Source organism: Lygodium microphyllum, chromosome 7 (genome assembly GCF_053477565.2).
Source record: "Lygodium microphyllum isolate KBCC chromosome 7, Lygodium_microphyllum_v1.1.10, whole genome shotgun sequence".
NCBI lineage: Eukaryota > Viridiplantae > Streptophyta > Polypodiopsida > Schizaeales > Lygodiaceae > Lygodium > Lygodium microphyllum.
This window is the reverse complement of record NC_141141.1, coordinates 81172430-81244518: the sequence shown is the minus strand read 5'-3', so window position 1 is coordinate 81244518 and position 72089 is coordinate 81172430. Positions and strand designations below refer to the sequence as shown.

General features: G+C 38.2%; 1 pseudogene; it reads left to right on the top strand.

Annotated features, from left to right (window-relative positions):
• The window catches only part of LOC148033623 (acetyl-coenzyme A synthetase, chloroplastic/glyoxysomal pseudogene), a 1336-nt pseudogene extending 1110 nt beyond the window's left edge, over positions 1-226 (top strand).
• Positions 227-72089: the final 71863 nt, after the last annotated feature.

Below are 72089 nucleotides of genomic sequence, written 5' to 3'. Positions count from 1 at the left end.
GCAACTCCGTTCAAGTCTCAAGCATGCAGTGCGCACACAGATAGGAGGATTTGTAGCACCTGACAAGATTCACTGGGCACCATCTCTTCCAAAGACAAGAAGTGGAAAAATTATGCGAAGAATACTCCGCAAGATTGCCTCAAAACAACTTGACGAGCTCGGTGATATCAGCACTTTGGCTGAACCTGGAGTCGTTCAAGAACTTATTGATCTCACTGATGTGTGAAAAACTGAAACCTGGATGCAGTATTTTGGGGGTTTATAGATCAAATTTAAATTCCTCAAGGGCAGTTGGGGCACATTCCAATCATCCAATTTGTATTCTCTTTGAAGTATTGATGCGATGAAATGTTGTACCTATTCTTTCTTGTAAAAAAAAAAAATTCAGCTGAAGATGAACTACAAATAGATGAAGGTTTGAGGGAACAGGTTTGAATTCAAACGAGAACACTTGGAACTACAGAAACTGCAACTCACAAACTCTACTTGAGAACAATGGGAAGTTTATTAAGTTCACAGTAATTGGAATATTCATTGATGAGGAGATTATCCCCTAACTTTCTCCGAAGCTCAAAGATGACAGCTTTCCTGGACTGAAGAGAAATTCTGAATTTCTTCATCAACACATAGCCGAAGGATTTAGATAAATACAATCAGGGAATTGCTGCTGATTTTGGTCACTTATTGTTTTTTTTTTTGAAGAACCGATTGTGCTATGTTCTACTGAATCATGTGGAATCTATCTCTAATTCTGCGCAAATGTATTGCGGTTAAAGGCAACAGTTGTTGATGAAGATGAATCAGAGCTTGTAGAAGGAGAACCATTCTGTCCAGCTTTGTTACAGATCACTCTAAACTGTTTTAAAACCTAAGGAAGAGTGGAAATTGAAATAAAATAAAAGGATCTTTGGATACCAAAGAGAGGATCACTTGTTGAAATACCAAAACTGATTATGACAGCATATCAAGAACATGGGTTTGCTCAGTTTCTTTGTTGTAACTCTATGATTATGACAAGGAATATAGTGAATTTTGACATCCAATATTTGAGTTCTTCTTGTTAGCCTCATTTCTTGCTGTACCTTGAACCCCGTGTTCTGCAGCTCTTGCACGAACTCTTCGACAACGCTGAGAGTGTACTCTTTTCTTGGATTTCACTCTTAATCAACATTCTTTCTTTTTCAAATCTTCCTTCTATGCTCATCTTGCCCATCTTTCTTGTGCTAAGACTATGTTTAGAGATGTACCTCTACTTTGACATGCTTGCACTTTGTATCTTCAATGATCATTAGAAGTGTAGGTTCAAATTTGAGAGTAAGGAGTTTGGGCCTCATCTTATAATATTACATTGTTGCTAACTCACTTAACTATTGCCAATTTAGTTTGGAAGGTCGTAGTGAGTAGGTGTTCCTTCATGTGAGTTAGGAAGTAGGTTAATGAATTGATTGGAGGGGGGCCAAATGTCATTGATGTGCACCTACTCTTAGTTAAAGTGGAAGAGTGCAATTACCTCTTATAATTTTGAGGGAAGTGACAATCATATGGGTTCTTGATGGTATGGCCAATTGCATTGTGACCTTGATTGTCATGCGACCCCTTGGTGCATGTGGAAGGGCAATTAGGTTTCAGATAGCCTAAGTGTCCTCCTCAAGCATAGGCTTACAAGTGGGTGCCATGCTAGCGCACTGGCTCTTATGCTTTAGGCTTCATAGTCAACAAATATTTATAAGCTCCATGCAAATGGAGCTTGGAATGTCTAAACCAGGTATAAAAGAGCAAATAGAGAATACATGTATCCTTTGTATGGCAAGAACAAATGATCTCCATCTTTAGACATGCATTCTACCAATAGATCCTCCTAGGTGTGTTCTGTTCAAGTCCCAATTTTACAAGGAGAAGGAGGATTTTAGGTACTGTATCTTAATCTTTAGTAAGGGGTATTGAACCTCTTTTGAAACCATCCCATTTTAACTGATCAAGGGATTATATCAATTTGACTCAATTTGATTTAACGTTTTGTTCTTCTTGAAGATTGCACATCATGTCCAAAATATATATTGATGGATTATTTGAGGTTTGAAAATTCAAAATCTTGAGATGAATTTGCAAAATTTCCAATTTAAATGTATCCATCTACACGTGTGCATCCTAATCACAAGACTCTCTTTCTCCCATGGCCTTATAGGTGTGATGAAAGTAAGAAGAAGAGATGGTGCACTCTTGATGATTGCAAGATAGGCTATATGTGCAACCCAAGTATCTATTAGTTCTCACCAAGCAAACCTACATTTTATGATGTGCAATATAGGAATGTTAGAAAATGCTATTGATGTGTAGTATAGAAGCATGAACTAAAAGGTGAATGGGCATTGGTAGTGGTGATTAGTACCTTAAGTAGTCAAGTCTAAAATCATCTAATTGAGGTTCATCTTTGGGAAAATTGTATTGGGGGCGTACTATGCAGAGGTAGCAATAGATTCTATTGGTAGATATGCTATAATGTTTCTTATTCCATGATATTTATAGGCCTAAAAGAAATGCAACGAGAATAGAGGAATAATGAAAAATTCTCCCTATATTACTAATTTGGATTTAGTGAATTCGCATATGCTACACGGCATACAACTGGTCTCATATTTAATGAATAGAAGATTTGCAAAAACATAAAGGTGAAGTTGCGAAAATTTAGTCTAAGGGAAATGGTATCTTATGGGGCTAGTGCTTCGACCAATTAATTTTATAAATTGATGAGCAAGCTTATTTTCCTAGGATTGAATGAGACAACAAAGTTGATAAGGGAGCCAGACTTCCAAGTAGTAGAATTGGAGCAAGGGATTAGGTACTTAGGATGCCCATTGGGCATAGGTAATAAGACACATGTAAAAGGTCATTAAGCCTTGGGCAATGTAAGAGAAAAAAAAGAAAGATGCAAATAAAATTACCCATTTTCTTAAATGGGAGCTCAACGTCCCTCCAAGATTCAAGAAAATACAAGAAAATAGAAAAATTTATTAGATTCAAGAAAGGTCCATTCTCTCACCCACAACCAGGTCCCAGGTTCTCATATTCACACAATCTCATCGTCCATTCTCATTGTCCATTCTCCCTCGCACGACCAGATCCATATTCTTGCATGCACACAATCTTATCCTTGTTTGCCAATTTCCTAGGATGCATGACTGTGTTGTAGTCATCAACTACTCAGTATAAGTATTTTTATCAAGCATTGAAGGACACTTTTCAAGGCAATATTTCGATTATCAAAAAGTAATCAATCATTCGAATCATTTTTTTCTCAGAAAGCTACAACACAAGGGCAATTCTGGAGCATTCATTTCAAGTTTTTGTGGCACTCCTAAAAGATCAAGTGTATTCGATCAGAGATTGTAAGTGATGTTTGGTTCCATGCTTTTGGATTTCTACGTCAAAGTTATCTCTTTTACCTTTTCCTATTATCTAGCTTTGTAGTTGCTTGATTCTAAAGAATTTGTGTGATTTCAAGATTTCTAGCATAAGACCTTATTTATTTCATTATCTTGTACATTCCCTATGCTGTGAGTGAAGTAACATGCAATAGGACCAATTGCATGCACAGGAAAGGCATAATTCTGGCATCATGAATCCAATGAGATTAATGAAGGCTGAAGATCCATAGCCTAGATTATCATATAAGACACTAGAAGTGAAGTAGGACTCTTGTTTCCCGCATTGTAACCAGGGTAATTATGTTCCTGGCAGGATTTTTTGCAGTTGCTTATGCCATAATTGCGGAGTTCACTTTTTTATCAACATTGGATTGAAGACTCAAGATACGCAAGTGAGTGACACAGTTTGGTCTATAAAATCAAATAATTATCTTAATACATCTACCCTAAACAACATATATATCTTTTTCTTCAAGCACATTAAGAAAATGTGTATGTATTTATAAGTGTGCACATAGTCCGGAAGGTTGGCAATTGGTGAACCGTAGTACTTATTTTAGACACATGAAAAATGACATGCTTGGAATTATGCATTCTTCTCTAAGGATATCCCATCCTAGTGAACTAGTTGAGTCAAATGTGCAAGGAGACCATCTTGAGAGCCAAAGGCATGAAGAAACATATCATGTCCAACACGAAGCTAGCATAGTTGATTCAAATAGATGACGTATGTGGTGTGATTGCCATGCATATTGTAATGGTGGGAGGAGTGTTGGTCCACAAACTTTTCTTAGGCATCAAGAATTAAAGGTCAAATATGATGCACTAAGTATGCAAATTGGTCTTACTAGTTTTCTTGAAGCCAATACCATGGAGTCAAATGAAGGGCAAGAAGAACAAATCAATGATCAAACTATCAATACTTGTGTAAGTTCCCCCTTAGGTCATGAAAATAACTCAATTGGTCCTTCTATTGACCATGTCTAGTCTCCTCAAATAGATCCTTATATAGATGAGTCATCACCACATCAAAAAACCATTAAAAAAATAATTCACCTTCAAGCTCTTTGGGATGAGAACCAAATCTCAATTACTGCACAAGAGAAGATGCTCCAACTATTGTTTGGAGACATGGGTAATCCAAGGGTTAGGAATCGAAGAGTTGAAGAGTGCAAGCCAAGTTTAAGTAAGTTATTAGTGCAACTACCTGATACATGGGATGGAGACCTTGATGGAGTCAGAGTCCCTATATCTTGGGAGCAACTAGACTCTATGTATCATGGTCTTGGCATGGTCCAACCAGAACGCTATAGGTATTGCATAGGAAGTAAAAACAATGATCATGAAATTGAGCTTCTTTCACCTAGCAAGGAGGATTCTTATGCCAAGGATGTAGTCTTATGTTCTTGCAAACAAAATATGCCAAAAAAATATTAAAGCGTGACTGTATTCAATGTTGTGACAAGTGTAAAAAATGCAATAGACCAAGGAAAGAAATGTTAGCTATTGATTATTTGTCTCTCAAGAAACAATTGGAGCTTTTAGTGCAATCCAAGTCACTTTGTCATGATTTCCTAAGCATGTGGCATCATAGAGCAAGATGGCTAGGGAAAGATATCCATATGCAAGTAGAATTCATAAATGAGTTTTGGGATGGAACAAAGTGTCACGAGTATCAAGATTTTTGGAATCTGGATGCTGAGTATGAGATGGTTGTTGTATGCAACAACCCTATATGTGGGAAAGCGTATACAACTTTTCCAAGGTCTTGTTTTTCAATAGTTCTAGAACAAGGTTTTAATCATGAGATAGAAGAGTACAATTTTGTTTGTAAAGCAATGTCGACATTTTAACCAATGTAAAAAGAAAATCTGTAGAGGTGATCCTCGAATATGTAATATGTTTTATCTGCACAGGGTAATATGATTTTTCTTGTGTAGATGTGAAATCCTGGATCCTCCAGCACTGATCCTGAGTTGGAACGCATGAACAACACCTTAGCGGAGTTTTCTAGAGGTGTTAGTAGCTTTTTTGTAGGTTTTCCAAACAAGGAGCAATTCATGGGGGAGATGACTAATTATCTTGGTCACCCTCCCACTGCAGAGGAGGTTTTCAGTGTGATGTCTGGGATACCTATCACATCTTTTCCTAGCACTACCGCACAAACACCAAACCTTGGCACACCTCTACTAACAGGTACTCCACGCACTGTGCATACACACAGATCAGCTGATGCATAGGGATCAGCTGAAGTACATGGATCGGCCGAAGCACATGCATCTGCAGAAGCATGTGCATCGAGTGAGGTAGAGGGTAGTGCCCGCCGAGGGAGGAGGGAGAGTCGTGCGGGAGGACGAGGAGGTCGATGGCTTTGTGGGGGTTGCCTAGGAGGTGGCTCTCGATCACCCTCACCGAAAAATGAGAGAGGTAAGCCTCCACAAATGTACTACTCTGTCACTGATGTTGGTGGTATCTTGCATGACTCTGAGGGGAGGGAAGTGATAGCCTACTTGAGGAGTGTCGTGCATGCCACATACAAAGATTGCATGATTCCCTTCAAGCACAAAAAAAATGGTTTGTGGCAAGAGGTGCTGCGGGCAGTACATAGAAGGTACCCTAATCCTGAGAATTCACGATTCTCAGATGATTGGGGACGGTCAAAGGTGAGAGACATGCTTCATAACAAGAGGTCTCACCTTATGACGCGCACCAAGGAGTCACTGCAGAGACAAGAGCAGGGGTGCCCTGGATATGGACAACCACCCAATTGCCACCGTAGGGAGTGGAAAGAGGCCAAGAAGAGAGCAACAGAGAAAATGACAAGTCGCCAGCATGCAGAGGCGCGACGTATCCAGATGGCAACCATGGGATCGTCGCATTATGGATCGGGTGGCAAGGAGTCATGGGAGGCTGGGTTTGTAAGTATTATTTGATTTCTTTTTTTAAATTAAATTTTGTAATTTGTTTCACTTCATTATGTAGTGTATTTCAATATGTTGTATGTTCAAATTGTTTTGTAGTATCATATCGTTGGTAGGATGCCTACTCCTAGAGAGGTAGGCTACCATCGAGGTCATAACCGGGCATCCACTTGGCATCATTTCTACGAGGAGGGACTCATCATGGAGGAGTAATATAATCGTGCCATGAGGAGTCCACCACCAGAAGAGGTATGTTTTATTTTTCACATGAAAAGTATAGGTAACTCTAATTTATTGTTTGTAATGGTATTTATATACCTTAATCCTTTGTGTAGGTGAGCCTTGATGCAGTTGAGGATAGTGAAGGGGAGACTAGCAATAGCGGTGGTGGCAACGACAGCGGCACAAGCAGTAGTGGTGGTAGCGATGATGATGCCTCTTCTGAGGAGATGTAGAGGAGCCCCATGCATGCATGCCTTCCCTTGGCTTGTAATTTTCATTTTTGATATGTATTACTTTCAGCTAGTGCTTGCGACCATGACCATGCTTGAGGTCACAAGCACTAGAACTCATCATGTAAAAATGTTTCATCTATATATATGAAATTTCGTGTTCTGCATACATTGTTTTATTTTCAGTACAAAAATCTTTGAAATAATCTTTCTCTATTTTCCCTAAGCATACAATTTTATGTTAATGGGGGGAAAAAAAACAGAGAGCATGTGGCTTGCAAAGCCACGGGCTCTCTGGTTTTTTTTTCATACCTCTGTTTTGCGCGTCTATCAACGCGTCTAAATTGCAGGATAAATGCACGTCTATTCTCGTCAAAAACTTGCAGAGTAAACGTTTTTTAAGACGCGTAGATACACGCATGTATAGACGCACAATATGAATATACCCACTTTTTTATAAATATAATTATATATTTACGTAGCGCGTCAATACGCACGTCTATATGCGCGTCTATATGGGCGTGTAACTCTGACTATAAGCGTGCTTTTAGACGCGAAATTGTAGACACAGCAGTAAACGTGGTAATAAACATACCCGTCATTTTTTTATCACAGTTCAAATATTGCGTCTACAAGTGCATCTATGGAGCCTTTTTGTTGTAGTGGCAGGGAATTCTTTTGTCATAGGGACAAATCCCAAGCAACTCTAGATACTAGTAATCCCTCATTCCAAGGACGCTATCTATATTATGGTAGTCGATATCAAGCAAGATATCCTCCACACCAATGGTCCATAGGTGAAATGATTGATGCCTTAACAAGTTCAAAGAGGGCTTTCACACAAGCTGAAAAGGAAGGAAAACTAAAGGTCATTGGGTTATCTGGAGAGTCTATTCTATGGAAACTATATGATTTGTATCCTCTGCTCGATCGTGACAAGGACGATTGCCGCACATCGTCGTGATTGGGATGATCAACTTACAGAGGCCCTCTGGGTGTATAGAACCTCCCATAAAGTAGCAACAGGACAGACAGCCTTCCAGCTGGTGTATGGTACAGAAGCTGTTTTCCCTGTTAAACTGGAATTGCCCTCTTTGTGAGTGGCTATCAAAGAGCGTTTGGGGGATGATGATTCACTGCAACGTCGTCTCCTGCACTTGGAATGTTTGGACAAAACTTGCAGGATGGCTCTACAGTGCATGGAAACCATGCAAGCTCGACGTAAGGCCTACCATGACAGCTTCATCAAGCACAAGGAGTTCAAAGAAGGTGATTTGGTCCTAGCCTATGATTCACGATTTGGCAAGTTTCCTGGCAAGCTTCAACAGTGGTGGATGGGCCCATATAAGGTACTTGCTGTCAACCCTAATGGCTCTGTCCAAGTGCAGACCGTTGATGCCTTTGATGATCCCTTCCTGATTAATGGCTATCGCCTGAAGAAGTACTTCCTTCCTTGGGGATCTTGACAATCACAGTCACTTGATCCTTTCTCTCGTTGGTGTGGCACTGTAACTCTTTTGATGCTACTTCTAATAGTCATTCTTCAGCAACTCCTGATGAGGTGGACGTGACCCTCTGTCCCCTCAGCCCCACCTCTCGCCCATGATCTCTTATCCCTCTATTTTCCACCAGCGGCAGTGGCGAGGATGGTTCTGACAAATGGTATTTCTACCATTCCCTTGCTTAATTCGAAAAAGAAAAAAATACATATCGGTCATGGGAGAAAAGGACTTCGGTCCCTGGCATGCCGACCTATTCTTCGAGAAAAGGTGGAGACACCCTCGAGAATAGGAGGAAAAAAAACAAGAAAAAAGAAAAAAAAAAGAAAAAAGGAAAAAAAAAGAGAAAAAAGGAAAAAAATCTGTTATGGAAGAAAATGAAGAAATTCCCTGTCATAGCAAGCCTCGTTCCAAGAAAAGGTGGTCAACACCCTTGGGCGGGAAGCTGGCTATGGAAAAGGTGGCAACACCCAGCAGTCCAGAAAGTAGATTCATCAGTTGACATCCCCAGGATCCAGTTCCGAAGCTGCCTCCCTTGGTACGCTGTGTCCTATGTCTTTCTGCAGAGCGTTTGACAGTCCTCTAGTAAACACCATGTTTCTATCTAACACAACGTTCTATCTGATAGCTACCTCCTTGGGTATGCCTCTTCAACAACTGACGACGTGATCTTCATCGACAAATGATCGAGTAATGCGAGATTTTATCCTAATCGGATGGGGAAGTGAGTATGGGCTACTGGTGTGCAGATCGGTCGCAGTATGCTCACGTAGTGAATCCCGGAAGGTCCCCAAGAACAATGAACTCTACCTTTTTGCACAAAAAACAATGTAAAAGCATGAACGACAAGAAGCAAGAGACCAATTGGGTTCAATCTCCCCCCATGCCTTGTGTGAGCGCTTCACAAAGCATGTATTTTATGTATATTTCCATCTTCATGCTCAATAATAGCCCAATTTACAAAAATATGATAAGCTTTTAGCTTTTGAGTTTGCTTTCTACAAAAATAGGAAATAAAGCTAATGGACGGTGCCCATAGAGTCTGGCACGCCCAATCTCAATGTCCAAATAGAAATAACATATCCGTGTGCATAGGCTCATACAAAATAATAATCAATAATCAATGCCTCAATAGACATGACAAAATATAGGCGTGGTAATATAATCCAAAGGTCGAATACTCGCTAGACTCCAATGCTTCCCTCTGCCACTGTTGCTATCTCTACACATCAACTGAAGCATTCACAATCGTTAGTAAAATAATACAATTAAACCGACAAAAGTGAATACCTAGCAGTCTTCAGCTACAAAAATAAATCAACTGGTTAGAAATAAATCCTAACCTTTATTTATTACGAGTGTGCACTCTAAACTCATAAACGTTCACGCCTGTCCTTTTCGGGCGTTTCATTAATTTAGTGTGTACGTGGGTGATTCCATAGCGGGTGATTCCGCAAAATACATGTTAAATTAATAAACATTTATGAGTTTAGAGTGCGCACTCGTAATAAATTAAGGTTAGGATTTATTTCTAACCAGATGATTTATTTTTGTAGCTAAAGACTGCTAGGTATTCACTTTTGTCGGTTTAATTGTATTATTTTACTAACGATTGTGAATGCTTCAGTTGATGTGTAGAGATAGCAGGAGTGGCGGAGGGAAGCATTGGAGTCTAGCGAGTATTCGACCTTTGGATTATATTACCACGCCTATATTTTGTCATGTCTATTGAGGCATTGATTATTGATTATTATTTTGTATGCGCCTATACGCACGGATATGTTATTTCTATTTGGACATTGAGATTGGGCGTGTTAGACTCTATGGGCACCGTCCATTAGCTTTATTTCCTATTTTTGTAGAAAGTAAACTCAAAAGGTAAAAGCTTGTCATATTTTTGTAAATTGGGCTATTATTGAGCATGAAGATGGAAATATACATAAAATATATGCTTTGTGAAGCGCTCACACAAGGCATGGGGGGAGATTGAACCCAATTGGTCTCTTGCTTCTTGTCGTTCATGCTTTTACATTGTTTTTTGTGCAAAAAGGTAGAGTTCATTGTTCTTGGGGACCTTCCGGGATTCACTACGTGAGCATACTGCGACCAATCTGCGCACCAGCTGCCATCTGAATCTAACAGAGCATGAGACAGAGGGGGGGTGAGTGACCAGTCTTTCCTTTCAAATCAAATGAGGTGAGATGTGTGAATGGAGTGTTGTACACATGGGATGGGCCTCTCAATGCACAAAGCATGATATGTTTCTGTGCACTGCACTATAAGGCTCCTTGGCCTTCCTTCTTGCACCGTATGCTAGCACAGGGCGAGATGCATAGTTGCACCATCAAATGCGCACAAGGCATACAACCTTTGTACAAGTGACCGTGAGGATTACATCAACGGGTTTCAAGACATGGCTGCCCTCCTGTATCTATCAATGGAGCATGAGACAGAGGGTAGGCTGAGTGTGACTACTATGTCCTCAATCATCGAGAGGTGAGATTGAGGGACGTTATGACCTTTGGAGTCAGGTACATTTCCGTTTCCCTATGCACCCACGGGGTGGGTCTCTGGCGTCATCACAGGACACGTCACCCTGTTCTGTACACTACACTACAAGGCTCCCTTGCCTTCCTTCTTGCCTGCACCTATGCCAGCCGGGTTGGACGCACTAATACACTATCAACTGTGCACCCTGGCACTCCCTTTGTACCATCCCCTTGTCAATTCCTAAACCGGGTATGAGATATTAGTTTCAATCATTATTCATCGAGTGATGTCTGTCAAGGGGCGAGTGACTGTTCTCTCATCCCATTTGAGTGCTGTAAGCTGAGTGACTATCCTTTGTCAGCGATACCGACCCGACGAGATTCATCCATTAGCTACCTCCCTGGGTGCTGTTACATGGTCCCTGCCATGCCGGACACGTCTGTTGCAGAGGGAGCTTTGGTACCTCCTGCCGCCGCCTGAGACACAGTGCGCGACATCGACAATCGATTTCATTTATCTGCCACACGGGCCAAGTTCTCCTAACCCTATCTCCTGATTGCACGTGTATGTTAAGGTGTTAAGTATGGGGCTGCGTCCAGTCTATCAGCGTCCAGTCAGTTGTCGAATTATAGGTTGTCGTGATACATTTCCCTTGCCGTTAATGTTTTAAGTGTGAGGACGCATCCTTGCACGTCTATGTGGCATACCGCCCTGCATATGCCTCACTTTGATCATGCATGTATGCCATGACTTTCTTTTATCCTCTTGGGGTCCCTTCCCCACCCACCCATCCACTGTCACCCCTCCCTTGGGGCTGTTCCTCCTCCATTTCTCTTTCTCCCTTATTTTGATGTGTTTCCATGTGAACGCACCCTACGTTTTGCGGAATCCCCATCTGCCCTTACAGCCCTGTTCGTCCCTTTGAACTGTCCAATTTTCCTTTTTACCCACCCCTGTTCCGATGCACGGTTTTTGAGTTATTAATTTTTGAAGGATTTTACGTACATTAGACGGTTTCCCATGTGAAGGCGTCTTGCATGCTTTGGAACTGTGCTCTGACATGGCAGCCCTAACAACAACTTTTCCTTGACATTTTTTGTTTTTACTCTGTGTCATTCCGATGCACGGTTTGTCCAATATTAATTTTTGCGGTTTTTTGGGACCTTTTCGTGCGTCTTTTTGACATTTTTTCATGTGAACTTGCCTTGTTTGCATCGGAATTCTAGTTTGACATGACAGCTGTGTCCGTCGTGCCTTTCCCTACATTTTTCCTTTTTTCTCTCTCCTATTCTGACTTTCGTATTTTTAATTCTTAATTTTTAAAAGTGTTTTTGAGTGTCTTTTTGGTGTTTTTTGCATGTGAACGCCTCCAAACCCTATCGAAACTGCATTTTAATGTGACAGCCCTGTGCAACCCCTTCCCCCGCACATTTTGTCGTTTTTGCTAGCCCCTTTTTTGGTGAACCGATCTTCTGTTATTAATTTCTGACCTTATTTGCGTGTGTCCTTTTTATGTTTTTCTCATGTGAACGTGTCTTATCTTAGTCGAAACGGTGTTTTGACGTGATAGGGTTGTCGGGCGCGTTCTTCTGCCCATTTTTCCTTCTTTCCACACTTTATTCGGATGCACCGATTTCCCAAAATTAATCCCCACTGCTGCCGCCGTCGGGCCGCTCCCTGCTCCTCCCCTACTTCCTCCCCCACCTCCTTCCCCTCCATCCCACTGGCGGCCACCCACCCAACCTCCCTTAACTATTCCCACCCCTCCCTTAACTAACCCACCCCTCCCTTAACCCCCATTCCCACCCCTTCCCCTAAGCCCCCTTTCCCCTACCCCCTTCCGAAGCCCCCCTCTCCCATCCTGGCCCCTGTTCACCCCCTCCTGCAGCGAGCCACACGCATCGACAGAACCCGCATAAAAATTACCTCATCCCGTGGTTCTCGCACGGTAACCCGTGCAGTAATTTTTTATTGCGACTCTACATGAGCGGACGTTCGCGTGCGTGTACGCGTGATCGCATCTCTTTGCGACTGTTCACGTGCGAGACATGCGTTTGGACTTGTCCGTGAGGTGGTGCGTGCTCGTTCATTCACACACAGCTATTCACGCGTGTCTGGGTATTCATTTTTGAAATCTCGAAAATCATTTTTTTAAATCACAAAATCTATTAAACACATTTAAAATTTGAAAAAAATCATAAAAAATTCAAAACAAATTTTGAAAAATTACTGGAAATTGCTGAAACCTTTTCCCACAATTTAATAATTTTTCTTCTTGGAAAATCCTATTAAAAAATTCTTGAAAATTCCAAATTGGCTGAAATTCTTTCTAAACTGATGGAAATTGATAAAAAATCCAAAAAATACATAAAATTTAGCAAATAATTAAAAAAATTCAAAAAATCACATTTACCCTCTTTTCTATTTTGGACATTTTCTTGGAATAAAAAATATTTACATAATATTGGGAACTTATTTCTTTTTGGAAACATCTCATGACAATGTATTTATTATAAACAAAACTTTTCGAAACTCCCCAACATCAAATGAACATTTCCATCACATTGAAACAATATGGGTTTTCGTCCTCGTAGTGGGAAAATTTGGGTTCTTGGTTTTTTTTTAAACACAAAAAAAATCACCACAAACCCCAAATAAAAACAAAAACAAATATACAACCATACACCATAAAAACAAATAATAAATTAATCAAACAAAAAAAACATTCATTTTTTTCCTTTTTTAATTATTGATTTTTTTTAAAAAAAACAATACACAAACAACCAACACCATAAACCGAGAAACAAATAAACAAAAAACAAAACACACACTTCAACTTAACCAAACACCACAAACTAAAAACATAAAAACCCTACAAATCAACATATCCAAATAAATCCAAGACATACATTTGTTTTCTTCTTTTCTTTTGGTCATCCGTTTCATTGTTCTTTGTCGTGGTCACGGTGTTACCTCATTTTTGTTTTTCTATCCAAATGGACGACTCTTGGCAGTCGACTGTTTGACCATTTTGTGGATTTTTGTGGACTGGGCATTCCACTTTTGGAGGTCGTGATTTCAGATTTCGCAGGCAGACCCACACATTACCAGGTTCCTTCCTTTTTTCCTCTCTCATTTGCACAATAACACACATTAATTGTAAATAAAATCAACCGAATGTTGCACACACATAATTAACAGATTGCACCTCAGAAATTGTAAATAAAATGAACCGGACGTTATTTGTAAAAAGAACCCCCGCCGTTGCACATTCACCTTTGCACCCTAACCCACATAAGTTGTAAATTAAAATCAATTCACAAATGCACACGCACACGTGTTTCAGACACATTAACTTGTAATTCAAATCAACCCCCGAAGTCACGCATGCATGCATGCAAGTGCCATACATCATCTAATTATAACAAGGAACTGCATTAGTAGAGACCCAGTCAGTCAGTCAAGTCGTGTCAAAATCTAAGTGGGATTGGGTTACGATGTCGATTCACCATGCATTAACGGGTTAATTTAATAATGAACGATGCTTAATTGTTTATATAATAAAAAATGAGTCGTTAGTTTCACTCACACACTCCGTCGCACTGTAGGACGTGAACGCTATGTGGGAGTGGGAGTAGTAATGTGACATTGGTCAACATGGTATTTATTCTCGTTTTTAGTTAGAATATTTGATTGCGTCATGATTTTTTTGAGTCTCTGTCTGGGCTACGGAATGTAGTTTTATTTTATTTTTTGCTTGATACAGGGTTACAAGGTGCATGTATGTGTGCATAGCATGAAGCTTTTGGTCGCACGTGTGTAGAGGTCATGCCGATTTTTTTTCCTAGGATGTGGTTTGCCTAGGGGTTGCTATGGTCCAGTCACTCGTGTCAATTAATCGGTTTCGTGTCGATGGTCTCAGTCTTAGTTTTGTTTTTGGGTTTTTGGGTTTTCTTTTTGTTTTCCTGGTTGTGTGTGTGGGTTTTTTTTACTATAGTCTGAATGGCACCTCTTTCTATGCCTCCAATTGTGGTCCATCATATTCCTCTTGCGGTCCATCACTACTCTCTTCTGTTAGAGGCAAATTGTATTCGACAAGCTGGCCTTCGCCCATTTGTGGCTCTCACTTTACCACCTGTGGATGAGAAGCCGTGTTATTCTTTCCTTGCTTCTTACAAAAAACAGTCTGGCCTGGCTTACAATCAGACATTCTATTTAGCCAATATCAATGAAGCATTATGTTTGCCCTTATCTGCTTCCTTTGTGCCTAGTGGTAACCAGCTCTACTGACGGCTGAGGAGATAGTCACACTGATGAAGAAGGAAACTTCCACCCCCTTGTTCCTTAACCAACTCATTAATAGCTCAGGGGTGTTTGTTGCCCACATTTCTTCTCCAGTCTGGAAGCAGTTATTCTAGTTCCTACAAGATCGGTTCATGTCAAGAAAGGCTGCATCCAAATACCTGTCAAAAGAATTATTCACAGCTTCTGTGAAGATTTTGGAGGGAGCTAAATTCAACTGGGCAAGTTTCCTATTATCTAAGATGGATCAACATTTCCAGCGTGTGAGGAAGGGTCAAAATAGTACTGTTTCTTATGGTGCCTTCCTACAGAGGATCCTTACTTTTGCACCTTTTGCAGGTGGTGTTCTAATGCCAGATCTCACTCCTTTACCAGTGCAGCTTACAGTATCAGTTTCTTCTCCTAAGCCCATGCAGCTTAATTCAGAAGATGAGGAGTCGCCTATTATTTTTTCTAGAAAGAAACGCCTTCGCACAAAGGGACCTTCCAATCCTTCTGTCCAAGATCCACTGGTGCAAACATCCACTCCTGTTGTGTCTGGCAATGCCCTTCCTTCATTCCTTTCCTGTACCAATCTATTTGCCGCTCAAAAGGAAGGAAAATTAGATTCACAGATTCCTTCATCATTACAAACCATTTTAGGTGGACCCATGCTTCCACAGATGGTTTCCAATGTCCAGTCTACTCTGGAAACTTCCCTTACTTCCTATCTTCAGACACTATACACCAGTGTTTACACTTCCATGCTAGACAAGGTGGATTCCCTCACTAGTCAATTGAGTGAGGCACTGGAGGATTTGTCTTCAGAAAGGGGTACCCTCAGTGATATCCACAATCAGATGACTACTGCCATAGCCTTAATGGATTCATAGAAGGTCACTATTCAGGAGCTAGAAGCTAAGGTTGTTAAACTAGAGGAGGAGAATGCATCTTTGATGCTTGAGAAGAATTCTGCCCTTGCAGAGATGGTCACTTTGGCTAGTAAGCTTGCTACTAGTGAGGGTGAGTTCCAGCAATCTCAGGACATTGTAGAGTCCCAACAAAAACTCATTGAAGAACTTAATCAGAAGGTGGATGTTCTTTCTGTTTTCCCTCCTGCTCCTGTCTCTTCTGTTGTGTCATCCCAAGAGGAGCTTAATCAGTTGCAACATAAGGCTAAGCTATATGATGGGTTCTCAACTAAGATTGATCGCCTTCAGCAGCGGATGGATTGTGTACAGAATGATTTTGTCTGTTATACTGAGTTGATGTCACCTCCTCCATCCTTTTGGGTGAAATATCATCAACAGAGGTTTGCCTTATATATCTCTTTGAGCAATGTGGATTTAGAGCCTCTAGAGGATGGGCATGTGGATCTCTTACGAGTTGTTTTTGACAGATTTGTGGATGACTTGATTCTTGAATACTCGCAAAGGTATCCCCCAGATGCTGATTAATCCAAATGAGGATGTAGTAGTTTCTCAAATGGATCTCTTATATTATTTTGCACAAGCCTTCCTTGCCAGATTCATCATTTTATTGGAAAGGATGTGTTGCCTACAAATCCTCCAAAATGTACCTCAGTACTTTGTGGATGAAAACAAAGCCTTGGACCGTCTTAAAATTAGTTTGCAATTTAAGAAGAAATACCCTCATCCTACTTAGTAGGAGGGTTTTCTTGATTACATCCACTCTCTTCTTTTTAATGGAAATTTCTTCTTTCTCTTCAACACTTTTGAGGAGTTGTGCCATTCAAATTATATTTGTGTATGGGTATTTTTTGTATTGGGTATTGTTGTTTTTCTTTGTGGATGAGAAGCTGATGAAGATGGAGCTGTGAAGATTGATGATGTTGCTTATTAGCTGGATGAAGTTGCAGTTGAAGATTTGGAAGCTGAAACATATTATATAGGTTTTATGAAGCTGATGTTGGGGTCTTGATTGTAGCTTGTACGCTGTGCTGATTGAAGATTTTTTAGCAAAGAGATTAGAGTTTTTATTCATTTTTTCCTGAGGTCGCGAGGACGCTTCCTTTTCTAAGTGTGGGGATATGTTGAGTGTGAAATATGTACTCTATACATATATATATATATATATGCTATGTGTATGCACGCGCATTTGTATTTATGTATGTGTAGCCTATTTGTACACTTATATGTATATATAAATATATACTCATAGACTATGCATATTAAAGGTTATGTGCAAGCACACGTGTGTATGCAAAGCCTATGTGCATGCGTGTGTGTATGCACAGTGGTAGGCATACTTATATACATAAGCATGACCTATATAAGTATGACCTTATCACTATAAAATAATTATCAATCTCAAATCCGACATTATATATTTTCCCAATAAAAACCTGTATCTCCTTGACTATTATTATAACATGAAACGAGTGTAAGAAACGTAAGCCAAATGTCAAATTCAACATAGTTAGGTGAACCTTTGACATTTGAAGATACTAATAGTTATATGATTCTTTTTTTGCCTCTTGGAAGAAGAAAATAAGATACCCATTCCTTAAACCATAAGAAATTAACAACAAGATAAGCAAGGAAGAGAATGACTTGAAATTAGCTAGCAAATTGAGAACCTTTGCATGAATAAGAAAGAATACCCAAGAGTTGTACATCTTACACCTCATGGAGTATGGTTAAAAAAGCATTCTAGAGCATGTTAAGAGACTAGGAAAACATGAAAAAATGAGTGTGGTTTTAGACCCATTAATAGTCACATTTAGGAATTAGGAGAACTCACAAAAGTAGGTGCATTTACATTAATAATCATGTTTAATAGGGCATATTGCATTTATTCTTATATGCAAACTCGCATTTCCTTTGCATAAAACAATATAAACCCTCATGATCACAAAGTCATTTTCATGCATATACAAATAAAAAGGAATATAAATGTAAAAGGAAAAAAATAAAAAACCTCATACATACTTGCAAGCTTGAAACACAAGCCCTCTTCTTCCTACAAGTTCTCATTTTCAAAGGTTTACAAGGATATGTATATATATTTATACATCTCTCTTTATGTGTGCCTCTTTATTATTGAGAGAGAGAGAGTACGAGAGAGATACACAAGACATGCTCCCAAAGAATGATTCATATTGATGTAGAGTTAGTATATATAGGTGAGACCCAAGTTAAGTGAGAGATGATATATATAGTTGTAACATCTCCACTCAAACAAAGGTCTCTGGCTACGAGTACGAGAGAGATACATAAGACATGCTCCCAAAGAATGATTCATATTAATGTAGAGTTAGTATATATAGGTGAGACCCAAGTCAAGTGAGAGATGATATATATAGTTGTAAAATTTATGTCAGTCTAAGTGACTCTTTTTGTTTATATTTCATCTTTTCTTTCACTAAGATAAGAAAGCCAAAAATAGCATGAGTGCTATTTTAAAAATCATAGCATGTGTAAAGGAATATTTATTTTTCATGAATGTGTCAATTTTTTAAATGTAGTTCAACATATATTATATTAGTATTTTTAAACTCCAAATTTTTACATTTGTAGATGTGAATTTAAATAGTTTAAAAAATACACACATAATGCCGTGTCTGGCTTCCACGTCTTTGATTTACTTTTACCATAGTGATATGGTTGATGCATTCTCTTGGAGTATCAATTTCATAAGTTTAGTGACAAGTCTATCATGACAAATCAAGACTCAATAGGATGAGGATTCAATTCAATGGAATATAATACCTCATTTGAGGCTCAATGGCTTAACACTACTAGGAGGAGATGTATCATGGCCAATCTAGGTTTCATAGCATGAATTCTTGCTTCACAGGGATATTCATCCCAATCAAGTTAAGTATTTCTAGGATATATATATTTAATCATGGGCTTTCACAAATATATGTATGAGAACCATTGATGGTCACATATATCTTGATATGTAGTGTTTCATGAATCAAGACATGGACAAGCATTTATGGTCACTATAAGGGATAAGGCCAATAGATAGCCATTTTGACATATTTTTTGAACATTAAAAAAAGTACAAGAATGTCTACTATTATGATTAAAACTAGATAAAAACATACAAAGAAAGATGTATATAATTTTGAAGCCAACTATTATGACTTGTCTTATGAAGCATGCTATATATGTCATTAATCATATGTACTCTAAAGATCTAACATTGTGTTGAGTGTGAAATATGTTGGTTTTTGGGCTGATTTTTTGTTGTTTTTGATGATAAATGGTTGTTTATTTTGAAGTGTTTGGAAAGGTTTGGATAAGTTTGAAGGGTTTTTGATGGTTTTTGATGAGGATGTTTGGTTCTGTAAGGTCTGATTTTCTTTTGTTTTGTTTCTGTTTTGGTAGTAGAGATGGTTGAATGAATATTTTGAGAGATGATTGAAGTTGTGTGAAGAGGTTTATGGAAGATTGAATTGGTTTTGTTTTGGTTTTTATGATTTTTATGGGTTCTGTTGATCTTCTGTGAAGTTCTGTAAGCTTCTGTAGCTCTGTTGTTCTGTACTTCTGTTGCTCTGTGGTTCTGTTCTGTTGTTTCTGTTGAGTGTTATGATGGATGTGTGGATATTTTGGGAAGTGTTTTGTCTTAGGAAAGGATGAATGGAAGCTCTATCCAAGCTAATTGAAGTGAAGAAGTAACTGCTGAAGATTCACAGAAGGTTATAGAAGACAGTGACAAAAGACAAATATCACAGGACACTATGAAGTCTCTGGTGCCCCTTCATGCCACACATACCTTTTGGAAGGTGTATCCACGACAAAGAGAGGAGTATTATGAGTGATTATTGAGCATTTTAGTGAGGATATTATGTACATTTGAGAGAGTATCATTGAGAGAGAGTCAGAGATAGTCAATTATATCAAAACAATGTAATTGTATATGAGAGATTGAGAGAGAGAACTATGAAGACATTGAAGATGAATACTATGTGATTGATTTCCATTCAAAGATGGTGTATTTCTTTGTGTTCTTTGTTCTTTTGATGGAGATTATGAAGATTATGAAGAATGTGGTTGATTCTATCAAATCCGTGGGAGATCTACATGATGCTACATGAAGATTTGTTGTGCCTGGTGTTCTTTTCCTCATTGTGATCATATAAAACCTAATAAAAAAGCTTGTTGATGATGACAATATAGATTTTCTTGCAGTAGAAACCCTATTTCCTTGGTGCCTCTCTTGGGGCTCCACATTGGCATCCACTCCCTCTTTATCATTGTATTTCTCTCTCTTCTTATCCTCATCACTATGCTTTTTGATCTCCTTGTTGCTCCCTGCTCCACTATCTCCCTCTTCAGCCACTCCATTACATTGTTGCACCTATAGATATGAGAAATTCAAACTTATAGTAAGTAAGAACTTCCAGTGTATTTGATAGGAGAAAGGACTCCAAAAATTCCTCGTATCCTAAATTCACACCACAGCCATCTCATGGCTAGAGGGCACTCAACCACCAATACTCAACTACAAAATGAGAACACCACAAGGATTAGTACAATCATTGCCACATAATCACACATAAAAACTTATGAAAGTTTTCAGATACTTATTATAAAATCTGCCTCCCACGTATAAGCCATTGTTAAACCAAAATGCACTAAACCAAATCACCTCATTTTGATTCTTCATGACTTCCTCCATTGTGGACTGAATACCTCATGCTCCCGCTACTTTGAGCTTCTATCCACTCTCTGTCATGTGAATTACTCAACATTGGGTTAGGATCCAAGTATTGCTCTAACCTCCTCTTATTTTATGTTGCTCTTTGTTTGACCATGGCCCTCTTGTTAACAATTCCTTTCTTGGTCCTCTTTTCTACCCAATGGTTTGTGAATCTCATATGTGATGTCCAAAGTAGGGAACTCATGCACTATAATAATGGTTCTCTAGAGTGAATTTGAGTCTCACTTTTTTATGGATTTAAAGTAATCTTTATTCTTTGCACATAATATGGTATACTATTAACTGATGATCTCCTACTGCACACAATTTTTGAGGAATCCACCCTTAAAATGAAGTTGGTAGTACATGTCTTGCTAGGGTTCTAATAGAGATGAGCTCTGACTACCACCAAAAAATCTCCACAAAATCCTCTATCTCAATGCTTCCACCCATGGTTGCTACTATTACCACTCTCTTAGGACAAGTCCCACCATGGCAACTTTGGAGTGTTTGTAGCTTGAACAAATAAATGTAGTACTATTGAGCACTATGGCATTAAAGCAATAAGAGATTGTGTGGATGTTTGTGATTGAGAAGATTGAGGGGTGCCCATGTACTCATACAACTTGAATTGGGCAAGCGGACAAGTCCCACCATGGCAACTTTGGAGTGTTTGTAGGTTGAACAAATAAATGTAGTACTATTGATGCTATGGGATTGAAGTAATAAGAGATTATGTGGATGTTTGTGATTGAGAAGACTGAGGGATGCCCATGTACTCATACAACTTGAATGGGGTAGGGGGATTCCCAAAGGACTTTAACTCTCCCATCATTCTCTTCTCTATCTTCCTCAAGGTTAGGATCGTGAGGTGATGACCTTCACCACATCAATATTTGCAGTAAGATAAATACAAATGTGTACATACACTAGTAAACATAGGCTATTGCATCCATACGTACATGTATATACATAGATATACATACACATATATGTATAGGCTCACACATGAAAATTTTGGTAAGGGGAGGAAAATATGTGGCCCAACAACAACCAATAGAATTAAGAAAATTGTACTAATGTAGTAATAAAAGTATTTCTATTGTGGATGTCTCGATTATGAAAGTATCTTTATTACTAATTAAAAAATTAGATATTTAATATAACTATGGCTATCCCAAACCCAAAAATAATATTAAGAATTTTATTACCAATGCACTTAATAAAATCTTGCTAATCCAAAGAGCTAACTTACATAAAGTGCCCTTTGACAAGTAGAAGCAATATCAATTTTCTCAAGATAAGCTAGTGCACAAAGAGTAGATTAGCAAAACAAGAGTGATAAAAAATGAGATTCAATAAAGGAAATACTCATATCTATGATGACAAGGAAGATTTAAAAATGAAATTCAATTCACACTCTACTTAAACTAAACATTGAGCTCAAATAGACTACTGACTTGAATGGATATTAGAAAGATCTCAAAGAGAGGTTTTCCTATATCTATATATATATATATATAGTCATTAGAAGAGAGAGATAAACCTCTATTAAGTTTTAGCTATCTAATAGCCATAACTAGATAGGTTGGACATCATGATCTATAGGAGGCATAGGATTTGGTACAAAACTCTAACTTGGATGATCAATTATTGTAAATCTATCTACAAATTATATATTTTTGAAATAAATAGAGGGATTTAGAAGTCACTAGAAAAAATTATAATAGCTCACGTAAAACAAAACTATATTATTATAGCATGTAAAGACTAGTTCACATGCTAGTTGCCATTGACTTTTGATACTTCAAAATTCATTGTCAATGTCAACTTTATATAGTGACCATCTTTGATAGAATACCAGAATATTCATTAAAATCTCTAGCTTAAATGTAAAGGTCTTTCATTGACTCCAAGATGGAGTCTATACTACTGCTTGAAAATATCTCGTGCAAGTGGCTTCATGAAGATATCTACAACGTAATTTTTGGAGGAGACATGCTTCTAAATTAATTCATGTTTTTTCTTTGAAGAAGTGATTTGACACTTTACTATTTTTTAATATTGCAAGGAAAATTGGGTTGTATGCCAATGTTTGAGTTGAAAGACTATCATTGAAGATCTCAGGTAAGTTACTCGTGAATATATGTGTGCATCATGTGAGTTCAAAATAATGTATTTTTAAAATAATATTTTTATAAATATTTTACATACGGAAGGATGTAATATAAAGGGGTTATTTATAGATTGAATAGAAAAGGGTTATGTTTTTTTTCGGGAAAACTTATAGATAAGGATATTTATAAATAGGCCTTGAACACACGTGATGTAGAGAATATAAATAAAGTAACTTCCTTGAGTTGAAGATTAATATGGGGGTCTTCTCATCCTCGACTCCAATTAGTTTAACATGTTATCTTTGTAGTCATAAAGCCTCTTTTGATATGAGTATAAGATCCTTATATTTAATTTCAATAGAAGAGAGAGAGATGGTATTTTGCTTCTTTAAAAGATAAGAGATTGTACCATCTACTAGAAAGAAGGAATAACTCACTTCTTGTAAGACCCATTTGTATAAGCTTAGTATACAATCTTGAGATTGATGTCCTTGGAGCTTACTTCAGCCCTGATACACTCCTGTTCAATTTGTAGATTACATTTTCGTTACCTTTCCAAATGAGACATTTATATTGTTGTATGTATACTTCCTCATCTAGGGAGCTATTAAAAATTACATTTTTAGCATCCATTTGATAGATGTTCCAAGTTTCAATAGTAGCCATGGATATGAGAGTTCTAAGAATAGGCATTTCTACTACTAGAGAAAAAGTTTCCTCACAATATATTCTATAAAAATAGCCTTAACTATTAGCCTTTCTTTGAATTTATCATCAGAATTGTACTTAAATTATGAATCCATTTGCATCCAATCCCTTTCTTTCCTTCTAACTCCATAATTTTTAATTAACATTTTTTATGAGAGCTACATATTCTTCATCCATTACATCTGAAAATTTTGTTTTACTAATTGCATTTTCATAGAATAAAGGTTTCTCTTCCTCCATGATAATGGTCATTTGGACAAAGTTATATTGTTGAAACCCAATGTCTTCATTCCTAGTATATGTAAGCCTATTACAAGGATTAGTTTATCTTTGAGATATCCTCAAAGTGGGTGTTTGAAGAGCTTCTTCAATCATATATTCATTGTTGTCCTCATCTTCTATGACAACTCCATGTGAGATGGGAGCTTCATGGGCTTGTTTTTTAGCTATAGAACCACCATCCTTAGGATTTTTTCCTCCATCAAAGAGACATCTTTTCTAACAACAAAGAATCTATTTTTTCTAGCATAGAGCCTATAAGCTTTTCCTATCTCACTAAAGCAAAAAAATATGCATGTTCTTGATTTCACTATTGCTTTATGTCTATCTTCTTAAGGAATATGATCATAGCATATACTTCAAAACATGTTTCAATGATGAAATTTTGGATTCCTCTAAAAAATTACCTCCTATATGGTCATGGAATATAATAATTTAGATGGTGATCTATTACCAAGGTAGGCTTTTGTGTTCACTACTTTAGCCCAATATATATTAAGAAGGGCTTTTTTTGGATGCATACATTTAGCACACTCCATAAGAATCTTATTATTTCTTTATGCAATGCCATTTTTTGGAGGTATCCTTAGGCATGTCAATGGGTTCATGTGTCGAGACCTAAAACGGACCCAACACTAGCTCTAAGGTACTAGATGGGCCTCTAGTAATCACCTTAAACCACCCCACACAGCCTCGCGGCCATTTTTAGTCAAACAAATATTCTTCCCCACACTCCTAAGAGGGATTTCCTAAACATGTTGGTGTTATACACCACGTTGTCGTGCCACTATGCGCACATCGTGTAAAAAAATCTAGAGTGTGGATTCCTTTTAGATTTAGAGAGCCAATGCCACTTCAAGCATTAGTGTTAGTGTCCATGGTTCAAAATATTAGATTTTTTTTTGGACAAGGTTTTTAGTCAATTTTTGATATTTTAGATATTATATCTTGTAAAAAATCCATAAAACTATAGATAACTTCTAGATTAGGATGACATGTAAAAGAAAGCATGTAGCTTTTAGCCAATTTGAGAGGATTTTATGCAAAAAAAGAGATTGAAAAAATTATGCAATGCGTGATTGCTGTTTTTAGATAGTGAACAACACTCCAATGCGGGAGATGAAGGAGTGATCTGGTTGAATTTTGGTCAGGTGTCTTGGTATTTAACCCCCCTTTTGGAGCTAATGGAGGCATCAGATTGGCAATCTGAGCAGCATAGAGGAATGTATTATTTTGTACACGTTTTTTTCTATTAGAGTTATATTTTCTGATAATGCTGAAAGAAACGGACAGGCTTCATCTCTGTTAGTATTCTTCTATCTTTTCTAATTATTTCTGGGAGTATTCTTGTACATATCCAATCTCTTCGAATCCCTTTTCTTTCGTCTACTCCTCTCCCTGAATCTACCTTCACCTTGCTGCCTCTTATCTTCAAGAACTTGGCTTGAGACCTTCAACGCTTCTCTTATCTCTACCATCTGCAGAGGAAAAGCTCTTGAACCCCCATACATTCTTCTCTTGTCAAAACCTTGTGGTGACCTTCAACCCTACGTGGTGCGACATTGGTGAACCCGATGTGAAGATCAGTGTAAGAGAACTCTAAGATGGGGGATTCCTCAGGAGATACTCTACAAAAATTTGTGTGCATACTGCAGCAGACTCAGCAACAACAAATCCAAATGTTGCAAATACAACAAGAACAAAGGCAAGACGAAGAGAAGATTGATTTCACAGCTATCAAGACCCTAGAGAAAGCTAGGCAGGAATTAAAATAATTTAATGGTCAAAATGTCTATGTTTTCATTCGCTTGTATGTTGAAAAAATGCTCTTCTTTGGTGTACCACAACATGCATGGAGTCATTATTTTGCCAAGTTTGCAAAGCATGGTCTTCAAGAGAGAATCCATGGTCTTTTTCAGCAAGATGCGGATTGGGCTGCATTCAAAAATCCCCTACGCGAAGAATTCTTCTTAGAAGACTCTTGCCTTATGACGAAGAAAAGTTTCATCGAATGGGTTGAAAAACCCAATAAAGGTTTAGTTACAATAGCTATATATCATGAGTTTGAAAGTAAATTTGGACAACTTAATGCTGAAGACCAAAAAAGTATGGAAGGTTAGAAGATTGAATTATTCCTTAAGGCTGCAGATCCCATTCTGCAAGTGAAGCTTGCTGATTGCCTAGAAGATGCTACCTCCAAATCAGGAGTCAAGACTGCATGGACAGATGTTACTGATGGAGTTAACATGATTGCTCGAAGAGAGTGGATGCGACTAAGATTGGGCTTTACTTCAACTTCAATAACTCCATTAATGGAGCTTGTTCCACCTTGAAAATCCCCTAATCCTTTGACTAATCAACCAACTCTTTCTTCTTCTGTTCCTTTTAAAAATGATGTAATGGATGAACTCATTAAAAACATGCGTGACCTTCATCTGAATCTTATAGAAATTAGTTCCAGGGTGGAGAAGTTGGATGTCAAAGTTGAAGAATGAGGACGATCATCAACTCAAAGACCCATGAGAGAAGGCTTTAAGAGGCATTGTATTTGGTGCGATAGCCAACAACATGACAAGAGGGAGTGTTCTTCCTTCCTTGAGGCTGAAGCACAAAAGCTCATCTTTTGGAAAGAAGGAAATTTTCATGCAGCTGAAACTGGTCTTCCACTTGAGCCAAATTTTAGCAATGGTGGAATGAAGGAAAGATTAGAAGATTTAGTTGTAATGAATGTGTATGTAGCAATTGATGCAGCTACCTATGGCCTGCAAATTGAGCCAACTAAATCAAGTTTGAAAGCATGTAACACGAATGTGCAATGTAAAGTATGGATACATGCACTAGATCAGATGGAATGTGATAAAGCACCCAAAGAAGATTTGGCTAATGTCGGTCAGTGCATTCGAGGAATAACTGGTTAGAAAGAACTGGTAGATTCTTTTTCTTCCTTTGCACATTTAACTGACGTCAATCATAAAGAAGACTTGATTAAAGAAAAGAGAAGAAGAAAAGATGAACCAGGGCCTTCCTCTTTTGGCCCTCCAAAATGGGTAACTAAAAGAACGTCTGAACAACCAAAGCCTACTGAAAATATAACCCCAGATCAAGAGATGAAAGATACTCCACAAACAAAGAAGACCGAAGGAAAGAAGAAAGGCAAGCAGCTATGCTACAAATTGCAGTCTGACATAGAATCTGCAACCAATCTCAAACGAGTCCTAGAAGAATGAATTCTAGGAAGCAAAATTGAATTCACCTTAGGAGAAATTCTTGGAATTGTCAAATGTGAATTCCATGATGTAATTATTAATGTAATCAAAAGTAAAATACAATATGTTGGTGATGAAGCTGAATAAACAGTGCATGCTTTTTTGCAACTTCTTCGAGTTTTTGTGCAGAATGAAGAGAAGCTGACTTCACAAGGAATTCAACTTGAAGCAGTTAAAGAATTAATTGCAGCAATTGAAGCTGAAGATAAAGAAATCATGAATGCAAAAATTAATTAAGAAGTGAAAGATAAAATGTAATGGTCAACTGATCAAAACCAATTGGGCAGCCCACCTCTCAAAAAGAAGGCCATTTATACAACACATGCATGAGAAGCAAGAGGCACAATTCATTTCAAGGAGTCACTACTCCCGTACACATTGGGCAAGAGAAACAATGGAGACGATCGTCAAAGTTGGAGAAAAAGAAACACCATGTATTGCACTCTTAGACCTTGGCTCAGAGATAAATGTCATGGCAAGGAGTCTCTATGAAAGTGGCGGATGGCCCATAGATATTGATCCACGATGGTGAATGACAGCTGCAAACAACTCTTCTGGAGAGTTATATGATGCATGTCCTAATGTGTAGGTAACTATTGGAGACATAAAAGACAATTTTCACTTTTTTGTTCAAGTCTCTTGTAGTTACCCTATCATTCTTGGGCAACCTTAAATTTTTGAAGCCTGCTTGGAAACAAAAGCTCTTGAACCCCTATACATTCTTCTCTTACCAAACCCCTGTGTTGACCTTTAACCGTATGCGCTGTGACAACGTAGCACACACAAAGGGGGAGCACCCATTGGTTGATCACCGCGGCTCCACTACGACTCTTCTACACCTCAAGGGATTGGCCCCAAGATGTGCCGTGAACACTGAACACATTTGAAATAAACTCCACTCTTTTGATTAAACGATCTAGGAGATGAATAATGCTCATTGAACAAACCCCAAGAACCAAATGTCTAGCCCTATAGCTAGGATACCTCACACTCTCAATGTAGGTCATCACTCATACAAACAGTGCTATGCATCTAGGATATGATACCATATGGTGCATCAATGCAAGTGTATGACCATTGTGCTCAAACAAGCTTATTTATTAAAAATCAGCAGCATGAAAGTGTATGACCATAAAAACTTGTTGCTTAGGGCTAGAGCTAAGCTTTCTCATGCTACTAGACCCTTTTAATTTTAGAGAACCACACCCTTTATAATATGCATTGTGAAACATTAGAATTTAGCGTACTTACTCAACAACCCTCTACTCCCTACCATTTAAAATTTTGTATGCGTTGATAAGTTTAAGGCGTGGTTTTTAATGTATTTTTATTTTTTGTAAGTGGTTAAAACTTACTCTAACAAAGAGATAGGATTGAACTGAGGCTAAACCTCATGCTTTAGCTCTATCATATATTCAAAAATATAAATATTATTTTTTCTTATTTTTTGATGTAAAAAATCTATTTTTCTCTTTCTTTTGAAAAATTTAAAATTTACTAATAATGGTTAAATTTCTGGTTTATACTGATTGATCTTATGGAAAATGATTTTTATAACATGTTTCAATCCATAGGGAACAGTAAATGCACACCAAAAACCCAAAAATTACATATTTTCTCTTAAACCACATAGTCTCAGGTTTTGTGTGTTTAACATACAATTATTATATGATTGATTTTTTGTGATTTGTTCAACATGACTGATAAATCAAAGTATGGGCAATGAAATTTAAGCCTTTCTAACCATTTCAAACAACAATTGATCATAAAATGATGAAATCGATAACTTACTCATAAAATCAACCATTATGATGCTCGTTTTTTGAACTTAGAGGCCCATTGACACTCTTCCATGGCCAGTGATGATCCTTCCAATCTTGATTCACGTAGTTTTTCACTCCCACATCATTGTACGACCGAAAAAGTCCATCTTAGCCCACTCGCTTCTCTTTTACATTGATCCATGAGAATAAACCACAAGAGGAGAGAGAAAAGAGAAGAGACAGTTACTAACCAATTGCTCCATGGCTAAAAGAACCATCAAAGAGGTCATCCTAGTGGTGGCCTGAACTATCAACCTAAGTTAGGACAATTGGACTAGGAACTTCTACTAGGAGAGGACTCCTATAGCTTGGTCATCAGATAGTTCCTTTTAACACACTTTGCTTCAAAATTTCCATGATCAGGAGTGTAAAAAGGAGGGAGTTGAGCATAGAGTGACCCAAGGAGAACATGGCATTAGCCTCAGGTCCTGACTCAGTATCCAAGAACCTACCAAGCTCTCGCGAGAGACCACACTTAATCCTTTTCTATTTCATTCGCTTTTATGTTCACTCCAAGCTTTCTTATTTCTTTTTCTGGCTAGCTGTTATCCGTAGGAAAACAAGGCATCGGCCTCGAGTCTATCTCGTCCCCCCAACAACCTACCAAGCCTCCGCAATTCGAGAACCAAATGCCCATAAGTTATTTCTTCATTTACTTTTCTAGTTTCAGGGATTAGATCTCCTTTTTACACACCTTTGTATTGTTTTATATTTCAAGTTTATTCAGATTTCCCTCTTCTTTATACTTTGGTAGGCTTCTTTAACTGCCTCATACTAGCAAAGGACTCCTAGAACAGCTGCCTAGTAGGCTAGCAGAATAGGGTCACTAGGACTGTCTTCTAAAATAGGTGTTTAATGCATGACAATGATAGGAGGTAGACAACTACTTGAATCTCCCTCACCTATACCTAACCAAACCCTAAGACTTCATGCCTTGTTTGCCGGTCCCCGAAAAGAAAATAAAACCCCACATACACAAAAAACACTATCAACTTAAGGGAAAAACTCCAAAAGGCGATGACACCACGTGGAATGGCCATAAGAAGCTCCCGCGTAAGTAGTAAAGGATCCATGCACTTCGTCAAACCTATGTGATGCAATCAGTAAAACAAAAAGCCATTAAACATATCCACACCAAACATACACATGGTCCTCTTGGCCTAAAGGAATATAATTGTTCACAACCAACAAACTGGCCCTCTTGTCTTATGAAATAAAATATTAGAACACAATAGAAATGACCCTCTTGGCCTTACGAGATTATTCACTTCACTACGAATCAGCATCGTACTATAAAAACAAACCCTTGGTTCTAATATAACTCTACTATAGCAGAAGATTGACCAAGGATAAGGGCTTCTGATACCCTACACTAAGTGTATCAAGTTATTAGCTAACTCTCATGCATAAATAGCAAGGGATGTCTAATGAATATGATGATACACAATCCTATGCATCCATGACAAAGTAGGAAGGTGCTTAATTGTTACATGACTCATAACCCAAACTAACCAATCACGACCAAACTAGGACGTGTCAACAAGAAGACCCGAAGGTAGTCCAAGGCTAATATTAGAAGGTAGTTGTAAATGCTTCCTTGGGCCACAATGGAAAAAGACATCTTCAAGGAAAGCACGGTTGGTAGGGAATCTGCAAAGCAATTTTAGTATCAAGAAACTAGTTGACGAATCATCGTTGTCATACCGCTATTCGCACATCGTGTGAAAAAGTCTAGAGTGCGGCTTTCTTATAGATCTAGAGAGCCAATGCCACTTTATGCATTAGTGTTAGTGTCCATGGTTCAAAAATATTAGATTTTTGAAAAAGTTTTAGTCAATGTTTGATATTTTAGATATTATCTCTTGTAAAAATCCACAAAACTGTAAACAACTTCTAGATTACGATAACATGTAAAAGAAAGCATGTAGCTTTCAGCTATTTTGAGAGGATTTTATGTAAAAAGAAATATTAGTGAAATCGCGTGATACGAGATTGCCGTTTTTCAAGTAGTGAACAGTACTCTGAAGTGGGAGATGAAGGAGGAGTGACCTGGCAGAATTCTGGCCGGGTATGCCAGTATTTTACCCCCCTTTTGGAGCCAATAGAAGCATCAGATTGGTGATCTGAGTAGCATAGAGAAACCATTCTCTTTCATCTACTCCTCTTTTGTATTTCTCTCTGTGAGTATTCTTCTACCTCTTCTATTTCTTTGAAACCGTTCTCTTTCGTCTACTCCTCTCCCTCAATTTCCCTTCACCTTGCTGTCTCTTACCCCCATGTGGTAGACTTTCGATACCAAACACACCGACACCGTGTTAGGGAAATTTTATTCTATCATTAGAGGTGAATTCCAAAAGATATTTGGTCTGATTTGGAGATGATATCTTTAGCCATATAAAGAGAATTAGCTACAACAGTAATCTTTTAATTTATTTCTTACTCTATAGAAGACATCTTATCAAAATATGCAAGTATTATGTGCTCCTATGGCAGGGCAATGTTTGTATATCATTCATAGATGCTTTGAGTTGAATTAAGAGGAGCTTTTTCTCTTATTTCTTGGTTGTGGTAACCTATCCTTATCAGGAACTCAATTTGAAGCTCTCTTGAAGCAAGTCTCTTTGCCCTACAAGCCTTGTAATTGACTCGTAAGTTTTTGTCCCTAACAGTCTACATTGAATGTAATAATGCAAAATTGATTCATGCTATGGCATCATGTATGAATGATGGGATGCAAAGTTGTTTATGATACATGACAACATATTATACTTGACTTTATAATTTTTTATTCCTCTTATAGTCAAGAGAACAAGCTTGATTTGAGTTAAAACTTATAAGATAATACTCTTGTGATCTTTGCTAAGAACATGCAGTTGGAAGTTCTATTAACGTCTTCAAGAACTAGGCTTAAAACCTTCAACCCTTCTCTTATCTCTACCATCTCCGGAGTCTAAGCTCTCAAACCCCCATACATTCTTCTCTCTCAAACCCTTGGGATTGACCGTGAAGTAACTCTTGAACCTTTAAACATTCACTGTAATCTACTTATCTCTTGAAGACACATCTCAATCTATCTTGTCCAGTTTTCTTGCCAAACCCCTGTGGTGACCTTAAACCCTACGCGTTGCGACATTGGTGAGCCCGACGTGAAGGTCAGTATAATAGAACTCCAAGATGGGGGATTCTTCAGGAGATACTCTACAAAATTTGGTGTGCATACTGCAATAGACTCAGCAACAACAAATCCAAACATATAACAATAACAATGAAGGAAAGATGAAGAGAAGATTGATTCCACAACTATCAAGGCCCTAGAGGACGTTGGCTAGGAATTAAAATAATTTAATGGTAAATTTGGACAAAGACCAACAAAGTATGGAAGGTAAGAAGATTGAATTATTCCTTAAGGCTTTAGATCCCATTCTGCAAGAGAAGCTTTCTGATTGCCTAGATGATGCTACCTCCTCTGAATCAGGAGTCAAGGATTCATGGACAGATGTTACTGATGCAATTAACATGATTGCTCGAAGAGAGCGGATGCAACTAAGATTGGGCTCTACTTGAACTTCAACAAATCCATTGATGGAGCTTATTCCACCTTCAAAATCCCCTATTCCTTTGACTAATCAACCAACTCTTTCTTATTTTGTTCCTTCTAAAAATAATGTCATGGTGAATGAACTCATTAAAAGCATGCGTGACCTTTATCTAAATCTTACAAAAATTAGTTCCAAGGTGGAGAAGGTCAATGTCAAAGTTGAAGAACAAGGACGATCATCAACTCAAAGACCCATGAGAGAAGGCTATAAGAGGCGTTGTATTTGGTGTGATAGTCAACAACATGACAAGAGGGAGTGTTCTGCCTTTTGTGAGGCTGAAGCACAAAAGCTTGTCTTTTGGAAAGACTAAAAAATTCATGTAGATGAAACTGGTTTTATATTAGAGCCAAATTTTTGCAATGGTGGAATCAGAAGAATGCCTGAACAACCAAAGCTTGTTGAAAATATAACCCCAGATCAAGAGATGGAAGATGCGCCACAAAGAAAGAAGACTGAAGGAAAGAAGAAAGGCAAGCAGCCAGGCTACAAATTGCAATCTAACATAGAATCTACAACTCATCTCAAACAAGTTCTAGCAGAACAAATTTTGGGAACTAAAATTGAGTTCACCTTAGGTGAAATTCTCAAAATTGCTGATGGATTCATAATCTAAGTACAATGCTAATGATAAATTTCATGATGCTGAAGAAACCTTAGGTGAATTTCATGATGCTAAAGAAACAGTGCATGATTTTTTGCAAGCTCTTTGAGTCTTTGTGCAGGATAAAGAGAAGCTAACTACACAAGGAATTTAGCTTGAAGTAGTTAAAGAGTTAATTGCAGTAATTGAAGCTGAAGAGAAAGAGAAGCTAACTACACAAGGAATTTAGCTTGAAGTAGTTAAAGAGTTAATTGCAGAATTGAAGCTGAAGAGAAGCTAACTGCACAAGGAATTTAGCTTGAAGTAGTTAAAGAGTTAATTGCAGTAATTGAAGCTGAAGATAAAGAAAGAATGGATGCAAAAATTAAAGAAGTAAAGCCTGAAAATGTAATAGTCGACTGGTCCAAACCAGTTGGGTAGCCCACCTCTTAAAAAAGGGTCATCTATAGCACATGCATGATGTAGGAAGAAGCCTGATTCATTCCAAGCAGTCACTACTCCTGGACACATTGGGCAAGAGCAACAATGGAGATAGTCGTCAAAATTGGAGAAAAAGAAACACTATGTATTGCACTCCTACTCCATGGTTCTGGGATAAGCGTCATGGCAAGGAGTCTCTATGAAAGCGGCCCATAGATATTGATCTAGGTTAGCAAATGAGAGCTGCAAAAAACTCTTTTGGAGAGTTATATGATGCATGTCCTAACGTACAAGTAACTATTGGAGACATAAAAGACAATTTTCACGTTTTTGTTCAAGACTCTTGTAGTTACCCAATCACTCTTGGGAAACCTCACATTTCTAAAGCCTTCTTGGAGAAAAAAGCTCTTGATGATGGTTCTTCCTATGCTTGTATTCGAAGCAAGGATAATGAACAAGCTGTCCAATTTCTTACTGTGTGTGTTAACCACCATCGAAATAGAGATCAACTGCATGATTATCATGTGCCTCCTAATGCCTGAGAATTCAAGGGTTTTCAGACTACACTGCTATAAAAGGAGGCTATGGCGGTGCGTCATGTAAAAAGATTGACCCTCGTTATGTTACAGAAATTGTGTCTCTAGCAAATATACATGTATGTACAACCAATAGTATGGGTTCTTATAAGTCTCTTCCAGTCATGACTAAAGCTAAAAGAAAATATTTATGTCATGTAAAAAGAGTGCTGAAAACTTATGACACAATGGCCGAAAATGAATATATTTTGAGCTTTTTTTAAAATTGATTACTACCGACACATTGGTTGAAATATATGCAACTTCTCATACAGAAAATGAGGCTGAAAATCAATCCATAGAAGTATGTACATTGGATTTTTATCAAATAATTTAAGAATTTGTTGAGCAGGAAGATATTGGTTTGCTCAACAAGGCTGAAGCGCAACTGGAGACAAAATAAAAGACAGTGGATAAGAAAGTCAAGACTGTGGCAGTCCCACTGCCTCTCCTGAAAGTGAAAGGCTTGTTGGTAGGACAACAAAACAACCAACTCTTTTTGATCCTTCCAACATTGGTCACAAGTTCACATCTTAAAGTATAAAAGAGCTCAAAATAGGTGAAATTTATTTCCTTTCGCTAGGTTAAAAACACTCTTTTATACAAATACTAATGAAACATAGAAAAGCTTTTGCATTTCAGCTAAGTGAAATAGGCTGTGTGGATCCAAATATTGTGGCTCTTATGGTTATTTTTACGGTCCCACATGTGCCTTGGAACCTCAAGCACATTCCCGTTCCAAGGGCCCATTTGCCCAAATTATTAGAACTTCTAAATGAGAAGATTAGAATGAAGATTTTAGAACCTTCTTTAGCACCTTACTCAAATCAATGGTGTACCATCCCCAAGAAAAATGGATCCTTATGATTCATTCAATATCTAAAGCTTGTTAATCGTGTCACAATCCGAGATGTTGGTTCGGGTCCGATTGTTGACGAGTTTGCTGAAGCTTTTGCAGGTTGAGCAATTTATTCCTATATTCAAAATATGATTAGTTTTAGCTTTCATTAGAAAGCGGAGGCATTACTACAATGAAGACACCTCTTGAATTGGTCTGCATGTGCACTCTGACACAAGGTGCAACAAACTCCGTAGCCCATATGATGAATGCTATGCACAAAGTCTTAAGGGACTTTATTCCAAAACTTACTCTTCCATTTCTTGATGATGTACCTATCAAGGGATGTGAAGTCAATGAAAAGAATGAGGAGCTTGACGAAGATAGCTGCACGACATTTATAGTTACCATATTCATGATCGTGACAGGATTTTGACATGGCTAAGTTGATTTTTGGAGTTGAAGAAGTCCTAGTGGTCAAACATTTGTGTGGCCCCTATGGATGTAAACCTTCACCAATCAAGATAGATGCCATCAACAGAATGCAAGAAAAATTCACAAATATTTTAGAGGTGAGTCTTGATGTGTTCATCTAGCACTTAAACTTTTGTCTTCCTCATAAAAAGCTTAGAGTTTTGTAGTGTTGCACTCTAGTGGACATAGGCATCAAGTCACAAAAAGTTCTTAAAGTCTTAGTGATTAGTAATTAGGTATGGACATAGACTATGATATGCTATTCTAGGTTAGAATAAGCATTGAGTCACATCAAGTTCTTAAGGATTTAAGTTTTGGGATTTGGGCATTGGTATAGACTATATTATGCTAGGCTAGGCTAATCTAGGTACATGTAGGTTAGGCTAGGCTAGGTAAGTGTAGGATAGGCATAGGCTAGGTAAGCATACGGTAGGCATAAGCTTATGTGTAGACTAGGCTAAGTGAGGCTAGCCTAGCCTAAGAGTAGGTGTAGACTAATCATAGGCTAAGTATAGGTGTAGGCTAAGTGTAGGCTAGGACCTCAACTGTCATCAATCATCGAAGAAAATCAGAACAAAAACGAAGCTAAACAGAAGGTATCCGAACCAATCAGAATCTCAACAGAACCTATCAGAACATTACAGAGCTTTATATTTCTACTAAGAATAATCATGAGCTTCCAAAACACAATCAATATCATTCAAAACACTCTCAAACACTTCCAAAACAACCAATCTTCACTCAAAATCCATCAAAATCAACCATTCAAACCTCAAAAACAACAAAAATCAATAAAAAAATTCAATCTTTTTCCACTCTCAACACATCCCTACACTTAGAAAGGAAGCCTCCTCACGACCCAAGGAAAAGAAGAATGTAAGTTGAGTAAAGAGCTCAATTTGAGTCTTTTTAACATCTTCAATAATCACCCAAGCACGACCCCAACTTATCACTTGTATCTAAGAAAGAATACAACTAAAGGAAAACATCATTATGCATTAACACAACTTATAAATAATAGAAAGTCATGACAAATTTGTAAAAGATATAAGAGGATCGTTAGCTTTGCATCATAGGCTTGCCATCCACCATCACCATCAGTGTCAATAGTCGAAAAGAGAGATCTTGAACAAATTATTCAACCAATACGAACTCATCACATAAAAATTAATAGATCATAAATACAAAACAATCATCTAAATGGCACCTCTAAAAAAAATCATTAAGAAGCATAGAAGATACATTCAGGGGTATCAGTGAAGATGATCTCCCTTGAAAGCTTCATGATTACGAAAGTAATCCATGGATAATGACTCATCTACAAAAGATTTTGGAGGATTCGGAAAGAATTGAAGGCAGCACATCCATTCTAGCAAAACAGGGTATCTGCTAGGTAAACAAAGGGCATGAAAATATAGGACATCCAATTGCTGGGAATCAATGTTCACATTGACATTCATACAAAGCTTGGGAATGGCATTTTGATTGTTATGGGAATGCCTATGCATATATGCTAGATATAGATTTGTTGTTTTTCTTGTTTTGGCCATCAAAAGAATGAAATAAAAGCTTGTTGATGTTACAAGATAGATTTTCTTACAGTAGAATCCCCTTTTCCTTGATGTCTTTCTTGGGGCTCCACGTTCTATTCTTTGTTTATGATAGGGAGGATTTACTTTGGCATTCTCTTTCCTTTTCTCTTGCTATAGGAAATACGCTGAGTTTAATCTTTTGTTTGAGGTATTGTTATTGATGAGAGAGACATCAATAAGGTTATTTTGCTCTATAAAACCATATTAGAGAATTTGGGAATTTTCCAAGTCCCAATTTCAAATAAATGATAAATATTTGACCACATGGCTAAATATTGATCCATATTTGAAAGTGGGATTTGGAAATGTAGCCTATATAGTATTTAAAGTAAACTCCACCTTTAAGTAAGATAACATGATCTGACCATTTGGTCAAATAATAAATATATTGGGGGTTTCCAAAGTGCATGGAATTTTCCAAAGTCCCTAATATGGTGTTCTATGTTGTTGGTGGTGTATGTCAAATATCAAAGGCTTCTCATAAGTGAGAGAAGAAAAACAAGAATTTTAGTATTTAAGAGATAAGTGTGTTACAAAGGCTATATATTATTGTGAGAGGTTGAAAATGCTACTCAAGTTAGTGGAGAATTTGAAGAATTTACAATAGTAGAAGTAATAAAATTATAGGTTTCTTTGAAAATGGTAAGTCTTTCTCCCATGGCCATGTTTAATACTCATATATTCTAAAATTCTACAATGATTGAAGTTATTTCAAAATTTGAAACTTTGTTCTATAGTACTTTATCAGGAAAGAATATGTTGAAATATATGCATTTTCACATTGGGATACAAATATGGAGTTAAAAGTGGTACTTTGATATCCACAACCTTTTAGTTTCTACATCAATCATTGCAACTCCACAATGTCAGCCTTGCAAAGGTTATTCAAGCCTTGTAGGGTTTTATCAAAGAAAAGTATGTTGAAATATATGTTTTCTCACACTAAAATACAAGTCTCGAATCAAAATAGGTAGTTTACTACTCATAATGCTTGCAGCTCTGTAGTAGCGATTCCCACAATCGGTTTATAGCTCGTAAAAAATTTTAAAACTATAAATCTCAAAAGTTTGTTTGTTAAACGGCTAGATTAAGCTCTCAATGGAAATAAAGTAATATGGGAAACCTTGTTTTCTTTTTTGTGGTGTTGTTTTGAGTACTTTTATTAAGATAGATTATTGGCTTTTGTCTTATGGTGTTGTATTGGGAGTTGAGGCTATCCACCCAATCCACTTACCAACCTAGAAATAAAAGGATGCACATAAGAAAATAAGGATGAGAAATTGAATGAATTAGGATATAGAAGATTCATTGAGGATAATATTGCAAATTGTAAGAAAATCTCGACTAGACTAGAACAGGTAAGTCTCGCTCTTTTAGGTTAAAAAATAGTCTTTGGTATAAATGAAGTATTGATTGTTGGTGGATACATGTATGAACGACATGGCAAAGTGATCACTAGCAAAAGTGGATGTAATTAGAACGATGGATGTGATTCACTCTTCAATGTTAGCGGTAAGGAGGTTTTTGGGAGCCTATATGTTTTATCTTATCTGGATACCACATTTTGTGCCATGTCCCAAAAAAATTACAACAAAAGGAATATCAGAGCAAGAATTTATACCAACAAATTGACGACATCCAACAAGATTAGCATAAGGTTGAAGTAATAGTAAGTATCCATCATTTTGCAGAAAATGAGAGTTGTGGTAGAGCTCACAAGATAAGGAGTGCTAGCAGGATGTGCAGAACTCAAACCAAACTTTTGAATAATATCTTCAATGAACTTGGTTTGACACAATGATAAAACACCCTCTTCTCAATAGCATTGAATGTGAATACCAAGGCATGAGTATATGTCTCCAAGATCAACCATGTTAAATGCAGAAGATAAAACCTTCTTTACTTGTTGAAGGAAGTTGAGATTTTTAGAAACAAGTATGGTATCATCCACATATAGAGTAAGAACAATAAAACTATAATTGTAGTGGTTGACATATAAGCTAGGATCTGAAGAACGAGAGATAAAACCTCATTTTGTAATGAAGAGATCAATCTTTTGATACCAAGCTCACGAAGATTATTTGAGACCATAGAGTGCTCGATGAAATTGGTAAGCAAGATTTTTCTTATGTTTAACTACAAATCCTCTAGTTACTCCATGTATATCTCTTCCCTTAAATTCCTATTAAGAAAAGTAGTTCTCACATCCATTTCACTACAACAAAAAGGCTCGATAGACACGCTTGTAGACGTAATATTTGAACTGTGTTAAAAAATGTCGGGCGTGTTTATTACCGCGTCTACTACTGCGTCTAAAATTTCATGACTAAAAGCACACTTATAGTCTGAGTTACACACCCGTATAGACACGCATATAGATGCACGTATTGACGTGCTACGCAAATATATAAACATATTTATAAAAAAGTGGATATATTCATATTGTGCGTCTATAAACGCATGTATCTGTGCGTCTAAAAAAGCGTTTACTCTGCAAGTTTTTGATGAGAATAGACGTGCATTTATCCTGCAATTTAGACGCACTGATAGATACGCAAAATAGAGGTGAAAAAAAAAAAGAGAGCATGTGGCTTTGCAAGCCACATGCTCTCTAGTTTTTTTCCCTCCATCAACATCAAATTGTATGCTTAGGGAAAACAGAGAAAGATTATTTCGAAGATTTTTTGTAATTAAAATAAAATAATTTATGTAGAACAGAAAATTTGATATATATAGATGAAACGTTTTTACATGATGAGTTCTAGTGCTTGTGACCTCAAGCATAGTCATGGTCGCAAGCACTAGCTAAAAGTAATACATATCAAAAATGAAAACTACAAGCCAAGGGGAGGCATGCATGCATGGGGCTCCTCTACATCTCCTCAGAAGAGGCATCATCATCGCTACCACCACTGCTGCCTATGCCGCTGCAGCTGCCGCCACCGCTACTGCTAGTCCCTCCTTCGCTATCCTCAACTGCATCAGGGTTCGCCTACACAAAGGATTAAGGTATATAAATACCATTACAAACAATAAATTAGAGTTACCTATACTTTTCATGTAAAAAATAAAACATACCACTTCTGGTTGTGAAATCCTCATGGCACGATTATATTGCTCCTCTGTGATGAGTCCCTCATCGTAGAAATGCTGCCAAGTGGACACCCGATTATGACCTTGATGGTAGCCTACCTCTCTAGGAGTAGGGATCCTACCAATGATATGATACTACAAAACAATTTGAACATACAACATATTAGAACACACTACATAATGAAGTGAAACAAATTACAAAATTTAATGAAAAAAAAGAAATCAAATAATACTTACAAACTCAGTCTCCCATGACTCCCTACCACCCGATCCATAATGCGATGATCCCATGGTTGCCATCTGGATACATTGTGCCTCTGCATGCTGGTGGCTTGTCATTTTCTCTGTTGCTCTCTTCTTGGCCTCTTTCCACTCCCTGCGGTGGCAATTGGGTGGTTGGCCATATCCAGGGCGCCCCTGCTCTTGTCTCCGCAGTGACTCCTTGGTGCGCATCATAAGGTGAGACCTCTTGTTATGAAGCGCATCTCTCACCTTTGATCGTCCTCAATCATCTGAGAATCGTGAATTCTCGGGATTAGGGTACCTTCTATGTACTGCCCGCAGCACCTCTTGCCACAAACTCTTTTTTTGGTGCTTGAAGGAAATCATGCAATCTTTGTATGTGGCATGCACGACACTCCTCAAGTAGACTATCACTTCTCTTCTCTCAGAGTCATGCAAGATACCACCAACATCAGTGGATAGAGTAGCACATTTGTGGAGGCTCACCTCTCTCGTTTCTCGGTGAGGGTGATCGAGAGCCACCTCCTAGGAAACCCCCACAAAGTCCTTGTCCTCCCGCACGACTCTCCCTCTTCCCTCGACGGGCACTACCCTCTACCTCACTCGATGCACGTGCTTCTACATAGACACGTGCTTTGGCTGATCCATGTACTTCAGCTGATCCCTCTGCATCAGCTGATCTGTGTGTATGCATAGTGCGTGGAGTACCTGTTAGTAGAGGTGTGCCAAGGTTTGGTGTTTTTGTGGTAGTGCTAGGCAAAGATGTGATAGGTGTCCTAGACATGACATTGAAAAACTCCTCTGCAGTGGGGGGGCAACCAAGATAATTGGTCATCTCCCCCATGAATTGCTCCTTGTTGAAAAACCTCAAAAAAAGCTACTAACACCTCTAGAAAACTCCGCTAAGGTGTTGTTCATGTGTTCCAACTCAGGATCAGTGCTTGAAGATCCAGGATTCCACATCTACACAAGAAAAATCATATTACCCTGTGCGCAGATAAAACATATTACATGCTGCGTCTATATCTGCATCTCTTTATGCGTCTATCAGCGCGTCTATCTTCGCGTCTATATCTGCGTCTACATTGTCATCTAGATGTGCTGTGATAGATGCGCATAGTCGGACCATTTTTTTCAAACTTGGTTAAAAAATGCGCAAAAAAACCTCCATAGATGACAGTCTATAGCATGTAGAGAGAGAGAGAGAGAGAAAGCAAACAAGATTGAGAGAGAGAAGAAGAACTCACATTCTTTACTTGTTCCGACGGGTGGCGGCTAGGTTGCAAGCTCCTTATCCTCCTTCTCACTTCCCTTGGTAAGTTGCTTGAATCTTCTTCTCTTCCTTACTGTTTGGCTCTTGTTCTTTACTCTTTGGCTCTTTCTTCCTCCTGTCCTCTTTTTACTCTTATTTTCTTCCCTCATTGTCTTCATGAAGTGATAGATAGACATGATTAGTGATGTCGAGCTCGAACTACAGAAAACGCGTAAAAAACGCAGAAAAGCACTGGTTTGAAAAGAAAGCCACAAATTTTTAATTTTTTTAAAATATTTGCGTAGTGTGTATATGCGCAGATAATACATATTACACGCGCTGATAGACGCATAGTAACAATTAAACTGATTAGATGCTAGCTTTTGGTTGTTTTTGGATCAACATGACATGACTTTCCTAGTCTTTCAATATCAAAATGTTTACCGCCATGTTGTAAGTATCAATGCATGCATTTAGGGAATATGACATATATACCAAATGAAATCACATTTGTCCTTGTGATTCAGGTGTAATTATGTCGTCATCTTCTACTAGTATGGGACTAATTAACAATGTATGAAATTCAGGTAAGGATTTTCATAGCCATAAATATATTAATTAGTGGAGTAACTAAATGTATGAATATTTACATACAGCTCATCCTTCCTACTAGTATATCCCATTGTGTTTCGAAAGATGTGTGTGATATCATTTACAAGATGGGTGAGCTCGCGAGGTATGTATACTTTATACTTATTTTTTAGTTTACATATTATGTACATCACATAGTAAACCCGCTTGAATTTATGGACAAAACTAATCATCATTCTCAATTGCATGTTGGTAGATTTGTGAGTTTGAAGGAAATCGATCCAAATACATTGCAAGAGGCTCGAGTATTGTCCATTGAGGTGGTTTGTTTGGTGGAGGAAACTTTTCCTCGCTCCATTTTGACTACTCAAGTACACTCACTCGTACATCTGATTGATGAGATCGCAATTTGTGGGGTAGTTCATGCAAGGTGGATGTTTTTTCTAGAGTACTTTATGAAAACCCTAAAAGATTTTGTAAGGCAAAATGCACGGCCCAAGGGAAGCATGGCTAAGGGTTGGTTAGTGCAATCATCCCTTGTACAAATCTCTCAATATCTTACTAAAATGGAGTCCTCTTTACCACGACTATGGAAAGATGATGAAGATTTGAGGATGATCTCTATAATACCTCAAGGAAAAGGAAGGATCAAAGTGCTAATGAAAGAGGAACTTCGTAAGTTAAATGTATTTTGTGTGCTTAACAGCGAAGTAATGAGCAAATGGGTGACACTATATAAAGAAGCAAGGGCAAGAAGAGTAAGCGAAAGGCAAGCATTTTGTGCTAGACATGGACGTTATATCCCATATTCAGAACATTTAAGTGCGCTTCCACATCATATTGATATAGATTGGCTACATGAAGAAATGGAGAATATGGAAAAAGAGGAGGCGATGGATATATCGCAAGAGGAGTGGGAATACGCACGAGGTTGCTTATAAAAAATGAGATATACTTGTAATTAAATTATCTTTAGTTATATATGATATAATAATTTCACATGTTTCATCTTTAACTAAATCGTTAATATGATCTCAACAATGTACTACTAGTGCACATTGCTCAATGCTATTTGGTGTGAAGGCAAACATTTTCGAACTCAACGTATAGATGATAAAAGAAATACCCAGGATTGTGGTATCCTCACAAACTTCCAGGATACCAATGGCACCATGGAAGGTTATTGTGGCTTGATCCAATATATTTTGAAGCTTGACTTTAGGCAATTTTTTATATATGTGCTAGATGTGAAGTGGTTTAAAGAAGTAGTAACAACGGGTGAGCATTGCACAATTAGACGTCATCCAAGTGGTTTTGTAGTGATTCACTCTACAAAATTTCACCAAGGCAAGAATGACACATTTGTACTACCTCAACAATGCGAGCAGGTATATTAAAAGCTATTTATTTATATATATATATTACTTCTTGATACATTCTCAAAATACAATAAATATCTAAGTTGCTTACTTTTTGTTTTTTAAATGCAGGTTGTGTATCACCCAATGGTAAACAATAACTGATGGTGGCACGTCATCCCCATATCTAATCTTTCAAAACCAATATATGGCAATGCTACCAACATAGAGATAGTTGATGACAATCCAACAATCAATGATGATGCCATGATTGATCATATACATGATGCAGTGCAAGATGATCCCCGCGAGGATGTTCAAGGAAGCACAGAAGAGGATAACAATATGGTTGCAGATGATGATGAAGAAATTGAGCATAGTAATACTTCTGACAGTGGGATAGACTTATTTGTTTCATTTCCTATTGGTAACATAGACCTAGAGGTAGATAGTCTAGCAAGGGCCGATCTCATTGAGGATGAGATTGATCATTCATTGTGGCATATATAATTAGCTTTGAATGATTGGATGTATATTTGTAATACTCAGAAAGAAGTAAAGTTGGTAATGTATTCAAACAAATACTAGCTGTTAAGATGTTTGGTCATATTTAGGGACTTTATGAGAAATGAAAAATATGTGCATTTATTTTTGCATCTATAGGCATGTTTATAAATGTGGGTATATAGATGCGTTCTGTATACTAGCGTGAATAGACGCACTTATAAACGCGCATGCTATTTCGCGTGTACAATGCGCATCTATAGGGCCTTTCTCTTGTAGTGTTTGATGAACCTCCAAATCAGACTCAATAGTAAAAACTAACAAGACCCTAATATGGTCTTTTGACATTGTTCCTTTTGTGGGGATGATATGGCATCACTATAAGAGATAGGGTATTCATAAATATTGAGAGCATTCTCAATAATATCAACATCATAACATGAAAAGTACCTTGCTCATTATCAAATTGGAAGATCAACATAAAGATCAATGCTAAGGTCATCATCAATAATAATAGGTGCAAGTTGTGAATCCTAATTTGAAGAGTCAATATTATCCCGTGAAGGAGGTTCATCATCATATAGAAAAGAAAAAGAAGCGAATAATGACATTGTATCATCAACATCCTCCAATGACCAAGTCAGCCCAACATTCTCTTGAGACCTTGTGCTGCCCATAAGTTGCTCATTGAAAATAGCATCACGCTGTATGATTACCTTTTCGGAAGATGGATCATAAAACTTGCATCCCTTAGAGAAATTTGAACATTCAATGAAAATAACTTTCAAATTGGGAGGATCAAGTTTTCTTCGAGTCTCTTTGGGTACATGAATATAAGCAATACATCCAAAAGTTAAAAAATATGAAATGGAAGGAATTTTACATATCCAAGTAGTAATCAATATTTTATCTAATAGAGCAATTGTAGGAAGATGATTTTGCACAAATACTACTATTCAAACTACTTCAACCCAGAAACATCGAGATAATCCAGAATGAATGAGTATACATCGCATGGTATTGAGAATAGTCCTATTTTTAGCAATATCATTCTATTGAGGGGAGTAGGGAATTGTATATTCATGATAAAAACCCTTGAACAAGGTCATGCCGATAAAGATCAACAAGCTTAGAAAGATCAGAGTGAACAAAGTGATGATGCCATATTTTCCTATTAAGATCACTGGGAGGTGTAACATTATTTGCAACATCTTCATTTAAAGATAACTAAGAGGAGCAACATCTATGGTTTGGTCGTCTTTCTCAATGCGACACTTGCTATGGTCAAAAGCGACAAAGAGACCAAGATCCACAAGCCTTGCAACTAAAAGAAGATTCCTTTGTAGATTTGGGACGTGTAAAACTCCACACAAAATTCTTGTTGAAGAAATCGTACCGAGATATAAATCACTATACCGTTGACTTGATAGGTTGTGTCATTAGCAAGATAAACCAATTTCTTAATAGGAATAGAATGATAATTATGTAACCATTGGGACTAATATGTCATGTTTCTTGTAGCACTCGAATGAATAATAAAAATGGATCCATCACAAAGATGAAGTATCCTTTCCGGAGAGATAGAATAACTCACACAATTTTCTTCTTCAGTAGTGTTGTCATGTGTAGAAGCATATGCTCTATTATGATCCGAATAAAAATTTCGCTTGAAATATAGATGGGTTAGATGATCAATCTTTTTGCAATAGTGACAAGGAGAATAATCTCTAGATAAATGTGGTTTTTTATTTGTAATACCATGTTCTTCATCATATTGTTTTGCCTAGCAAACAAAAAAAGTGTAACCATTTCTAGTTCAATAAGAACAATGTCTACTACAAAACTTAATACATGAGAAGTTACCACCATGACAACTTAAGACATTGTTCAATAAGAACAATGTCTATTACGAAACTTCAGACATGAGAAGTTACCACCATGACAACTCCTACGTGTATAGCGTGGAAAGGGACCCCTTTGAGAAAGTAAAGCTTGGTCAATTTTCTAAATGTGTGTCCTCTTCTGAGATCATAACTATTTCTTAATTTTTGTGCCGTCATTCATGTCGTTGTGAATATTCAATCAAAGATATACAAGCTTGATCAAAATTGATCCCTTCTTTGTCATTGTATAGAGGCAATTGTCAAGATTGTGGGAGAGAAGGAAGGAGTCTCGCTTGAAGCTTTCTTGCTTGCACAATGGGGGAAGACACACAAGGGTGGAGGCTGAAAACAGTTTTCCTCTTCTTAGTTGTGTAAGCCAAAAGAACTCAAGTACAAAGAAATAGAAGAACCCTATATATGGGTCTCAAACCAAACTCAACTAACTAAGGTGGCATACTAACTGAGCCACGAACTAGAGTAGATAAGGATAGCTATCATGTAGCTATTATTCATGGGCGGTGTACCAACCGCGTCTGCAACTGACAAGTCGGTGACATAAATATACAACGGTCACCCTGGCGTATCACGAGTGGAGCTCGATATCTCAACACTCCCCCTCGAGCTCAATCCCAATTCCTGCACACCAAGCAGGTCTCTGAACTTGCGCAACTTCTCTGCGCCCAATGCCTTCGTGAATATGTCAGCTACCTGATCCTCTGTGCTGACATAAACTAGATCAATAAGACCTAGTAAAACCCTCTCTCGCACATAGTGATAATGCACCTCAATGTGCTTTGTTCTAGCATGATAGACTGGGTTATTTGCCAAGTGTATACTACTCATGTTGTCACAATAAATGACAACTGGCCCATCTGTAGACTGATGCATATCATAAAGTAGCTTATGCAACCAAGCTACCTCACATGCAGCCATTGCTGCACCCCTGTACTCAGCCTCTGTGCTCGACAAGGCAACTGTAGGCTGTTTCTTGCTGCTCCAAGTGACTGCAGCACTCCCAAAAGAGAACACATATCCACTGGTAGATCGTCTATCAGAAATACTACCAGCCCAATCAGCATCAGTGTATCCATGCAACTGTATCTGAACCCCAGTCTCATAAAATAGTCCATACTGCAATGTGGACTTCACATACCTGAGTATGCGTCTAGCCGCATCCAAATGTGGTTTCCTTGGAGCCTGCATAAACTGACTTACCAATCCAACAGCATAGCTCAAATCTGGCCTGGTAATAGTCATATAAATCAAACTTCCTACTATGCGTCTGTACATAGTAGGGTCTTGCAGAAGCTCACCTGCATCTGTGCTCAGCTTCACATTCTGCTCCAAAGGAACTGAAATAGGCTTACAGCCTGTCATCCCATATTTGGACAGCATGTCCAATCCATACTGCCTCTGCAAGAGCTGTATCCCACTTGGTGATCTAATCACCTCAATGCCCAAGAAATAACGCAGCTCTCCCAAATCCTTCATCTCAAACTTCTGCTTCAATAGCATTTTCACATGAAGGATATCTTCATCACTGTCACCTGTCATAATCAAATCATCAACATAAATGACAAGTAGCATAATACCTTTCTCTGTTTTTCTCACATAAAGTGAGAAATCTGCCTTGGAAATCTGAAAGCCAATAGTGACAAGATACTGTCCTATCTTGTCAGACCATGCTCTAGGTGCTTGCTTCAAGCCATACAAGGCTTTCTTCAACCTGCAAACAAACTCAGGATGAACAGCATGCACATAACCTGGTGGCTGCTCCATATAGACCTCTTCTTGCAAATCACCATGCAAGAAGGCATTCTTTACATCCATCTGATGTAAAGACCATCCCTTTGATGCAGCCATAGCAATGACTGCTCTTACGGTTGCCATCCTTGCAACCGGACTGAATGTTTCTTCATAGTCAATGCCATATGTTTGTGCATAACCCTTGACTACTAATCTTGCCTTGTATCTATTCACAGAACCATCTGCATTGTGCTTCACCTTATAAACCCATTTACAGCCAATTGCATTTTTACCTTTAGGCAAAGGTACTAACTCCCATGTAGCATTTGCTTCCAAGGCATCCATTTCTTCATCCATGGCTTTCTCCCATTTTTCTTTTCCCATGGCTTCCTCAAAAGAAGTGGGTTCTGATTCCTGTATCACTTTAACCATATATGCATAATGAATGGCTGTAAATCCATCATATTTCAGCCTATCCACAGGATACCTAGCTCTGGTAGACCTGCGCAAAGTAGGTTCACTCCCAGGTGCTCTCAAAACATCCCTGGTCTTCCTTACTCCAGGTGTAACAATAGAAGGAATACCCAACTCATCATCAATGCTCTGTTCTGAGCCACTGGATTCACCATCCACATAAGAGTGACCTGCATTCACATCAAACATGGGCTGATCAACCTTCTCTTTTCCTTTTCGTGATACCTGCATACCACTATCTGCATTGCTTTGAGAAGATTCTCCTGATCTCAATCTGCCTGTCCATGGCGAAAAATGTGAACCACTGCTAGAGGATGCTCCAGGTCCACTAATATTTTGTGTCTGCTGCTGTGAATTCTGTGCAGCATTACCATTTTGTGCATCTATATCATCAATCACATTTACTGGTTTATACCAGCTACTCATCTCATCAAAAACAACATCTCTGCTCACTGTAAACTTACGAGTAGAAGGGTTATAGCATCTATACCCTTTTTGCTGCAGAGAGTAACCAATAAAGATGCACTTCTCAGCTTTTGGATCCAACTTGGATCTCAGCTCATCTGGCACATGTACATAGGCAATGCAACCAAAAATTTTCAAATGAGAAATATCTGGTTTCCTACCAGTATACCTCTCCTCTGGAGTCATTCCATGTATTGCTGCAGTGGGAGTCCTGTTCATTATGTAGACTGCTGTAGAAACTGCTTCAGCCCAATAAAAATCTGGCAAGTCTTTTTCATTGAGCATGGCACGAGATACCTCTCCAATATGCCTGTTTTTCCTTTCTGCAATTCCATTTTGTTGTGGGGTATGACTGCATGAATATTGCTGCTTTATGCCATGCTCCTGCAGGAACCTTGCAAACTCATTTGAGAGGTACTCTCCCCCTCCATCTGACCTTAGGCATTTTATCTGCAAGCCTGTTTCTTTTTCAACCATAGCTTTAAGATTTTTGAAATGCCCAAAAACTTCACTTTTCTTTTTCATAAAATACACCCAAACTTTTCTGCTATAGTCATCAATAAAACTGACAAAATAATGACAGCCTCCAAGAGATGCAGCTTTAGTTGTCCACACATCAGAGTGAATTAATTCCAATGGCTTCTCACTCTCTTGAACATGTCTAGGAAATGGTTTCCTTGCCTATTTTCCAAACTGACAGGCTTCACATACCTTATGCATTTCTGCAACCTTGAATTTGGGCAATCCTGCAACAATATTTTGGGCCTGCATTGATTTAAGTCGCTGTACATTAACATGACCAATGCGTTTATGCCAGATATCAATATCTGCAACTACACCGGTCCCATGTGCAAACATTGCTGCACTCAATTCAGACATGTCTGTATCCAATGTAAACATTCTGCCCTTCTTCTTTCCTTTTGCTACCAAGCGACCTTTATTTTTCATATCCTCAACAAAACATCCATGAGGATTAAATCTGACCTGCAAGCCCTGTTCAACCATTTGACCGACAGAAACTAGATTCTTAGTGATATTCGGGACATGAAATACATCGGACAGGTATTTCTTTTTCCCATCCTGCATAGACAAGGGAATTTTTCCAATCTGCACAATAGGATGTGCAGTATCATCACCAGTCTCCACAAATCCTGGTTTTTCCATTTTCCTTGCATCCTCCATCCATTCTGCATGACCTGTCATGTGGTTTGATGCACCTGAGTCAACATACCATACATCATTGCTTTCTTCTGCACTTGTCACAGAATTGTTCATGTGCTGCACCATGAACAAATGTTCATTTCTGTCATCACCCTGTCTGTTAGAAGATGCATAATTCCCTTGTTGCAGTTTTCCATTCATGATGTCATTCTGCTTTTTATAGCAGTCTTTAGCCATATGACCCATTTTACCACAATAGTAGCATTCAACATTACTGTTTGCATTTTGGCCTCTTTGCCATCCACCACGACCTCTTTGGCTCCCCCTGCCTCTAGAGTTACCACGTCCTCCTCCATAGGACTGGTTTTCTTGAGTTTGCTGCATATTCTGATTTCTACCACGGCCTCCAAATCGGCCTCCTCTACCTCTGCCTCTACCTCTTCCAGCATTTGAGTAGAAGACAGCTTCTTTTGAAGTTCCTCCTGAAGAAGATGCACCACCATTTCTCTGTTCCTCAGAAATTAGAAGAGCAATCAACTCCTCAAAATCAGGAAATCTTTCACGAACTGAAATGGATGTCCGAAACTGTGCATAATCCTTTCCTAGACCATTCAAGGTCACAGAAACTAAATCATCATCTTCCACTGGTGACCCAATGGAAGCAAGTGCATCTGCAATCTTCTTTACCTTCATGTGGTAGTCGTTGATGCTCATATTTTCTCTTTGCACATTGTGCAACTCTTGCTTGAGCTGCATTTTCCTGGCTTGCGTATTTGTGCTATACATCTTTGACAGAGTATCCCATGCCTCCTTTGGCATACTTGCATCCTGAATATGCACAATCATGGAGTCTGAAATGCTGATAGACAACCAATACATAACTTTCCTGGCTCTCTCATGCCATGCTTTGAATGCCTGCATTTGCTGTTGATTGGGAACATCAGGAAGAACTGGTTCTTCTTCATTTCCTGCAACAAATTCCCAATATCCTTTTCCCATAAGGAAATTCGTCATTCTAAACTTCCATGCCTGGAAGTTGTTCTTGTCAAGCTTTTCAGTGACAATCTGTGAAAGAGAATCAGACGCCATTACAGAATACTGCAAGAAATTCTGTCACTGCAAAAAACACAGCTTCACCCTCACAAGGGCAAATCTGCAAAACTGGCGAAAGTGGTATTTGACCACACAGTCACTTCCTAGTGACGATTTTGCATAAACAGGAACCAAGGATGATTCTGAAACTCCCAATGTCTCTGCGCACAAGCATACGATGAAATTTCTACAGTAACTTTTCACCGACCTGTAGAACAGTGGTCGCACAGCATAAAACTGAGCCTTTTCCTGAGTGCGTGCAGAAAACTTCCGTCTGCAAAACAGGCCCCGAAATGGCCTCAAATCAAAAAAACATATACTGCCCCGAAATGGCCTCAAAGCATATACTGCCCTCTTGCTTCACCGCGAAGGGCGTCTCAACCTGAGACAATGCACTCCTGCAATTTCCGGCTGTGCTACCTGCAGAGATCTGCTCCCAAAACAGAAAATGAAAGCAACACTGCTCCTCTTACCAGAACACCGCGAGCTTGGCTTGCTTTCTTGAGCTCCTTACCACGAACAAGGCTCTGATACCATGTCAAGATTGTGGGAGAGAAGGAAGGAGTCTCGCTTGAAGCTTTCTTGCTTGCACAATGGGGGAAGACACACAAGGGTGGAGGCTGAAAACAGTTTTCCTCTTCTTAGTTGTGTAAGCCAAAAGAACTCAAGTACAAAGAAATAGAAGAACCCTATATATGGGTCTCAAACCAAACTCAACTAACTAAGGTGGCATACTAACTGAGCCACGAACTAGAGTAGATAAGGATAGCTATCATGTAGCTATTATTCATGGGCGGTGTACCAACCGCGTCTGCAACTGACAAGTCGGTGACATAAATATACAACGGTCACCCTGGCGTATCACGAGTGGAGCTCGATATCTCAACAGCAATGGTATTGTAATCCATTATATTTGTATTCAATTTTAAGCTCATCTTTTCATCCAACCATAGGACCTCTTGCATCCAAAAATCAAGTATCACATAGTATGTGTCGAAAGAGCACATCTAGATGAAACCATTTTCAGATTTTTTGTCAGATTTTAGCATATCCCAAATTAAAGCCAATATATTAACATCAAACAATTCATCATATATGCTAAAAATACATTCATCTATAGCCAATGATCTATGCCTTCTCATATCTTTTATAGCCTTTGAAACATATTTCTTTACAACCATGTTCATGGTCTCAATCATCTAAAAGTATACAAACCTCCCTATTGAAAATCCAATGAAATCCAAAGAAAAAGTACCTAAAACACCATATTTGAGAATATCTGAATTTCCCATAAGTTTGGGATGTATGGTCAAATCTTTGGATTTGTCACAACTTGAACACTATAACTCCAAACCGAGCGCTCTATAGCTCAATAGATTCCATTTTTCAAGTGATTTCCAGTGATAGGTCACATCATATGGTTTTGAGAAACTTATGGGCATGTTATCCAAGTGCCACCTTTTTAGTATTCAAAAAATGGGAATTGGAAGATTCCCAAACTCACTAACATTGTGTTCTAAGGCTACTATAGGAATCAATATAATTTTTCATTCCATACATTGAAAACATGGCTATTTGAGTCCTTTTACATTCAATAGCAATCAATAACCTCTCAATGTATCCTGATTCCTATCATGATTAGCACAAATAATAAAAAATTGAACAATATATCCTCTTACCATATGGACTCCTAATCCATGCATAGACTAATCCATAATCTAAGTCTTTCATCTCTACACATACAACAATGATGTATATCTATCTAGAAATAATTGGATAAGAAGAGTAGTCTAGCACAAAAAAGTGATGCTTGTCCTAGATATCATCTATAGTAGTCTTGACATTTGGATAAGCAACATACAAGTCCCCTAGAAAATTATTGAGTGCCATTATCCTCTATCCATGATCAACATCTACCACTCATTTATCATTCCCAGATAAGCTCAACCATGGTCAATGAGCATAATACAAGGAGTTTCAAGATCCCTAACATTAATAAATATCTATGTAGTTGTACGAGCCTAATAATTGTGTGTGTAATAACTCTTAGATATCATGATTGAAGCCTCCTCACATCAATATAGTATGTCTACCTCACTATCAATTGTATATTGCTGCAAACTACTAGGTTTTTAGCCATATCAAATATCTTTTCATAATCAAAAATTAAATTTTTAGTTTGAGTAAATTCAATTACAATACTTTCATTATCTTCATGGATTACCTAGATGCCTTGTAGTCCAAGATCTTCTTCACCTTGCATTGTAGTATATGTAGGCTCTCCAATAAGGTGCCTCTTTCTCTTGATAATATCAATTATTTCCTCATGGCATTCTCTCTTGGTAATGCCAAGAATCTCTCCCAACGTGAATTCAACTTTTCTATTCAAAATGCACTCAAGTTTTTAAATTCGTTGCAATTTCAATGTCTAATTGCATTTATATCATGGTTGTTTCCCCTTAGGCTTTCCATGCTTCTACTTTTGCTCTTTGTGAGATTTTCCATGGTTGGCTAGATCTAAATTAGATATACCACTCCCTTCAATGACCTATATTGATGTATTGGTATTTACATAATTCCTTTACTCTTCTCCTCCACAATAGCATCAATAATTTGCAATCTAGCAAGATATGGATAGAAAACAATTCCCCTAGAGCATCCCAACTTCCACCCTTTCAAAATCTTGGAGTAGGTGGTAGAATAGCCTTGCACAAGTGGATCTTGCCATCTTTCAATAAAATCAAATTCTTTTCCACTCCATCCATGTAATTCTAAAAAATTCTATGCTCATGTTTTGTTGTGTCATAGCAAATACAACAGTATAAAAATTCTTCATGCATTGAAGCTTTGTGTGCAACAAACTAATCCTTTATGTCCATCCTTGTAAATTTCAATTGCTATTAGCACATGTTGTTCATTAGTTCATCCATTATATCCTCTTTAACAAGAGAAACTATAAAAATATGATGCTTTTCTTCATACTCTATAATGTTAGTAGTGGCCAAAGGTATAGTCCCAACATGCATCCTAGCTCATCTACTTTGCCTCTTAACAATAATAGAGAAAGCACCCTTGATGTCCTACCACTTTGTCTTTAAGAAGTTCTTATTATTCTCATCTTCCCACCGTTCTTCTTTACTCAATCATAAATTATTTTCTCTCACTTTGAAACCCTATAAGGGTTTTTTTTTTGACAACCTTCGAGTTGCACTCTAGATTGATAAGGTGATCAATTGCTCTTTTTGGAGGGAGAATTGTTTGCACTTGAAAAAAATCCTTGTACTCATCCAAATGAGATTTTGGGGCTACATGACCTACTAAAGTTTTAGTTTGATCTATGGTTTCCTCATTAAGATGTAGTATGAAGATTTAAGATTTCTTCTTGAAATCTTGCTTGAGTTTCACAGTAGTGATAAGATGAAAATGTTATGTATGCTAAAGTATACTAGTTGTCCATCACTCACAAATTCCATATATACTTGAGAGAAGTCCCATGTGATCTTTCTTGACTCCTTTAACCAAACATTAAGAGGGTTAATTTCTAGAGTTACAGAAGAGAAAGATTAAACAACAAGCATTATGATTTTCAGTTATAGCAGGTATCCTATATTGGAGAGGAGTAGATGACATTTATCACTGTTGTGTAGTACCTGATGAGGTACCATTCATTCTTGAGGAGTGCCATGATTTAGCATGTGGGAGAAATTTTGGTGGCTGTCTTACCACTCAAAAAGCTCTTTGTGTTGAATATTGGTGGCCATTCATCTTCCAATATGCTTTCACTTATGTTAAGCATTGTGATGTGTACCAAAGACACGATGCGAGGGAGAATCGTAAGTGGCATCTAAACCCTATTTTAGTTACGTTACCATTTGAAAAATGGGATATTGATTTTGTGGGACCATATACCCTTCATCGAGTATGCGCAAGTGGCATATTACTGTAGCGACAAACTACTTTACAAAGTGGTTTGAAGCTCGAGCAACGATGAAGGATAATGCTAAGAGAATGACCAATTTCATCATCGAGCAAATTTTTGGCCAATTTGGTCCACTGAAGGAGATAGTGTTTGATCGAGGGACACACTTTTTGAATAAGGTTATCATAGCCTTGATTGAATCTTTGAAGATTAAGCACAATAAAACTATCCCATATAATCCTCAAGCAAATGACCAAGTTGAGAGTACGAATAAATAGTTGGTGGGAATCTTATCCAAGATAGTATCAAAAAGTAAGCACGATTGAGATAAAAATTATATGTGGCAATGTGGGATTACAACACAATATTCAAGAGATCCGTAGAGGCCACACCACCCTATTCAAGTTAGTGTATGGGGAGGAGTGCATTTTGCCATTGGAATAGAGCTTCCCCACTATGTTGTTTGCTCTCCATCATTCGTTGGGAGAGGTAGAAGCGTTACAAGAAAGATATAATTCTCTTGCACATCTTGATAAGATTTGATTGCATGCTTTGTTATATCAAGAAGTAGGGAAGAAGATAATGAAAGCCTTTCATGGACTTCGGGCTAAGAAATATAGATTTGCGAAAGGTCAATTGGTGTTGTATTATGATGCTCATCGTGAGCTATTTCTTGATAAGTTTGAGCCCAAATGGGATGAACCATAAAAAATTTTACATTTAGGAGAGAATGGCTCTATAGCCCTTTTAGCAAATTTGCATGGGGTAGAGTTTAAAACTAAAGTTAACTTTGATAAGCTCAAGCCTTACTAAATGTAAGGGTTGACATTGGGATTTCTACCTGTACAGTTCCTTCTTGATTTAGCTTTAACGTGCAATAACTATCAAGACGATTGGATGGGATGAATTATTCCCTATCTTGATCATCCATATCTAGAGCAATGTTACCACGAAGGTCAAGTGATCTCTTGGAGGAAAGGTTTTCAGGGTTATTGAGTGGCAAGATGAATCTTTCACATGGGAGATTAAGGTCTACTACCACCATTGTTAACAAATTCTAAATAGCATTCCTATCAAGTTCAGTGAAGAAGGAGGGATTGTGCATGTTATATATCCTCTCTCAGCGTGATTTTCACTATCATAAGTATGAGTGAGCTGCTTAGTATCGTGTGGCCTATCACTGAAGAGTGGGTCTATACTTTATATTTCGATGGAGCTTCTAGAGGGCCCGCTAAACATGCGACTGTTGGTGTGGTCATTAAAGATCCCCAACATAGGGTTTTCATGAAGATGTGAGTTTATTTATGACCTTCTTTTACTAATATATGGTACAAGATCTTGATCATCTGGTTCAATGTAGCCCGATGTGGTGGTATCGGTTGATTATTGGTAAAAGGTGACTCATAATTAGTAATCAATCAATTGAATGGGACCTATAGTCTGTCGGATCCCATCTTACAGATGTACCATCATGTAGCCTTAGATATGTTGCATATTTTTGAGACAGTGTTGAAGCGCGCAGGATTGAAGGTCACCACAGGGGTTTGGCAAGAAAACAAGACAAGATAGAGAGATGTGTCTTCAAGAGATAAGTAGATTACAATAAATGTTTAAAGGTTCAAGAGGTACTTCATAGTCAATCATAGGGGTTTGAGAGAGAAGAATGTATGGGATTCGAGAGCTTAAACTATAGAGATGATAGAGATAAGAGAAGGGTTAAAGGTTCAAGCCAAGTCCTTGAAGATGTTAATAGAGCTTCCAACTGCATGTTCTTAGCAAAGATCACAAGAGTATGATCTCATAAGTTCTAACTCAAATCAAGCTTATTTTCTTGACTGTAAGAGCAATCACAAATTATAAAATCAAGTACAATATGCTGTCATGTATCATAAAAAACTCTGTATCCCATCATTCATACATGATGCCATAGCTTGAATCAACTTTGTATGATTATATTCAATGTAGACTATTAGGGACAAAAGCTTATGAGTCAATTACAAGGCTTGTAGGGCAAAGAGACTTGCTTGAAGAGAGCTTCAAATTGAGTTTTTGATATGGTTAGGTTACCACATCCAAGAAATAAGAGAAAAAGCTCCACTTAATTCAAGTCAAAGCATCTATGAATAATCTACAAACATTGCCTTGCTATAGGGGCACATAATGATGCCAGAAGGCATATTCCACGGTGGATTCCGTGAGGTTTTACGGTGGATTCCGTAAACTTAGATGACCGGGGCTCATACACAAAGAGGATTCTTTGTGCGAGAAGTTGATGGGGACGCATGTCCTTTTCGAGCGTTTCATTAATTTAGTGTGTACATGGGTGATTCCATAGCGGGTGATTCCGCAAAATGCATATTAAATTAATAAACGTTTATGAGTTTAGAGTGCGCACTCGTAATAAATTAAGGTTAGGATTTATTTCTAACCAGTTGATTTATTTTTGTAGCTGAAGACTGCTAGGTATTCACTTTTGTCGGTTTAATTGTATTATTTTACTAACGATTGTGAATGCTTCAGTTGATGTATAGAGATAGCAGCAGTGGCGGAGGAAAGCATTGGAGTCTAGCGAGTATCCGATCTATGGATTATATTTTGATAGGCGCCACGCCTATATTTTGTTATGTCTATTGAGGCATCGATTATTGATTATTATTTTGTATGCGCCTATGCGCACGGATATGTTATTTCTATTTGGGACATTGTGTTGGGCGTGCCAGATTCCATGGGCACCGTCCATTAGTTTTATTTCCTATTTTTGTAAAAAGCAAACTCAAAAGCTAAAAGCTTGTCATATTTTTGTAAATTGGGCTATTATTGAGCATGAAGATGGAAATATACATAAAATACATGCTTTGTGAAGCGCTCACACAAGGCATGGGGGGAGATTGAACCCAATTGGTCTCTTGCTTCTTGTCGTTCATGCTTTTACATTGTTTTTTTGTGCAAAAAGGTAGAGTTCATTGTTCTTCGGGACCTTCCGGGATTCACTACGTGAGCATACTGTGTCCGATCTGCGCACCAGTGGTATCAGAGCGGAGCTGAGATTAAGAGCTTCCAATCGCTACCCATCTCGAGCGAAGGCGGAGCTCCAGGAACGATCGGGGCTCTATAGTCAATCTCGTCGCGAACCGTCGATACAGGCAGACGTCTGGCGATCAAGAACCCCTGTTTCTACTGTCAGATCGCGAAGGACCAGGCTGTGTAGGCGGAGGACCACGCATCCATCTCCTTCATCAAGTCGTGGAAAAACGAGAGATAAGCTTTCTTCATGTCATAATTAATTACTACAACAAGGCTTAAGATTAAGCTTAGAAGCTTTATAAAGCTTCAAGCTTCACAATTTTCCGATGTGGTATCTGAGGAGGTTCCGCGAAAAACGCGCCGTGCTGAAAACCCCCCCCCCCCCCCCACGAAATCAGATGATTCATTGATTAAGCTTCTCAAGCTTAATCCCTTAAGTCAAAGCTAAACTACTCAAGTCAAGTCATACAAGGCAAGGAAGTCAATAAACTCTGGGTCCTGCACTTCCGAAGTCAAGTCCTGCAAGTCGACAGTAATCAAGTTCTGCAAGTTCACTAAGTTCTGCAAGTCAGTTAAGTCTGCAACTCTGCAAGTCAGACTAGTCATTTGGAGTCAGAACTGACTAGTGCTCAAAACTCCTAGAAGGGCTGTTCCTATGCAAAAACTCTGAACTGGAAAGTTGTTCGTGCCAAAGTATTCTACCTATCCACAGGTCCGCTGAAGTATTTTCAGCAAACGAAGACGGAAATATTGCAGATTTTCTGAAAATTGAGAAAGAAATACCCAAAAATACATAGCCTTGTAACCCCGAATTTGAGCTAAGCTCATCCCACTAACCTGATTTTGAGTGAGAAACGTTTATTGAGTTTTACAGGATGATGACCCCACATATGGATGATCCTATGGCTGAAGACGATTTACCTGAGCCTACCATGGAACAAAAGCTGGACCTAATCATGCTGCAATTGGAAGAAGAACGAAGGGCTAGGCAAGCATTGCAAGCGCAATTGACAAAATTGCAAAGAGCGTCTACCGACAAAGAACCTCAAGCTGAAGATTTGATTCGATGTACCATCGAGGCCACTCTTGAAGCACAAACCATTCGCAAGGAATCAAAGATAAGTAAACGAAGTTTCAAATTTCGCACTTTCAATGGCATACGAGAAGGAAAGACTGTTTTATCATTCATTAGTCAATTTGATGACTATTTCCATGAGGAAACTTATCCAGAAAAAGATAAAATCAAGTGTGTTACTAATCATTTGGTAGACAGAGCATCACTTTGGTGGACTGTAGTACGCAAGAGCATAGAATGTCCTGCTACTTGGGAAGATTTCAAGAAGAAGTTCATGCAGAATTTCCTTCCACCGCAATTTTATGAGAAGGCTATCAAGCAATGGGATCTAGTTCAACAACGGGATCATGAGCCTATACCTCAGTATACAGAGAGTTTTTGGAATGCACTCCTACAGCTACGCATGCTTGAAGACGTACTAGAGACGACACATAAGCGGAAGTATATGTCTGGACTTCTTGGACATTACTACGCTAAAGTGAACATGTTCAAGCCTGCTACCCTTGAAGACGCCATCTCACTAGCTCACGACACTGAAGATAAGTTACGCGGTAGAGACAGACGACCACATCAATTCCAAGCCAATGGTAATTATGGATCTAAACAATTCAATTCCAACTTTAGAAGGTTTAACCTAGGTTGTTTCTCATCACCATCTTTCCGCAAGAATTGGGCTAAACCACCTGCATTACCATCCAATGTCAATCCAAATCCTAAGCCTATTCCACAAGCAAATCCAAATGTACCTAGACTTCCAGCCATTGCAAATAATGTAACCAAACCCAAGCCAATAGTATGCTATAAATGTCACCAGCCTGGACATCTCGCAGCAAATTGTCATTCAAAGAAGCCACCATCACATATCAACTATCTTGGAGCCATGGACGAAGACGAGCATGAGGATATGCCTGATTTCATTGAAGATGATGATGACACTACTACTACTTTCGACACTTTACCAGGTATGCCTACTCCACATTCATTATTGACTATGAAATGTTTGGTACATGGAAAGGAAAGGACTATCTTGCATGATGATGGTAGTACTCATGACTTTATTTCAGCAAAATTGGTAAAGGAATTGAAATTACAGACTGTACCTATGCATTATCGCATAAAAGCTGCATTTTTAGGCACTAGGTATAATGGTACACAAGAAGTTCAAGATTTAGAGATTCAAATTGGTTCATACACTCAAAGAAGAAATTTCTTAGTTGTTCCATTACAGTCGAGTGACATTATTTTAGGAATGCCTTGGCGACACCAGCATAATCCAGATATAGACTATTCCACACACACAATGTGTTGAGATATCGAGCTCCACTCGTGATACGCCAGGGTGACCGTTGTGTATTTATGTCACCGACTTGTCAGTTGCAGACGCAGTTGGTATACCGCCCATGAATAATAGCTACATGATAGCTATCCTTATCTACTCTAGTTCGTGGCTCAGTTAGTATGCCACCTTAGTTAGTTGAGTTTGGTTTGAGACTCATATAGAGGGTTCTTCTATTTCTTTGTACTCGAGTTCTTTTGGCTTACACAACTAAGAAGAGGAAAACTGTTTTCAGCCTCCACCCTTGTGTGTCTTCCCCCATTGTGCAAGCAAGAAAGCTTCAAGCGAGACTCCTTCCTTCTCTCCCACAATCTTGACATGGTATCAGAGCCTTGTTCGTGGTAAGGAGCTCAAGAAAGCAAGCCAAGCTCGCAATGTTTTGGTAAGAGGAGCAGTGTTGCTTTCATTTTCTGTTTTGGGAGCAGATCTCTGCAGGTAGCACAGCCGAAAATTGCAGGAGTGCATTGTCTCAGGTTGAGACGCCCTTCGTGGTGAAGCAAGAGGGTAGTATATGCTGCGGACAAGAGCTTTAGCTCTTGGCGACCTTGTTTTTTTGATTTGAGGCCATTTCAGGGCCTGTTTTGGAGGCGGAAGTTTTCTGCACGCACTCAGAAAAAGGCCCAGTTTTATGCTGTGCAGCCATTGTTCTATAGATCCGTGAAAAGTTACTGTAGAAATTGCATCGTATGCTTGTGCGCAGAGACATTGGGAGTTACAGAATCATCCCTGTTACCTGTTGATGTAAAATCGTCACTAGGAAGTGACTGTGTGGTCAAATACCACTTTCGCCAATTTTGCAGATTAGCCCTTGTGAGGCTGAAGCTGTGTTCTTTGCAGTGACAGAATTTTTTGCAGTATTCAGTAATGGCGTCTGATTCTCTTTCATAGATTGTAACTGAAAAGCTTGACAAGAACAACTTCCAAGCATGGAAGTTTAGAATGACGAATTTCCTCATGGGAAAAGGATATTGGGAATTTGTTGCAGGAAATGAAGAAGAATCAGTTCTTCCTGATGTTCCCAATCAACAGCAAATGCATGCATTTAAAGCATGGCATGAGAGAGCCAGGAAAGTTATGTATTGGCTGTCTAGCAACATTTCAGACTCTATGATTGTGCATATTCAGGATGCAAGTACGCCAAAGGAGGCATGGGATACTTTGTCAAAAATGTATAGCACAAATACGCAAGCCAGGAAAATGCAGCTCAAGCAAGAGTTGCATAATGTGCAAAGAGAAAATATGAGCATCAACGACTACCACATGAAGGTGAAGAAGATTGCAGATGCACTTGCTTCCATTGGGTCACCAGTGGAAGATGATGATTTAGTTTCTGTGACCTTGAATGGTCTAGGAAAGGATTATGCACAGTTTCGGACATCCATTTCAGTTCGTGAAAGATTTCCTGATTTTGAGGAGCTGATTGCTCTTCTAATTTCTGAGGAGCAAAGAAATGGTGGTGCATCTTCTTCAGGTGGAACTTCAAAAGAAGCTGTCTTCTACTCAAATGCTGGAAGAGGTAGAGGCAGAGGTAGAGGAGGCCGATATGGAGGCCGTGGTAGAAATCAGAATATGCAGCAAACTCAAGAAAACCAATCCTATGGAGGAGGACGTGGTAACTCTAGAGGCAGGGGGAGCCAAAGAGGTCGTGGTGGATGGCAAAGAGGTCAAAATGCAAACAGTAATATTGAATGCTACTACTGTGGTAAAATGGGTCATATGGCTAAAGACTGCTATAAAAAGTAGAATGACATCATGAATGGAAAACTGCAATAAGGGAATTATGCATCTTCTAGTAGACAGGGTGATGACAGAAATGAGCACTTGTTTATGGTGTAGCACATGAACAATTCTGTGACAAGTGCAGAAGAAAGCAATGATGTATGGTATGTTGACTCAGATGCATCAAACCACATGACAGGTCATGCAGAATGGATGGAGGATGCAAGGAAAATGAAAAAACCAGGATTTGTGGAGATTGGTGATGATACTGCACATCCTATTGTGCAGATTGGAAAAATTCCCTTGTCTATGCAGGATGGGAAAAAGAAATACCTGTCCGATGTATTTCATATCCCGAATATCACCAAGAATCTGGTTTCTGTTGGTCAAATGGTTGAACAGGGCTTGCAGGTCAGATTTAATCCTCATGGATGCTTTGTTGAGGATATGAAAAATAAAGGTCGCTTGATAGCAAAAGGAAAGAAGAAGGGCAGAATGTTTACATTGGATGCAGACATGTCTGAATTGAGTGCAGCAATGTTTGCACATGGGACCGGTGTAGTTGCAGATATTGATATCTGGCATAAACGCATTGGTCATGTTAATGTACAGCGACTTAAACCAATGCAGGCCCAAAATATTGTTGCAGGTTTGACGAAATTCAAGGTTGCAGAAATGCATAAGGTATGTGAAGCTTGTCAATTTGGAAAACAGGCAAGGAAACCATTTCCTAGACATGTTCAAGAGAGTGAGAAGCCATTTGAATTAATCCACTCTGATGTGTGGACTACTAAAGCTGCATCTCTTGGAGGCTGTCATTATTTTGTCACTTTTATTGATGACTATAGCAGAAAAGTTTGGGTGTATTTTATGAAAAAGAAAAGTGAAGTTTTTGGGCATTTCAAAACCCTTAAAGCTATGGCTGAAAAAGAAACAGGTCTGCAAATAAAATGCCTAAGGTCAGATGGAGGGGGAGAGTACCTCTCAAATGAGTTTGCAAAGTTCTTGCAGGAGCATGGCATAAAGCAGCAATATTCATACAGTTATACCCCACAACAAAATGGAATTGCAGAAAGGAAAAACATGCATATTGGAGACGTATCTCGTGCCATGCTCAATGAAAAAGACTTGCCAGATTTTTATTGGGCTGAAGCAGTTGCTACAGCAGTCTACATAATGAACAGGACTCCCACTGCAGCAATACATGGAATGAATCCAGAGGAGAGGTATACTGGTAGGAAACTAGATATTTCTCATTTGAAATTTTTTGGTTGCATTGCCTATGTACATGTGCCAGATGAGTTGAGATCCAAGTTGGATCCAAAAGCTGAGAAGTGCATCTTTATTGGTTACTCTCTGCAGCAAAAAGGGTATAGATGCTATAACCCTTCTACTCGTAAGTTTACAGTGAGCAGAGATGTTGTTTTTGATGAGATGAGTAGCTGGTATAAACCAGTAAATGTGATTGATGATGTAGATGCACAAAATGGTAATGCTGCACAAAATTCACAGCAGCAGTCACAAAATATTAGTGGACCTGGAGCGTCCTCTAGTAGTGGTTCACATTCTTCACCATGGACAGGCAGATTGAGATCAGGATAATCTTCTCAAAGTAATGCAGATACTGGTATGCAGGTATCACGAAAAGGAAAAGAGAAGGTTGATCAGTCCATGTTTGATGTGAATGCAGGTCACTCTTATGTGGATGGTGAATCCAGTGGCTCAGAACAGAGCATTGATGATAAGTTGGGTATTCCTTCTATTGTTACACCTGGAGTAAGGAAGACCAGGGATGTTTTGAGAGCACCTGGGAGTGAACCTACTTTGCACAGGTCTACGAGAGCTAGGTATCCTGTGGATAGGCTGAAATATGATGGATTTACAGCCATTCACTATGCATATATGGTCAAAGTGATACAGGAACCAGAACCCACATCTTTTGAGCAAGCCATGGGAAAAGAAAAATGGGAGAAAGCCATGGATGAAGAAATGGATGCCTTGGAAGCAAATGCTACATGGGAGTTAGTACCTTTGCCTAAAGGTAAGAATGCAATTGGCTGTAAGTGGGTTTATAAGGTGAAGCACAATGCAGATGGTTCTGTGAACAGATACAAGGCAAGATTAGTAGTCAAGGGGTATGCACAAACATATGGCATTGACTATGAAGAAACATTCAGTCCAGTTGCAAGGATGGCAACTATAAGAGCAGTCATTGCTATGGCTGCATCAAAGGGATGGTCTTTACATCAGATGGATGTAAAGAATGCCTTCTTGCATGGTGATTTGCAAGAAGAGGTCTATATGGAGCAGCCACCAGGTTATGTGCATGCTGTTCATCCTGAGTTTGTTTGCAGGTTGAAGAAAGCCTTGTATGGCTTGAAGCAAGCACCTAGAGCATGGTCTGACAAGATAGGACAATATCTTGTCACTATTGGCTTTCAGATTTCCAAGGCAGATTTCTCACTTTATGTGAGAAAAACAGAGAAAGGTATTATGCTACTTGTCATTTATGTTGATGATTTGATTATGACAGGTGACAGTGATGAAGATATCCTTCATGTGAAAATGCTATTGAAGTAGAAGTTTGAGATGAAGGATTTGGGAGAGCTGCGTTATTTCTTGGGCATTGAGGTGATTAGATCACCAAGTGGGATACAGCTCTTGCAGAGGCAGTATGGATTGGACATGCTGTCCAAATATGGGATGACAGGCTGTAAGCCTATTTCAGTTCCTTTGGAGCAGAATGTGAAGCTGAGCACAGATGCAGGTGAGCTTCTAGAAGACCCTACTATGTACAGACGCATAGTAGGAAGTTTGATTTATATGACTATTACCAGGCCAGATTTGAGCTATGCTGTTGGATTGGTAAGTCAGTTTATGCAGGCTCCAAGGAAACCACATTTGGATGCGGCTAGACGCATACTCAGGTATGTGAAGTTCACATTGCAGTATGGACTATTTTATGAGACTGGGGTTCAGATACAGTTGCATGGATACACTGATGCTGATTGGGCTGGTAGTATTTCTGATAGATGATCTACCAGTGGATATGTGTTCTCTTTTGGGAGTGCTGCAGTCACTTGGAGCAGCAAGAAATAGCCTACAATTGCCTTGTCGAGCACAGAGGCTGAGTACAGAGGTGCAGCAATGGCTGCATGTGAGGTAGCTTGGTTGCATAAGCTACTTTATGATATGCATCAGTCTACAGATGGACCAGTCGTCATTTATTGTGACAACATGAGTAGTATACACTTGGCAAATAACCCAGTCTATCATGCTAGAACAAAGCACATTGAGGTGCATTATCACTATGTGCGAGAGAGGGTTTTACTAGGTCTTATTGATCTAGTTTATGTCAGCACAGAGGATCAGGTAGCTGACATATTCACGAAGGCATTGGACGCAGAGAAGCTGCGCAAGTTCAGAGACCTGCTTGGTATGTAGGAATTGGGATTGAGCTCGAGGGGGAGTGTTGAGATATCGAGCTCCACTCGTGTTACGCCAGGGTGACCGTTGTGTATTTATGTCACCGACTTGTCAGTTGCAGACGCGGTTGGTACACCGCCCATGAATAATAGCTACATGATAGCTATCCTTATCTACTCTAGTTCGTGGCTCAGTTAGTATGCCACCTTAGTTAGTTGAGTTTGGTTTGAGACCCATATAGAGGGTTCTTCTATTTCTTTGTACTCGAGTTCTTTTGGCTTACACAACTAAGAAGAGGAAAACTGTTTTCAGCCTCCACCCTTGTGTGTCTTCCCCCATTGTGCAAGCAAGAAAGCTTCAAGCGAGACTCCTTCCTTCTCTCCCACAATCTTGACACAATGAATATTAATTTTCAAGGAAAATCTATTACATTATATGGTATGCATGCATCTAATGTTTTTCCACTGCTTTCGCATACTCAAGCAAAACGTGCATTACGCAAGAGTACTAAATCATATCTCATTTGGGTGAATGAATTGCAAGCAAAGGAAAATCATATGCACCCTAGGCATAAGGAATTTCTTGCATATTTTAAGGACTGTTTTGCAGAAGACCTACCACCAGTTTTACCTCCTTCATGTCCAGAAGACCATAAGATTGATTTAATCCCTGGCACACAACCACCTTGCAAAGCACCATATAGGCACAATCAAATAGAGCAAAAAGAAATCCAGAGTCAAGTTGAAAAATTACTAAATAGAGGTTTAATTCAACCTAGCAGTTCTCCATTTGGTGCACCTGTACTCTTAGTTAAGAAAAAGAATAATACCTATCATATGTGTATTGACTACCAAGCCTTAAATAAGATCACTGTAAAGAATATGTATCCTATACCTAGAGTTGATGACCTTATGGACAAACTGCAAGGATCTTCTATATTTAGTAAAATTGACCCTAAGTCTGGATATCATCAGGTGAGGCTCGATAAATCTGACATATTTAAGACTGCATTTAGAACGCAGTTTGGCCATTACGAATTCTTAGTCATGCCATTCGGATTGACTAATGCACCTGCCACTTTCAGTAGAATGATGAACCGTATCTTTCTGAAATATCAGTATTGTGTGATTGTTTTCTTTGATGATATTTTGGTATTTAGTCAAAGTGAAAAAGAGCATTATGAGCATTTATTATTAGTTTTTCAATTACTGAAAGAAAATCAATTGTTTGCAAATCCTGAAAAGAGTGAATTCTTTAAGACAGAAATTGAGTACTTAGGTCATATTGTATCATCTGAAGGAATTAAAGTTGATTCTAAGAAAATTAATGCAATATTGCATTGGCCTGTTCCTAAAAATGTGCATGAGTTACGCTCATTCCTTGGTCTTGCTAGTTTCTATAGGAACTTTGTACGTAATTTCTCATTAATTGCTTTACCATTAACCAAACTTCTCAAGAAAGGAATTGTTTATCAATGGACTGAAACTCAGCAGAAATCCTTTGACTTACTGAAACGTGCATTAACCAATGCCCTTGTTCTACAGTTGCCTGACTTTAATAGACCATTCTTTCTAGTTGTGACCGATGCTAGCGGATCAGGAATAGGAGCCGTATTAATGCAAGACAATCATCTAATAGCATATTCTAGTTCTAAGCTAAAACCCTCTGAGCTGAAATATTCCACTTATGACAAAGAACTATTAGCAGTTGTACAAGCATTAAGACAATGGAAACACTACTTAATGGGTTCAGAATTCATGATAAAGACCGACCAGCAAAGCATTAGACATTTACTTAGCCAACCCCAAATTTCTGACCGTCATATCAAATGGGCTTCCTTTATTCAAAGTTTTCATCCTATCATTCAATACCAACCTGGAAAAGAAAATGTAGTTGTTGATGCATTGAGTAGAAGACTTGCAATTCATAATATTTGTGTCATATCTTTTGATTCTTTGATTGCTATGAAATATATATATCACCAGGATATTACTTTTCATTCTGATTGGCATAAATTAGTTCAAAATAATTTCATTCCTGTTAATTCATTGTCATATAATGATGGATTTATGTTTTTTGAAAAGAGACTGTGTGTTACTATTTCATTCCGATCTTTTGTTTTGAATGAAATTCATTATTTCCCATATCAAGGTCATAGAGGTATCATATCTACATTACGCATGTTAACTGAAGATTTTTATTGGCCGCATATGGATGCAGATGTATCTAATTTCGTTTCTGAATGTTTGATTTGTCAAAGAATAAAGAGACATCATGGTAAACAGTATGGATTACTAATGCCTTTGTCTATTCCATCTAAACCTTGGGAACATATTTCTATGGATTTCATTACTAGTCTACCAAATACTAAATCTAACCATGACATGATTTGGACAGTTGTAGATAGATTTAGTAAGCAAGCATATTTCATTCCATGTAAGAAAACTTTAACAGCATCACAAGCAGCACAGTTATTTTTGAAAACTGTTTTTACTAACCATGGATTGCTAAAAGTGATTATTTCAGATCGTGATTCTAGATTTTGTAACAATTTTTGGATTACCTTGTTTGCTAATCTAGGCACAAAGATTGATTTCTCATCTGCATTTCATCCAGAAACAAATGGACAAACAGAAGCCACAAACAGCACCATTCTAGATTTTTTACGTGCATATACTATCTCTAAACCTCAGACATGGGACACTCATTTACATTTATTACAGTTTGCATATAACAATACACCGCACACATCTACAAAGAAAGCACCTTTTGAAGTCATTTATGGATATAGATTATCTACACCTGCTGCATCTTTGTCTAATAGAACTCAGAGTGCTGATGATATTGCTAGTATGCATAATAGTATTTTTTATGAGGTTAAGGATATGATTGCTAAAGCCCAACAATCATATACCAAACAAGCCAACAAGAAAAGACAAGCCATGAATTTCAAAGTTGATGATTATGTTTGGCTGAGAATAGAAAAAATGTAGACTGCAAAGTGTAGATAGACATCCAGTTGTCAAATTAGCTCCTAGATTCTATGGACCATTTAGAATCATTCATAAGATTAATGATAATGCATTTAAGCTAGAATTACCATCTCACTGAAAAATTCACAATACATTTCACATTAGTTTATTGAGACCATTTAGAGGCCAATTACCTATCCACCCTGTTTATGAAAACCTACCTTTATCAGAAGAAGAGACTGAAATAATTGAACCAGAAGCCATCATAGACACTGACTACATGACCACTAGAACTGGCCGAAGGTATTCTAGATATCTAGTAAAATTTAAGAACCATCCTGTAGAGGAAGCACAATGGATGCATGCTAGAGACTTAAATGCTTTCCCCACTCTGTTAGCTCCACATTGAGCTAATAGCAATTGAGGTCAATTGCTATCCCACCCCGGGGGTCTGATGCCAGGAGGCATATTCCACGGTGGATTCCGTGCCACGGTGGATTCCGTGAGGTTTTACGGTGGATTCCGTAAACTTAGATGACCGGGGCTCATACACAAAGAGGATTCTTTGTGCGAGAAGTTGATGGGGACGCCTGTCCTTTTCGGGCGTTTCATTAATTTAGTGTGTACATGGGTGATTCCATAGCGGGTGATTCCGCAAAATGCATATTAAATTAATAAACGTTTATGAGTTTAGAGTGCGCACTCGTAATAAATTAAGGTTAGGATTTATTTCTAACCAGTTGATTTATTTTTGTAGCTGAAGACTGCTAGGTATTCACTTTTGTCGGTTTAATTGTATTATTTTACTAACGATTGTGAATGCTTCAGTTGATGTGTAGAGATAGCAGCAGTGGCGGAGGAAAGCATTGGAGTCTAGCGAGTATCCGATCTATGGATTATATTTTGATAGGCGCCACGCCTATATTTTGTTATGTCTATTGAGGCATCGATTATTGATTATTATTTTGTATGCGCCTATGCGCACGGATATGTTATTTCTATTTGGGACATTGTGTTGGGCGTGCCAGATTCCATGGGCACCGTCCATTAGTTTTATTTCCTATTTTTGTAAAAAGCAAACTCAAAAGCTAAAATCTTGTCATATTTTTGTAAATTGGGCTATTATTGAGCATGAAGATGGAAATATACATAAAATACATGCTTTGTGAAGCACTCACACAAGGCATGGGGGGAGATTGAACCCAATTGGTCTCTTGCTTCTTGTCATTCATGCTTTTACATTGTTTTTTTGTGCAAAAAGGTAGAGTTTATTGTTCTTGGGGACCTTCCGGGATTCAGTACGTGAGCATACTGCATCCGATCTGCGCACCACATAATGCTTGCATATTTTGACAAGATGTCTTCTATAGAGTAAGAAATGAATTAAAAGAACACTGCTATAGCTAATTCTCTTAATATGGCTAAAGATATCAGCCCCAAATCAACCCAAATATCTTCTACAACTCACATATGATGATAGCATAAACTTCCCCTAACACGGTGTCCATGCATTTGGTGTCGAAAATCTACCATGGGGGGTAAGAGACAGCACGGTGAAGGGAGATTCAAGGAGACAAGTAGACAGAATACAAGGGGTTCGAAGAAATAGAAGGTTTAGAAGAATACTGACATAAAGAAATACAAAATGAAAATATAAAACTCTTGTAGACAAAAATGTGTATAAAATAATATCTTCCTCTATGCTGCTCAGATCGCCAATTTGATGCTTCCATTGGCTCTAAAAGGGGGTAAAATACCAACACACCTAGCCAGAATTCTGCGAGATCACTCCCTCTTTATCTCCCACTTCAAAGTATCGTTCAGTGTCTGAAAACAGCGAGTGTGCATTGTGAGATTTCACTAATCTTTCTTTTTACATAAAATCCTCTCAAAATAGATGAAACCTATATGTTTTCTTTTACATGTTATCCTAATCTAGAAGTTGTCTACATTTTTATGGATTTTTACAAGAGAAAATATCTAAAATATCAAAAATTGACTAAACCTTGTCCAAAAATCTAATATTTTTGAACTATGGACACTAACACTAATGCCTAAAGTGGCATTGGCTCTCTAGATCTATAAGAAAGCCGCATTCTAGAGTTTTTCACATGATGTGCACGCAGGGGCATGACATCCACCCCCTCCTAACCCCCACATCCTCTGGCATGTGCCAAAGTCTTACAGATTTGCAGTGTCAGAAGAAGTATCTTCTGCCATGTCAATGTCTTCATCTTTTGCCTCTTCTTCTTCCTTTATGACTTCATGTTCTGGAATTATATCCAAGTCTTCTAACTCATATGTTGAACTTTCTCTTTGTTTGAAGAGCTTGATTCTTTTTCCAACTATGGATATCTTCATGCTTGTCCCATCCAATTTAGCCAATGAATATGTGGCATTGTCATGAATGACCTTTACCACATATGTACCAAACCAACGCTTCACTATCTTCCTAGAAGCACTATATTGATTATCTAGGCCGCTATCATAGACAAACACCCAGTGAGTTTCTTGGATAGCTCTTGGCCGAAGTCGATGTTACCTATCAAATCTTCTTTTGTTTTTAAGTCTTGCTATTTTTAACTTCTTAATAGCTGCTTGAACATCTTCAGGCCTTCTTTCTAGCTACCATATGCGCAAAGTCAGCAACTCTTCTCTACTGATTCCTTACTCTAGTGTTCTGTAGAATGTATATGTGCCTTTGGGAAAATTTTCTAATTTTTGGAAAGGATGAATCTAAGTTCAAAAGAGCTAAAACAAAAGGAAGAAGTAGTTGCTGAAGACTAAAGAGAAGTCTGAAGTGATAGTAACAGTAGTTACGAGAAAGGATTATTATTGCTATTCACCATGAAAGCTTCTCCCAAAAGCTTGAAAGAGAGAGGAAAGAGAAAGCCTTCCTTGAAAAGTAACTAGACTTTTAACTAAAACTAACTCTACTCTCCTTGTCTTTAACCATTGTACCTCCAAAATAGCCTATTATGGATGCACGACCTACCATTTTATCCACGATACCTCCAACTTTGTCTTCAAGTATTACGGTTCACTCTAACTAGTTCTCCTTAGTCGCCTTGGTATTGCACTTGTCTATTTTTAAAATTGACACCCTGTCCTTGAGTAATTAGGAAGTAGCTAGCCTATGAAAGAAATCCAAAAAAAGATTGAAACAAATGGATCAAAGACCAATGCTCTGAATCCACTTGTGAAGGAGGGAGAGGGCTGAGAGGTGAGAGAAAGAAGAGCAGATGAGAGAGAATGAGTGATGAGGAGAGAAAAAGACTAGAAAGATAGGAAAGAAAAGAGAGAAACCATAAAAGTTGAGTTACACAAGTGAGATGAGAGACGATAATCGTATAATGATAAAAAGATATCAAAAATTACATGCCTCACACCTTTTATATCTATGTCTGTGTGATAATGTATTATTAATAGTTCTCTCACTAATACATGTCTTCCAAGCTTCTTACAACCAATTTTTTTTCATAGTCTTAATTCTATCTCTTCTCTTGTTTCTTTCCCTAGATCCATGTGGTTTGTGGCTTCATGCATACCTCCCTCAACATCATGTTTTAGTACTTTATATCAATTTCATCGAAATTTTGTGAATTGCTTAATTACCAATGCTAGAGGTTCGCATATCATCAACCCAGGTAATACTTACTCAATTTCTTGATAAATATTTTATCACATAGAGTATAATGAATACAAACTGTTATTTCTAATATT